We start from the raw sequence: 52,511 nt of genomic DNA on the forward strand, positions 1-52,511 counted from the left end.
AAATGTGAATTCACAGGCCTGGGCTTCACAAAATGCACATCTGTCACAGCTCAGGCTCCATTCTTCCTGCAGTAAGGGCATGGCAATGCAACATACAATATGACATGTCTACCTTTGGGTTTACAGGTCTTATCTTTGCAACACTGCTACTCCTATTCGCAGCAGCGCCATTTGTGCGAACAGCAACAGCGTTCTCCATGATAAAATCTGAGTCCATGCTATTATCCAGTATGCTGACTGTTCCATTCTGGTAATACCTGGCAATAAAAGGAAAACCTTCTGAACTGTCTCCCCAGCTAAACACAGAGAACATAAATTAATTGCTGCCTTGCACTACCAGCATCAGCTCTCTCATACATGCTGAATTGCAAACTGCTGAAGCCTTTCAGTCAATTGGCATTTCATATCTCTTGAAAGTTCCTCGATTCTTCTACTCACTGTGTCATTAGAAAGTGAGATGACCTTCAACATTTGAGCTGCGTCTTCACTCACTATCACTTAGCCCATTTATACAGCAGCTGGAAGAATAATCGCCTCTCCGATCCTATGCTTTTAGTTAAGAAGAATGCTTTCAGGGCCATTCCAGGACAGATATTACATTTATCATCTGAGTTTTCCAATGACAGTATTGTTCATTATTTCTTCATTCAAAGTCGTCTCTTGATTATTCTTTACGCTCGGGATGCATTGTAGCGAGGTGTCCTTAGAAGCCAACACGTTGATCGTTTTTAGACACACTCCTAACATCTCCTTCCTTGGTTTGGTCAGGTTACACTTTTGTGAACGTCCATGGAATGTTTTTCCTGCCTGAAATCAAGTTATTCCCACCATTTTATCTGAAGACTGGGTCTTCCACAGTGCAGCACTACAGTGAGGAGTCAGCGTGAATCATGTTCTCAAGTCCTGCAGTGGGGTTTGAGCCTACAACCTTCCGACCCAACGGGCCAGTGGGGAGATGGCACTGTGGGATAGGGGGAACGAGGAGAGAGTATTTACTCAAAGTCCCTTAAAACCCCAATTTGACACCTGCCTAGAGGTGACTGAGAAAGCATTCAGCTGGCAAGGATAGGAGTGACCATTTAGAACAACAAACAATAGCATTTAGAACCACAGGAACATTAATCACACACGTGCAGAATAGAGTATACCTTTTTTATTCAAAATTCACATAAGGGTAAAAATATCTGCAAAAATAACTCAAAAAATTTGATAGAGTAAAGGTGAAGCAGGTACACATTTCTTTAATATACCATGAAGTCTGCTGCTAATGCTTGCTCCATTCTGACACTGCTGACGCAGTATACATACAGACAGTGGGACAGAGAGTCCCTGCCTCGGCCTCCCTCTGAGGCAGCTCATTACATTTACACTGTACAGTCCCAGAAGCTGAAGGAGGAAGAAGCCACTCGATCCAACCAGGGTACCGGAGGACAGGCGCTATTCAAAGTTGGGGGAGAAGAGCATCCCGTATACACCAAGCTTCAGGCCTCAGGTGGAACACTTCAACTGTCCTTCTCGCTCTGCAGGGAGGCCGCAGCCAGCGTTACTGTGGTGACTGACTGTCCCCCCATACCATGGATTTGCATCTTGGCCAGTTTCTTCTGCTCACACTCTGTGACTAGGCGGTTCAGCTCTGCTGCGCTGTAGCCAATCAGCGTCTTCAAGTCGCACACAAACTTATAGACGAATCTCTTCCCCTGCACCTTGCAGATCATGTCTCCATCATAATAATACCTGGGCAAGAAAGAGGACCAGAAATTGAACAGTATACATGCACAGAAAAACAGAGCTATCTGCTTTCTTCCTCCCACCACCTACAAGCTTTACAAATCAAAAGCCTGAAATCACCTGATGGCTATTTCTCCCTTTATGTCGCCTTCTTCAGCTTGCTTCTGAACTACAGCCTTTTCATGCAGTTCATTGGAATAGAAGAAACCCTATACATTATTTCCTGGGTGAAGCAATTGCCAAATCTCCACCTCTGCTGCTATAAATTGATTGTCAAGAGGATACAAAGAGTCTGCGAAGGGGTTTCGATAGGTTAAGTGAATGGGCAGAAATTTGGCAGATGGAATATATAGTGTGGGAAAATGTGAACTTGTCCATTATGGCAGGAAGAATATAAAGGCAGTATGTTATTTCAATGGAGAGAGACTGCAGAACTCTACAGTACTGAGGGATCTGGGTGTCCTGGTACATGAATCACAAAACGCTAGTATGCAGGTACAGCAAGTAATTAGGAAGGCAGCTGGAATGTTGATGTTTATTGCAAGGGAATTCGAATATAAAAGTAGGGAAGTGCTGCTACTCTTGTACAGGGCCTTGGTGAGACTGCATTTGGAATAGTGTGTACATTTTAGTCTCCTTACTTAAGAATATAATTGCATTGGGAGCAGTTTAGAGAAGGCTCACTCAACCGATTCCTGGGATAAAGGGGGTTCGCTTATGAGGAAATATTAAGCAGGTTGGGCCTATACCCATTAGACTTTAGAAGAATGAGAGGTGATATTATTGAAACATATAAGATCCTAAGGGGACTTTACTGGGTGTAGACTGAAAGGAAGTTTCCTCTTGTGAGGAAGTCTAGAACTAGGAACACAGTTTAAAAGATAGCCATTTAAGGTTGAGATGAAGAGAAAAAAACTCAGAGGATTGCTAGACCATGAAAATCTCTTCCCCAGAGGGCAGTGGAGGCCAGGTCATTGACTTTGTTCAAGGCTGAGTTGGATAGATTTTTGATCAACAAAGGGATCAAGGGTTATAGGAGAAAGACAGGAAAGTGGGGTTGAGGTCACAATCAGATCAGCCATGATCTTATCAAATGGTGGAGCAAGCTCGAGGGGCTGATTGGCCTGCTCCTGATTCTTGTGTTCTTGGGTTGACAAGTTTTGGAACAACAGGCAGATTAGAATAGGGGCGATAACTCTCTCAAGTCAGTCCACACAACACTAAGCCCCTAGTCTTTCTCCCATCACTACTCCCCTTCTCCTCTGGGTATGATGAATGGCTTGGTAGATGACTCATTGGTGTTGAATGTTAGTGTTCCAAGCCAAAGTCACAGGACTTGGATAAACAAGGGTTTGATTGTTGATTCAGTGTGTCACGTTAAATGTGTTAGGAAGACTGTGGTGACCTGGGAATGAACCGATGAGTTGAAAGGCACTGTTACATGGGAACTGGTGGCACTCAGTATCTGAATTACGCAGAGTCACACCTCTTCTTCCTAAAAATGTAGACTCCAGGCAAAAACATAAGAACTAGGAGCAAGAGTAGGCAATTCAGCCCCTTGAGCCTGCCCCGCCATTCAACATGATCATGGCTGATCTCATTTCGGCCTCAACTCCAATTTCCCGCCCTCTCCCCATAACCTTTCAACCCGTTACTAATTAAAAATCTATCTATCTCCTCAAATTTATTCAGCGTCCTGGCATCCACTGCACTCTGAGGTAGTGAATTCCACAGATTCACGACCGTTTGAGAACAATAATTCCTCATCTCTGATTTAAATCTACCACACCCCTTAGCCTAAAACTATGGCCTCGCGTTCTAGAATGCCCCACAAGGGGAAACATCCGCTCCATGTCTCCTTTGTCCTTCCCCTTTAGCATCTTATTTACCTCAATTAGATCTCCTCGCATCCTTCTAAACTCTAGCGAGTATAGGCCTAAACTGCTCATTCTCTCCTCATAAGACAAGCCCTGTATCTCTGGAATCAATCTAGTGAACCTCCTCTGAACCGCCTCCGATGCAACTACATCCTTCCTCAAGTAAGGGGGACCAAAACTGTGCACAGTACTCCAGGTGCGCTCTCACCAATGCCTTGTAAAGTTGCAACAACACTTCCCTATTTTTATACTCTATTCCTTTAGCAATAAATGCCAACATTCCAATTGCCTTCCTTATTACCTGCTGTACCTGCAAACTAGCTTTCAGTGATTCATGCATGAGGACACTCAGATCCCTCTGCACTGAAGCATTCTGAAGCTTCTCTCCATTGAAATAATAAGTCGCCTTTTTATTCTTCCGACCAAAATGGATAACCTCACACTTATCCATGTTAAACTCCATTTGCCTATTCACCTAACCTGTCCATATCCATTTGTAAATTTCTTATTTCTTCATTGCAACTTACTTTCCCACCTATTTTGGTGTCATCTGCAAATTTAGCTATAGTACCTTCTATCCCTGAATCCAAGTCATTAATATAGGTTGTAAATAGTTGGGGCCCAAGGGCCGAATCCTGTGGCACCCCACTAGTTACAGCTTGCCATCCAGAAAAAGACCCATATATCCCGACTCTCTGCTTTCTGTTGGTTAGCCAATCCTCTATCCAAGCTAATATATTACCCCTAGCTCTGTGTAATCTTGTGTATTAATCTTTTGTGCGGCACCTTATCAAAGGCCCTCTGGAAGTCCAGATATACTACATCGACAGGATCCCCATTATCCACTTTACTTGTCACATCTTCAAAAAACACTAGCAAATTAGTCAAACACGATTTACACTTCATAAAACCATGCTGACTCTGATGGATTGCATTTTGACTTTCCAAATGCCCCATTACTACTTCTTCCTTAATAATGGATTCCAACAATTTTCCAATGACAAACGTTAAACTAACTGGTCTATAGTTTCCTACTTTCTGCCTCCCCCCCTTTTTGAATAAGGGTGTTATATTAGCATTTTTCCAATCCACTGGAAACTTTTCAGAATCCAGGGAATTTTGGAATATTATAGCCAATGCATCCACTATCTCCGCTGCCACTTCCTTTAAGACCCTGGGATGTAGGCCATCAGGTCCTGGGGACTTGTCACCCTTAATCCCAATAGTTTGCTCAGTACTTTTTCTCTAGTGATGGTGATTGTTCTGAGTCCTTTCTTCTCTATACTGTCTGCACTGCCTATTGAGGTGGTACTAGTGTCCTCCACCGTGAAAACTGAAGCAAAATATTGATTAAGCGTCTCTGCCATTTCTGCATTCCCCACTATTAACTCCCCAATCTCATCCTCCAAGGAATCAACATTCACTTTAGCTACTCTCTTTCCTTTTATATACTTGTAGAAGTTTTTGCTATCAGTTTTTACATTTTGCGCTAGTTTTCTTTCATAATTTACCTTTGCTATTTTTATTTTTTTTAGTGACCCTTTGTTGATCTTTAAAAGTTTCTCAATCTTCCAGCCTGCTACTGACCTTTGTAGTTTGGTATGCCTTAGTTTTTGCCTTTATGTCATCTTTAACTTCCTTGCTTAGCCTTGGATGCTTTTCTCCCACCTCTTACCATCTTTCTTCCTCTTTGGAATATATTTTACTTGGGAGGAATATAATATCTCTTTAAATATCTGCCACTGTTCATCAACTGTCCTACCTTGTAGTCTTCCTGCCTAGTCCACTAGGGCCAAATCTGCCCTCATGCCTATGCAGTTACCTTTGTTTAACTCCAGAACACTAATGTAGGACTCAAGTTTCTCGCTCTCAAACTGAACTTGAAATTCTAGCATGCTATGATCACTCTTCCCTAGAGGATCCTTTACTAGAGATCATTAATTAATCCCATCTTATTACACAAAACCAAATCCAGACTAGCCTGCTCCTTGGTTGGTTCCACAACATACTGCTCCAAGAAACAATCTCTAATACACTCTATGGACTCTCCCGCGAGGCTACCCTTGCCAATTTGATTAGTCCAGTCTATATGCATATTAAAATTACCCGTGATTATTGCTGTGCCTTTCTTACATGCTCCCAGTATTTCCTGGTTTATACTGTGCCCTACTGCTGAACTACTGTTTGGGGACCTATAGATTACTCCCCCACCAGGGACTTCTTTCCCTTGCTATTTCTTATTTCAACCCAGACTGACTCTACGTCTTGCTCTCTTAGTGCCTATATCATTCCTCACTACAGCACTGATCTTTTCCTTTACTAACCAAGCTACACCACCTCCTTTTCCTTCCTGCCAAAACACTGAGTACCCTTGGATATTCAACTTCCAAACCTTTTCTCCCTGAAACCATGTCTCAGTAATCGCCACCAAATCATGCCTATTTATCTCTATTCGCGCTGTTAACTCATTAGTTTTATTCCAAATGCTATGCGTATTCAGGTACAAAGCCTTCAAGTTTGCCCTATTGTCAATTTTCCCAACGCTTATATGATTCTTTGGTGCAATATGGCTTTCACACACACTGTCTCTTCCTTTCACTTTTTGGTAACAATCAGCCTAGTCACTAACCTGCACTCTTACCCTCTCCTTAAACTTTGATTCCATGCAACTGAACCCTTCCCCCCACCCCTGACTATTTAGTTTAAAGCCCTATCTACAACCCTAGTTATGCGATTCGCCAAGACACTGATCCCAGCATGATTCAAGTGGAGCCCGTCCAAAAGAAATAGCTCCCTCGTTCCCCAGTACTGGTGCCAATGTCCCATGAATTCGAATCCATTTCTCCCACACCAATCTTTGAGCCACGCATTTACCTCTTTAATTTTATTGACCCTGTGCCAATTAGCTCGTGGTTCAGGTAGTAATCCGGAGATTATTACCTTTTTGGTTCTGCTTTTTAATTTAGCCCTAGCTGCTTGTATTCCCTCAACAGCACCTCTTTCCTTGTTCTACCTATATCATTGGTACCTACGTGGACCACAACAACTGGATCTCTCCCCTCCCACTCCAAGTTCCTCTGAAGCCCAAATGATATATCCTTAACCCTGGCACCAGGTAGGCAACATAGCCTTCGGGATTTTCGATCCTGGCTACAGAGAACAGTATCTATTCCCCTAACTATACTATCCCTGATTACAACCACATTTATCTTTTCTCCCCCCCACTTAAATGGCTTCCTGTACCACGGTGCTATGGACAGTTTGCTCATCCTCCCTACAGTCCCTGCTCCCGTCCACACAGGGAGCAAGAACCTCAAACCTGTTCGATAAGGTCAAGGGCTGAGGCTCCTGCAGTGCTACTTCCTGGATCCCTCTACTTGCCTCAATCATAGTCACACCCTCCTGTCCCTGACCACTGGCTGAATTTAAGGCAGTTAATCTAAGGAGTGTGACTGTCTTCTGAAACACAGCGTCCAGGTAACTCTCCCCCTCTCTGATGGTGTCGCTGTGTCCAAAGCTCAGACTCCAGCTCATCAACTCTGAGCCAGAGTTCCTCGAGCAACTAACATTTGCTATAGATGTGGTCACTAGAAACCACAATGGGGTCCACCAGCTCCCACATCATGCAGCTACAACACATCGCCTGGCCCTGCATCTCTATTTTATTTAATTAGTTTTTCAATTTGTTTTTAAATTTCCTACTGGTCTTTAGTTTATCAATTTGTAAAATATTTCTCCTATTTACCTTTAATCTGAAAGCAAGTTAGAATAGAGATTCAAAATACACTTTTTAAAATCAACTGAAACTCGCTTTCTCTGTTGAGTTGAAGCTGAAGTGTTAGGCCTCCGATCCTGGGCCCCAGTAGTCACCTTTAATCTGAAATCAACTTAGAATAGGTAGTTCAAACTAGCAGTTACTTACCAATGAACTTATGGTTTTTTCTTGTGATGTCACTCTTTGCAGTCACTGATGCCGAGTGAAAAAAAAAGCAGAGGACACTCTTCCCAGACTGCTTCACGGCGACAGTGACTGCAGAGGACACTCTTCCCAGACTGCTTCACGGCGACAATGACTGCAGAGGACACTCTTCCCATAAGCTCATAAGATATTTGATTACTTTTCCCCATACTCTAAATGGAAATACTGCTCCAATAACATCAAATTGCAGCCCATTTATCTCTACCGCCATCTCCCCACCCACCTTTTGCTCTTTCCTCTCTGCTTATTACAAAGAGATCCCCGACCCTCGCTCCTCTTTCCCACCCTTGGCACATAAGCACATCCTTTTCTTGTAGCTCATGTTAAGTGGGACAAAAAATACCTGGGTATAATCTTTGTTGAGAAGATATGAGCATTTCCACCAACTTACCCCTTGCCCCTTTCCCCTTAGTTACACCGTCTAACTTGAACAAATGTGGGAAACAACCCCCAAAACAGGAAACATGATATAGAAAGCAGAATTTGACAAACTTTCACATACAAGCTTTTGAGAGGATACAATTCATCAAAAGTAAAGGCAAGAAATAAAACAGCAGTCGTTGTAGATTCTCTCTCTTTGACCTGGTGCCAGAAATTCACACAAACTTCCACTGTGAAAACTTGCTACGTCAAATAGCAATTAAGTTCCACACTTAGATAATGTTATTTACAGGAATTAGACTTGTGGCCCAGAAGAGAAAGGCCAGCTTTAAACATGGCTGCAACAGGCAGCAGAATGTGTTACAGTATAATGCTCCAGTAATTAGGTGGGACGAAGGACATGTTTCAAGTGTGGCAAAACAGTTTAGGAACAATTTTCTATTGATGGGAAGTCTCTCTACTGGAAATAATCATTTCACCTCAGGTTGTATTCCTTACTTGTCCACTGACCTTGAAATTTGCTTGTGTGGCAACTGAAGAGTAACTGCAACCTCTTAAAACCTACTTAATGAATCTAGCTGCATATTTACAAGCGAGAACTCACTGCAGCATCAAAGGTTACTATTGAATACCAGAGAGAAGAGCACGAGGCTATATTCAAGCATATATTGAAGACAGCAAACGGTACAGAAAAAGTAAATGTAGAAGATACAGGTAAAACTGAGACAGTATAAGACAAAGGGTCATGTGCAAAATGGCAAATTTAGCTCAAGGTCAGGATGTTCTTCATATAAAAGATTGTCAGGTGGATCAGACATCCGTGCAGGGTAGTGGAGACAGTGACCTTAGAATCAATCAACACTTAGAAGCTATAACTGTAGGAGGCAGCAACAAGTGGATTGTCCTTTCTAGACAGATGGGCAGAGTGGTACTCGTTATTTGTTTCCTATGTTGTGAAATGGGAGCAAATAAAACTGCATCAATGGGCAGTCAAGAATCAACTGGCAAAAGGGGGCTACGAGAACTGGAAATAAACTGAATAGAGGGGACAGGAAAAGAGATCGAGGGAGAGAGTGAGCAGCACCACAGAAGTATGGGGGACAGAAGAGGGTGGTCGGGAAATTGGCCAGAAAATGGTCTACAGATACCCAAAGACCAAGTGGTTTCCCCATATTCAACCCACCTTTCAGTTTAAAATAAAATATATTTTTGGGCTCCCTTTGATGGCAAAAGCAACACCAGCAATGTTCCTGGTCTGGGTTGGGGGAGCTGTTTTCATTTGTAGCTGTAGTCACAAGTGTTATAACTGACCTCAGCATGCTTTCTGGAGGTGGGGGGGGGAAAAGAAGAAAGAGAAAAATAAAGATGGCAAGTTTTCTATTCCAAATCCAACAATCCTCGATGTAATAAAAACAGAGAATGTTGGAAAGCTCAGCAGGCCTGGCAGCATCTGTGGAGAGAGAAACAGGGTTAACGTTTCGAGTCCAATATGACTCTTCTTCAGAAGAGGGGTCGTGTTGGACTTGAAACATTAGCTCTGTTTCTCTTTCCACAGATGCTGCCAGACCTGAGTTTTTCCAGCATTTTCTGTTTTTATTTCAGATTTCCAGCATCCACAGCATTTTGCTTTTAATCCTTGATGCAAAGTGGGTGCACATGTGTGCGTGTGGGCCCACATGCGGATGTCAGCCAAAGACAGAATTAAGCTAGGTTATAACGCCACCCATGACCTAATAGCTTGCTGTCATGCACTGTTTAGGCTCAAGTGCAAAGAATTACCACTTGAGCAAAGCACTGGATGGCAGTGGTGAAACTACAAGTCAGGGGAGAGCAGAAAATGCATGTTTAATGCATATTTTGGATTGGCCTAAGTACACCAGTCACAAAACAGGAAACAGTGACATCTCAGTGAATTGTAGGCTGCACCATACAACTGTCAAACCATCTGAAAGCACACAATCCCATCGGTCAGAACGACCTGTACAACTAAGTTGGGGTGATGAATCTTTGCTCACTTACCTAAGTGCCCGGCTTAGTTTCTCATAGTTCATGGTGGGCTTGTTTTTTCGTTGGCCCCACTTCTGGGCTACCAATTCTGGCTGATTCAGCTTGAATTCCCCTTCGTCCCCAACCCACAAAATGCAGTCACGTGCATCTTTGTCTGTTAGAAGCTCCAGGAGGAACTGCCAGAGTTGGATCTGCCCGTTGTTACCTGAAAGCACATACAGCAAATTATCACACACATTTCTGCATCAGTTCTATACACACAGTATAAATCATCTTAGTGTTTTTAGATATATATCAATCATCTTAGTGTTTTTAGATGTATATGTATTAGTTCTTTAAGCACGGACAATTAACATCCTGAGGGCACCAAGAGCCAAATGCACAATGTGGATTGGAGCTATGTGCATTCCAAATTCCCTTCCCTGAAGAACTTTAATCAAGCTGCTTTGTGTGGACAAGTCTTTGCTGTTTGCCTGCAAATTGCCAACTTTGTTGATTTTAATTTCATAAATTGCTATAGAAGGATTTGATTTTGTTATCTCTGGGCTGCTGGCCAAATGTGTGTGTTTTTTTTTTAATTCATTCATTCACAGAACGTGGGTGTTTCAGACTAGGCCAGTATTTACTGCCCGTCCCTGGTTGTCCTTGAGACGGTGGTGGCGAACTGCTGCCTTCAACCGCTGCAGTCCATGTGGACAAGGTAGAGTACACCCACGGTGTTGTTAGGGAGGGAGTTTCAAGGTTGCGACTCAGGAACAACGAGGGAACAGCAACATAGTTCCAAGTCAGGATGATGGAGGGAACTTGCAGGTGGTGGTGTTCCCATGCATCTGCTGCAATGCATCTTGTAGATGGAACACACTACTGCTACTGTGCACCAGTGGTGGAGAGAGTGAATGTCTGGAGCATTGGATGGAGTGTCAATCAAGTGGGCTGCTTTGTCTTGGATGGTGTCAAACTTCTTGAGTGTTGGAGCTGCACTCATCCAGGCAAGTAGACAGTATTCCATCACACTCCTGATTCAATGCTTTATAAATGGTGGAATCTCAATATTTACTCAATAGCATCTTGGGATTGTTCAAAACCGGGTCCTAACATTAAATCAAAGGAGATTCTTCCAGAAATACAATGGATTGCTAACGTCATTGGGGCAAATAATCTTGCAAATTCCTTGCCACTAATTATGGAGATGAATCATTTGTTCATAAAACCCATGGACTATGACTAAACTTGGGGGATCCTAGCCTGAGTTTTTGTTTTAAATGGGTGGGTGGTGGGGTGGGGATAGAGAGAAACTGATGCAGAAGTTGCCAAATCTTTGCCACATCTTTGCCACTGCTACTTGAGATAACCACCTAGGGTTTCTGAGACAAGAACTGTCTAGCCCTGAATACAACACACAGGAATGCCAACATGCTAATCTATCATCACACAAGACTGAAGAGGATTATTTTTTTAAACTCTTTTTTGAACTTTAAGTTTGCTAATATTTGGGTAAATCCATCACTTGGTGTGGAACTGAGCCATTCCGAATAGAAGATTCAGAGGCCGATTGCCAGTCTGTGTCAAGTTATTACTATTGGCTGGTCCACAATTAGGATACTACAATTGGCCTTAACACCTTTGGATTAGAAAAACGAGATAAATAAACAAAGCTTTATTCAGTGATCTCTGCTGCATTGGGCTCATGTACCTGGGTTTTCAACAAGAACAGGACCAGACTCTCTCATCATCCACCCACTCCCAGGGTTGGACAGTCCCTCAACAACCCCTCCCTAGTCTACAAGTAAAACATAGTCACTCAGGAAAAGTTGCAGCCAACAAGAACCAGCCCTTCAGCAGAGGGCAGAAGAAGGAGAACAATATTTAAAGTCAGCACACTCTGAAGAGCTGTCTGGGGGTGCAGTTCAGCTCATTTATAAGCAACTATTTAACCCTTTCCCAAGCCATTGAGTCATCTTGAAGGTGAAGCCCAAGCTTTTTCCTCCATGGGTCACAGTGTGAAATCTTGGTGGTCCATGTGCAAAGTTTAAACTTATACTCCTGTTGTCACTAACAGATCTGAATTTATTCAGCATTGAGGCACACCAGGAACGGTCCTTTTCCAAAACTCTAGGCGTCAGAAAATGATACAGGATGAATGAGCAAGCAATAAAATACAAGCAACAAGGTTGCCTGGGCTTTGAGGGCTGGACGGTCAGGCCATGTAGCTCTATGTTTCCACTCCTGTGCTACTTCACCTTGTCTCTTCACAAACTGGTGCATCAGTTTGTCACATTAGATTAGCAAAAACAAGAGTGCACAGAAATGGAGGTAACCTTGTGACATGGATCAGTAAGTGGTTAGGATACAGGAGGTAGAGTTGGAATAAAGAGTTCGTTCATTGTTTGGTGGGAAGTGAAAAATGGTGTTCCTCCATGATCTGTCCTTGCATGTTTATTAATCACTTGGATGATGGAATACGGGTTGTACATCTGAGTCAGCGGGTGACACTAAGTCAGAAAGCACAATAGGTTGTGTGGATGGGAGCCGGAGCTGTAAAGGGACATAGACAGACCAAATGAGTGGCCAGAACTGTGGCAGGTGGAGTTCAATGTGGGTGCATGTGAATTTTTGAATACTTTCTTAATGGTGAGAGGGGAAAATTTAGGTGTCCATGTACAAAGATCACTAAAGGCATTGCATTGGTACAAAAGTGATCCAAAAAAGCTAATGGGAAGTTGGTCTTCATCTCAGGGGCAGCTGAATTCAGAAAGACTAGCCTTGGATCACCAGAATGATCATGCAGCTTAAAGGCTTACATTATGATGACAGGTTGCATAAACTTGGTTTGTATTTCTTTCAGCTTAGAAGGTTGAGGGGTGATCTAATCAGGATATTTAAAATGATATGAGGGATTTGATGAAATAGATACAGATAACTTATTTTCTATGGTGGGGGAAATCAAGAGTGACAATCTTAAGAGCTAGGCCATTTAGAAGTGAAAATCTGAACTTTGGACCTGTGAATGTCCTTGGAGACTGGGTTAATTGAAATTTTCAAGGCTGAGATTAATAGATTTTTGTTAGATAAGGGTGTCATGGGATATGGATAACAGGCAGAATCAGGATAAATATAGTACAGAAGAAATTAAGAAATTGGAGGAAATAACCATTCGGCCCCTCAAGCCTGTGCCACCATTCAACATGATCGTGGCTGATCTACCTCAACTCCACCTCCCTGCCCTCTCCCCATATCCTTTGATTTCCCGAGAGATAAAAAAACTCTTCTACTGCAGTCTTGAGTATGCTCAAGAATGGAGCATCCACAACCCACTGGTTAGAAATTCCAAAGATTCACTCACTACTGACTAAAGAAATTTCTCATCTCAGTCCTAAATGGCTAACCCCTTATCCTGAAACTATTCTAGATTTCCCAGGCAGGGGAAACAACCTCTCAGTGTCTCGCCTTTTGAGTCCCTTCAGCATCATGTATTTTCAATGAGGTAACCTCTCGCTCTTCTAAATTCCAGAAGCGTATAGGCCCAATTTACTTTTTGCTTTATTTGTTCATGATCTGTCTGGGGGGTCAGGACAGCAATAAATGCCCACATCCCATGGATGCCAGCATTTATTGCCCATCCCTAATTGCCCTTTTCAGAGGGCATTTAAGAGTAAACCACATTGCTGTAGGCCAGACCAGCTAAGCTCAGCAGATTTCCTTCCCTAAAGGACATTAGTGAATCACATGAGTTTTTACAACAATCGGCAATGATTTCATGGTCATCATTAGGCTTTTTAAACTTACTCTTTTTAATTCCAGATTTTTATTGCATCTGCCATTGCGGGATTCGAACCCGGGTCCCTGGGTCTCTGGATTATTAGTCCAGCGACAATACCCTACAACATCACCTCCCCCTTACTGAGCCTCTCATAATAGGATAACCCTCTCACTTCAGCGACTGATCTAGTGAACCTCTGCTGCCTCTGAGGCAAGTATTTCTTCCCTTAGATATAGAGATCAAAACTGTGCAGAGTATTCCAGGTGTGGTTTCTGTACAAAGCTCTGTACAATTGTAGCAAGACTTCCTTATTCCTGTACTCCAATCCCCCTTGCAATAATGGTCAACATGCCATTTGCCTTCTGAATTGCTTGCTGTAGTTGCATGCTAACTTTGTGGCCCTTGTATGAGTATACACAAGTCTCTCCGAGCATCAACATTTAGAAGTTTCACACCTTAAAAAAAATTCTGCTTTTCTATTCTTACTACCAAAGTGAATAACTTCACACTTCCCTGCATTAGAGTCCATCTGCCACCTTTTTGCTCACTCACTTGACTTGTCAATATTTCTTTGCGGTTTCTGTGTTCTCCTCACAGCTTACATTCCAAGCTATCTTTGCATTATCAGTTAACTTCATTTAAGTTAATATAGACTGTAAATAGTAGAGGCCCAGCACTGATCCATATGCGGCACTCCGCCTGCCAACTTTAAAGTGCCCCGTTTATCCCTACTCTCTATTTCATGTTCGTTAACCAATTCTCCATCCATGCTAAAAAATTACCTCAACTCCATGAGCCCCTACCTTATGTATCAACCTTTGTGGGGAACAGGAGGAGGCCATTCAGCCCATCATGTCTTTTCTGGGCTGTAAATTTTTTTAGGGTACAGAAATGTACATCTTGCATTAATGTAGCATCTTCAACATGGGAAAACATCCCAGGAAATTTTACAGAAGGAAGGGAGGGGGGAAATAATTGAATGGCATAAAAGGGACAGGCACTAAGCCACAGTGGAAAAGATTGGAAAAATGGCCAACAGCGCATCCAAAAAGATGGGCTCCACAAATGTTTTTAAAGGTGAAGAGAGAAATGAAGAGGATAAGGAACTGAGGCACCTAAAGGTTCTATCATCAATTGTGGGGAGAGGGAATGGGGGTTGTGTGAACAAAAGACCACATTTTGAAGATCAATCGATACAGTAGGAAATGGAACAGAGTTACCTAAAGACTCTGTCATTAATAGCGTGAACGAAATGTTGGCTGGGGCAAATGCACAATGCCCGGAGTTGGAATACTAGAAGATTCAGGCAGGAAAGAAAAAGGAAACTTGTGTAAATGGAGCAATGAGCCAACTGAATAGCGGACCATGTACAAGGGGCTGAATAGACAATTCTTGCTCCTATTAACACTATAGTAACCTTATATTGCAAGGATCATTGCTTTATCATTAAAACCCATTTGCTGCACCAATCTCTTCTTACCTGTCCTATTCCCAGGTGAGCTTCTGTCTTCACCAGAGATCCTTGGAGCACGTGGAACTTTGGCAGACTTGGGTGTTCCGGTGAAGACTTTGATGGTGGTGGGAGCTGACGACTGCACGGTTGCAGGAATTATTTGGACAGCTGAAAAGAAAGCATCAAGTTTAAGAGAGCTGCATCAGGCAGAGGGTGCACAGAACCTCAATCCTACTATTCCTGGCAATGCTTAACTCACAAAATGAAATCCATAATTTACAGAACTGTGTTCGTTTATTACAAAGACACCTGACAAGGTACTTAAATTCCAACGGCGCTTTCCCCTTTCAGCAGCACAATGCAGAAACTCTTATAAAAATCGACAATGTCTGTCACACTTCAAAAGAATAAAAAAGCGTTTTCATGACCTGGAGCTGAAAATTTACAAGCAATCTTCCAATCTTACTCCACTAAAGAACAATCAAAGTTTGAATGACCCCAGGCAGTGCTTACTTACAGAAAGTAGACTGTGGCCTTAGAGGCACAGGATGCTTTAAACACAGGTTCACCATAGCAGAATAACGTACTGTATGGTCTATGGCAAAACACTACTACTATTACAAACAGTACATCACACTCCGAGCGTTGCTGCATGGTATTTTTGCCATTCGGCTCAATTGCTTGTGTTTATTCTTGAGTTGCCTCCTCTCCAGCTTTATCTCATGCCATAATCATACCTTTATCCACTTAAATGGTACTTTGCTACCATACATAGAATACACAGCACAGAAACAGGCCATTTGGCCCAACTGGGCCAGGCCAGTGTTTAGGCTCCACTCGAGCCTTCTTGCATTTTTCTTACATTTCACTATTAGCATGACGCTCTATTCCCTTCTTCCTCATGTGCTTATCTCTCATTTCTTCTTAAATGCATCTATACTCTTCACCTCAGCTATTCCTTGTGGCATCAAGTTACGCATTCTCACCAATCTCTAGGTAAAGGAATTTCTTCTGAATTCCCCAAGTGATTTCTTGATGGCTATCTTATTCCGATGGGCTCTAGATTTGCTCTTTGTCACAAGTGTAAATACTCTCTGTAGCTATTGCATTTATTCGGCCTTATACTAGAACATTAATTTAATTTTTTTTAAAAGCAAAATTCAAGACTAAGCTGCAATTTATCAAAAGAAACACCACGCTCCTCAAGGGTCATTTACTCTTTCCGAAAGGTTCACTTGGAAGCATTCCACAAGGGGAGGCTCACGGTGCTTTAAAATAAACTTGCTGCTTGCAACAATATTCAACAGACTGAACAAGTGACAACATTGGAATCCAAGCCAGACTGATGCAATGAAAGTCTGATCTCGATTTTGGCTCCAAGGGATGTGCGTGAAACTAGACTCAACTCATTTTCAGTGAACATAAATAACCATCTCAAGGGATCGCTGTGGCACAACATCCTAACCATTTGCACATATACCACAGCTACAGTTGTGTGCAAACACCTTGGTTTGAGCAATAGCCCAAGCCTAGATTTCTGGTTTTCATGGTAAACTGGAAGGACTAATTTAACGTGATCCTCAAACACCAAAAATACCATAATCTCATGTAACACAAATAGGTCTCAGTCGTCATATACGCATGGGGCCAAATATAAAAATGGTGGAAGTGCAAAACGTAGCCCCCAAAATACCATCACAATAAAAACACAATACAGTCTTAAGCTTGTGAACTAGATAATAACAAATCACCAGCAAATTTAAAAGCCTTATTCAGAGAGTCATTAACACGGTTGATGGTAGTTGAAAGCCTGTGAAAATCAATACAGAACCATTGTAAAACATGGCTGTGCATTGATCAAATGAGCAGAGGGAGGGTAATCATGAGTTAAAGATTTAAATAAACAACAGATACACAACATACATTCTCTTCCTAATGTGGAAAGCACTCGAGTCAAGTACTCACGTTGGTCAATGGTGACGGTTGCTATTTCACCTGTGTGCTCCTGGCTTGCTAACACGTCTGGAAGGCAGAAACAGGCTTCATTCATTCATTTATCAAAGCATTTTAATCTTATTCTATAGAAACATCTGCCAAAGTAATTCATTATACCCCAAACACAAAATTAAATTCTGTTATGAGTACAAGATTTTAATTAATCAGTGAAAGTGTTAGCTTCAATCACAGCTCTGTGCTGAGTTCTGTGCTCAGCAAGGGAGACGGAGATGCTGGAATTAGGGTCAACAGTTCAATGTGGATATTTATGGGTGGGGCAGGGGGTACTAGGGGGCGGCAGGGGTGATGGAGGTGAAGAACCAGTCAGGGTCACGGCACAGGGAAATACACGTTTTTTAGTACACTCACACATCTATTTGACAGTAGGTCCCAAATCTGCGACCTGCACCACCTAGAAGGACAAGGGCAACAGGGTATAGGAACACCATTGCTTTCAAGTTCCCTTTGAAGTTACGGTACCAGACTTGGACAAAACATCACTCTTTTTTCGTTGTCGTTGGATCAAAATCCTGGAACTGTCTATTTAGTTATGAGTATGGGAGTAACTTTGCCACATTGACTGCAATGATTCAAGGCAGCGGTTCAGCACTAGCTTCTTAAGGGGGAATCAGGGATGGATATAAATGTTGGCCATGCCAGCAATGCCCATTTTGCAAGGATGGATTCAAAATATATTGCATGCATGTTTGACAAGACCAGGATTAGCTGTGGTGCTATCCACACACAATGGCCAGTCTACAAAATGCTGTCGGGCTTCTGTAGGGAGAACTCCAGCATCCAGCGTGTGTGAGTGTGAGGCGCTACTGAGCTGGGACAGTGGCAACACCTGAATTTGGAAAGCCTGTCAACATCATGGCCTCTGTTCTTCCTTCTTTTTCTTGTATTAGCGGCAAAAACGATTATTCAAAACTAAACATTGGGCAATGGGCAACAGAGCGAGAAAAAAATAAATGGGACAAAATAGAAAGTGAACAAAAATCTGAACTTAGTGGAAAGAAACTGGAGGCAAAAGTGGAGGTGAAACATGTTTGTGGCTAAAAGCAGGACAGGTACAGCTAATGTGGGGTTTGTGTCAATTTGGTTACACAATTTGAAGTGACACAATGTGACTCTCTTTCAAAGAAAGTTCATTGATCAAAATTCTAATTTTCAGTCATCTGACAAAAACACTCATTACACCGAGATTTACTCACATTTCCTTAGTAATTCCAAATGGCTCCACAGAATTTCTCCTTTTGGTACTCTCTGCAGGAATTCTTCCTGGCTGAGGCCACACAGGTCTTTCCCCAGAACGTTCAGATCCTTCACATCCACGTCAATCATGGCGAACTCCTTCATTACCCACACGGCCCAATGCAACACCTGGTCCACTGACCATTGAATTGGATCTAAAACAAGAAAAAAAAATACAGACACACAACCAAATGAAACGCATGTAGAAGGGTGTCAGTTCTCGGAACGTTCTATTTAAACGCACAGCTTTTGAGGAGCTATTTTGTACATAATCTCTACAACTGTAACACAGCTCAGAGAACAGCCAATACTGGTGAGAACGGTGGAGATATTGTAAGTGGGACCGTTGAAAGTTTTGCGAGGGAGGGAGGGGAGAGCCACGGCACAAAAGAAGAGCTCAGATGAAGCCCTACATACACTGGGGAGAGGAATTAAAAAAAAATTCTTAAATTAGCTAGATAGAAACGTCAGCTTCAAGGAGCAAAGGCTCTCCTACAAGAAGTGGGAAAGTTTTTGATGAAAACAAAAAGCGAGACTATAGCAGTAACACCAGATATATTCTGCACTACAGTCAGAGTGACGGAAGTGGGCTTTGTGTAAACTGAGGATAGATTTGTGAAGGATTTCCTCCCCATATACAAGTGGCCTCCTGCCCAACAACATGCCAGCTTCGGAATAAATCCACCACTACGCATGGTCAGTAATCCTTCACCAACAACGCTGTGGGTGGCACTTAATCCAGGCGACAGGGATCTCACCCAATGGTTCGAGAGCAGGCGAGAGCCCTGCGTCGCCTCCTTTGGGGAGGGCCAGTCATGTTAAGTTTCAGTCAGGATCAAGGACCTGGGCGGGGACGATATCCAGAGAAGCGATGGGAGCTGCCGGTAATGCATCCACCAGAGGCCTAGGATTGACGAGGGACCCCAGGCCAAAGATGAGCAAGAGCAGGATGGGGGTTGTGGGGGCAGGGAGGCTGAAAAGAAAGGGCAGGGCCATGGCTCTCAGCAGGCACTTCACTTTCCAACACTGGGTCCCTCAATTAGGCACTGTGTGTCTTTGACTGAGGGCCTCTCCTGGGAACCCGCATTTCAGGCTGCCTGCATGGTGACAGCCCCACCTGCCACTGGTTGAATACCCAGTTATGGTGCTCAATTGGCGTCAGGGTGGGAAGGCAATCCATGAGCCTTCCCACCCTGGGCTTAACTTGGGCAGAGGCAGAAAGGAGGCGGACGCATCAAGGGAGGGCCTTCAATTCTAATCTGTGGGCATACCTGCACCACATGGACTGCAGCAGTTCAAGAAAATGGCTCGCCACTAACTTCTCAAGGGCAATCAGGGATGGACAATAAATGCTGATCTTACCAGCGATGTTCACACCCCAAGAAGGAATAAAAATAATGGGAATGAAACCAAAAAAGCATTTTGAACTTTGTGACTTTTAAGCCGGAGGTGGCACTGGTATTGTCACCAGACTAGCAATCCAGAGACTCAGGGTTCGAATCCCACCACTGCAGTTGGTGGAATTTGAATTCAATAACAGAAAAAAATCTGGAAATAAAAGTCCAAATGATGAACACGAAATCACTGTTGATTGCCAGGAAAAACCCATCTGGTTCATTAATGTCCTTTAGGGAAGGAAACCTGCTGTCCTTAGCTAGTCTAGCCTACATGTGACTCCAGACCAACAGCAATGTGGTTAACTCTTAACTGCCCTCTGAAATGGCCTAGCAAGCCACTCAGTTGTATCAAACTGTTAAAGAGTCTAAAAGGAATGAAACCGTGGGACCATCAGGCATCGGCCTAGGCACTGGAAACGACAATGGCAAACTCAGCCCTGTCAACGCTGCGGTCTTCCTGGTTAACATTTGGGGGCTTGTGACAAAATTGGGAGAGCTATCTCACAGACTAGTCAAGCGACAACCTGACATGTGATTCTGTGAAGATGACTATATTACAGATAATGTCCCAGACACCACCATCACCATCCCTGGGTATGTCCTGTCCCACCGGCAGGACAGACCCAGCAAAGGTGGCTGCATAGTGGTATACAGTCGGGAGGGAGTTGCCCTGGGAGTCCTCAACCTTGACTTCGGACCACATCAAGTCTCGTGGCATCAGGTCAAACATGGGCAAAGAAATTTTTTCCTGATTACCACGGACCGACCCCCCTCAGCTGATCGATCAATACTCCTCCATGATAAAATGCGCTTGGAGGAAGCACTGACGGTGGCAAGGACACAGAATGTACTCTGGGTGCGGGACTTCACCGTCCATCACCAAGAGTTGGTCAGTAGCATCAGTACAGACCAAACTGGCCGAGTCCTAAAGGACATAGTTGCTAGACTGGGTCTGCAGCAGGTGGTGAGGGAACCAACAAGAGGGAAAAACATACTTGATCTCATTCTCACCAACCTACCTGCTGTAGGTGCATCAGTCCACGACAGTATTGGCAGGAGTGACCACTGCACTGTCCTTGTGGAGACGAAGCCCTGTCTTCACATTGAGGATACCCTCCATTGTGTTGTGTGGCACTACCACTGTTCTAAATGGGATAGATTTCGAACAGATCTAGCAACTCAAGACTGGGCATTCGTGAGGCACTATGGGCCATCAGCAGCAGTAGAATTGCACTCAACTACAATCTGTAACCTCATGGCCCGGCATATCCCCCACTCTACCATTACCACCAAGCCAAGGGGTCAACCCTGGTCCAATGAAGAATGCAGGAGGACATGCCAGGAGCAGCACCAGGCATACCTAAAAATGACGTGTCAACTTGGTGAAGCTACAACACAGGACTACTTGTATGCCAAGCAGCATAAGCAGCAAGTGATAAACAGAGCTAAGTGATCCCACAGCTAACGGATCAGATCTAAGCTCTACAGTCCTGCCACATCCAGTTGTGAATGGTGGTGGACAATTAAACAACTCACTGGAGGAGAAGGCTTCACAAATATCCCCACCTTCAATGATGGAGGAGCCCAGCACATCAGTGCAAAAGATCAGGCTGAAGCATTTGCAACAATCTTCAGCCAGCAGTGCCGAGTGGATGATCCAGAACTTGCCGTGCCCCGAGCCATGCTGTTCCAGTACAGCTACAACATCCCGGCTATGTGGAAAATTGCCCAGGTATGTCCTGTACACAAAAAGGTCAAATCCAACCCAGCCAATTACCGCCCCATCAGTCTACTCTCCATCACGTGAACTGATGGAAGGGGTCATCAACAGTGCCATCAAGCGGCACCTGCTTAGCATAACCTGCTCACTGACGCCCAGTTTGGGTTCCGCCAGGGCCACTCAGCTCCTGACCTCATTATAGCCTTCGGTCATACATGGACAAAAGAGCTGAACTCCAGAGGTTAGGTGAGAGTGACTGCCCTTGACATCAAGCCAGCATCTGAGAGTGTGGCATCAAGGAGCCCTAATAAAACTGGAGTCAATGGGAATCAGGGGGGAAACTCTCCGCTGGTTGGAGTCATACCTAGCACAAAGGAAAATGGTCTTAGGTATTGGAGGTCAATTATCTCGGTTCCAAGATATCACTGCAGGAGTTCCTCAGGGTAGTGTCCTCGGTCCAACCATCTTCAGCTGCTTCGTCAATGACCTTCCTTCCATCATAAGGTCAGAAGTGCGGATGTTCATTGACGATTGCACATGTTCAGCATCATTTGCAACTTCTCAAATACTGAAGAAGTCCATGTCCAAATCCAGCAAGATGTGGTCAATATCCAGGCTTGGGACTGAGAAGTGGCAAGTAACATTTGCGCCACACAAGTACCAGGCAATGACCATCTCTAACGAGAGATAATCTAACCATCGTCCCTTGACATTCAGTGGCATTATCATCATTGAATCCCCCACTATCAACATCCTGGGGGTTACCATTGACCAGAAACGGAACTGGACTAGCCATATAAATACTGTGGCTACAAGAGCAGATCAGAGGCTAGGAATCCTGTGGCAAGTAGCTCACCTCCTGACTGCCCAAAGTCTGTCCACCATCTACAAGGCATAAGTCAGGAGTGTGGTGGAATATTTTTCATTTGCCCAAAACTCCAAAGGTTTGACACCATCCAGGATAAAGCAGCCTGCTTGGTTGGAAACCCATCCACTCCCTCCAACACTGATGCACAGTGGCAGCAGTGTGTACCATCTGCAAGATGCACTGCAGAAACTCACCAAGACAGCACCTTCCAAACCCACAACCGCTACCATCCAGAAGGACAAGGGCAACAGACACATGGGAACATCACCACCTGGAAGTTCCCCTCCAAACCACTCACCGATCTGACTTAGAAATATATCGCCACTGATTCACTGTCGCTTGGTCGAAAACCTGGAACTCCCTCCCTAACAGCAGTTTGTGTATACCTACAGCCCATGGACCTTCAGCGGTTCAAGGCGGCAGCTCAGCACACCTTCTCAAGGGCAATTAGGAATGGGCAATAAATGCTGGCCTAGCCAGCGATGCCCACATCCCATAAATGAATAATAAAAATAAAAAAATTGATGCGAGCATCTGCTATGATACACTGATTAGAAAGTGAGACAGGAAGTCATTTAGCAAGTTGGTGAGAACCTGGTGTTCTGGCCTGGACTGTTAAAATCTTGTGACGTTATCTCCCTAGTCTTAACAGATGGGGATAAAAAAAAAATGTATATATTGTCAAGAGATGGAGACAAAACTGGCTAAATTTCCACAATTGCTGACTGTGACACTTGGAGAGATAGGTCATGTTGTAGAGGTCGAGGACATGCAGCTGATGGTAATGAGTCACTGTGGGAATTGCTGAAACTCCTACATGGCTTTTAGAAAAGAGAAGTGGACAAATACAAGCATTTTCTAAATTGATGGTTTGATTCTAATTCTCCTCTTCCTTCCCCAGCCAAGTGGTTGACTCACTGACACCCAGGGAGCCATACACCAGCAGTCATCATTTGATACTGCACTCAACTGGCCATTATTTGCCTGCCTCAGCTGTGAGTTTCAACAGACCATTTAACTAGGAGAGGCTGTATAGCAGAGCTTGATCCTATCCTCAAATACATTTTCAGTGGCAGTTGCTTGCTTGCGAGTGAAACAGAGAACCCATGGACATTTTCTAGTCCTAGTCTGGGGCAATGAGACCAAATGAAGCATCTCGATCCTGGTTAATGTTAGCCAGCTCAATGAAACAACTCTTGGGGCGGGGGTCGTGTAGAGAAAAGATAACAACAATGTAATGCTTCAGTCAAATAGTGTAACACATTTAAACACTAATGCACTCTGCCTGAGTGCCAGGATATGGATTAATTCTGCATTTCCCACCAGACAGAGGGCTCCTGACCTCAATTCGGATGTTGTAATAGAGTTGGAAGTGAAAGGTGGATGCTTTCTCACAAGGCTAAAATTGGGAGTCAGATAGCCCTATTATCCATCAATCACTGCTTGGGGCAGTGGCCAGAGAACAGATTTCCAACCCAATTCCTTGGCTAGGGAAACAGCACGAATTTAGGAAGAGGAAGAAGGGAGGACAGGAAGAAAAATCTAGCAAAGGAAAATTTTACAATGGCGACCATAAATAACTCCAGATATCAGTTGACTTATAGGCTGCCTCCTGTAAAATGTTTACAGTCAGTTAGTACTGAAAACTTTACTACATTAAAGGTGGTGTTAAAATTCAAGTTGTTGCTGTTCTGGTATTTTATTCTAAATAATAAATACTGCCAAGAAGAAATCAAAGTGAATGCAAAGTGAAAATTGCTAAACTAGTATATTAGTAAGGAGTTTTTGCATAATGGGGGAAATGTTCACATTATAGGGGCAAAGGAAAGGCAGCTCTACTTTGTTTTTGTTTTTAATTCTTTCATACAGTGTCTGTTCGTTGTAAGATCCTGCTCTAAAGGAGTTTGGACAGGTTATGCCTGGATTGCAGCAGGAAACTACCTCTAAATTGCCAATTTTATTCAGAAAGCCCCTGCACATCTGATACTGAAATAGAAAATTCCTAAGCTAGTATATTAGTAAGGAGTTATTGCAGAATGGGGACAATGTTCACATTATAGGGGTAAAGTAAAGGCAGCTCTACTTTGTTTTTAATTCTTTCATGAGATGTTGGCGTTGTGGGCTAGGCCAGCATTTGTTGCCTGTCCCAAATTGCCCTCAAGTTAGGTAGTGGTGGAGAGATGCCTTTTTGAATTACTGCAGTCCACAGGGTTTAGGAACACCCACATTGTTGTTAGGGAGGGATTCCAGGATTTTGACCCAGTGACAGTGGAGAAATGGTGAGATAGTTCCAAGTCAGGATGGTGTGTGGCTTGGAGGGGAACTTACAGGTGTTGGGTGCCCCATGCATCAGCTGTCCTTGTCTTTCCAGGTGGTAGAGGTCGCAGATTTGGAAGATGCTGCCGAAGGAGGCCTGGCGAGTGCATCGTGTAGATGGTACACACTGCTGCCACTGTGCATCAGTAGTGGAGGGAGTGAAGGTTTAAGGCGGTGAAAGGGGGTGTTGATCAAACGGGCTTTGTCCTGAACAGTGTCAAGCTTCTCGAGTGTTATTGGCTCTTTGTTCATCCAGGCAAATGGACAGTATTCCATCGCAGACCCTACTTGTGCCTTGCAGATGGTGGACAACTTTGTGGAGACAGAAACTGTGTTACTCACCACAGAACTCCCAGCCTCTGACCTGCTCTTGTAGCCACAGTAACAGTCCAGTTCAGTTTCCGGACAAGGGTAACCCCCAGGATGTTGACTGTAGGGGATTCAGTGTCATTGAATGTCAAGGGAAGGATGGTTAGATTTTCTCTTGTTGGAGATGGTCATTGTCTGGAACCTATGTGGTGTGAAAGTTACTTGAGCAAGTACCATAGTTCATGGCGTGCGGGAAGGCCCATTTCTGTTCGCCAGTCGCCATGCACGACCTGATCTAGGTGCACAGGCCTTAAATTCCCACACATCTCCTTGGCAACAGGCCCATATTGCCTGCTTAGTCTTGTGTACCCACATATAAGGTGAGTAGAACCTAAATATGTATTTCCTAGCTGAAAAATTGAGGCCAACTCCCAATGTGAGTATAGGCCTAAATATGCATTAATTAGCTGAAAAATGGAGGGTCAACTTATACGCTGAGTATAGGCCTGAGCTTGCTTCTTGTCACTGAAAAACCAAGGTCCTCTTATATGCTGTGTCGACTTCTACACCACAATCTAGGGCATCCAATATGGAATGCTCGAATTAGGCACTGAAATCCCCAAAATAGAAAGATTTCCATGCCCCAGCAATTGATGTCTCACCATGATCCAGCAAGGCATTTAAAAAAACATAAACACAGCACATTTATACATCTCAGGAATGTGAGACCAACAGTCGTTTGATAGTATGGAACTTAAGTATTGCTGGAAAAAAAAAACTTGAAGTTTTTCGTCTGGCACTCATCATGACACTTCGCAAGAATATCAACACAAGGGGAAAACAACAATTTATACTGTATGAGAAGAGTGCTGATTGGTTGGCTAGTAGACTCTGATTGGTAGAGGCGGTTGCCAAGAAGAAAGCACCAATTGATGGTGACTGAGAGTTAACTGCCAAGCAGGGTTTGCGTCCTAGCAAAACTGGAGCCAATGGGAATCAGTGGGAAAACTCCTTGGTTGGAGTCATACCTAGCACAAAGGAAGGTGGTTGTGGTTGTGGAGGTCAATTATCTCAGCTCCAGAACATCACTGCAGGAGTTCCTCAGAGTTGTGTCCTTGTGTCACCATCTTCAGCTGCTTCATCTATGACCTTCCTTCCATCACCAAGGCAGGGATGTTTGCTGATGATTGCACAATGTTCAGCACCATTTGCAACTCCTCAGATGCTGAAGCAGTCCATGTTCAAATGCAGCAAGGATTCTTAGCCTCTGACCTGCTCTTATAGAAAACAGTATTTATATCACTGGTCCAGTTCAGTTTCTGGTCAATGGTAACCCCCAGGATGTTGACAGTGGGGGAATTCAGCGATGGTAATTCCAGTGAACGTTAAGGGGTGATGGTTAGATTTTCTCTTGTTGGAGATGATCATTGCCTCGCACTCGTGTGGCACAAACAATACTTGCCACTTATCAGCCCAAGTCTGGATATTGTCCAGGTCATGCTCCATTTGGACATGGATTGCTGTCACTGATCCACTGTCGCTGGGTCAAAATCCTGAAACTCCCTACCTAACAGCACTGTGGGTGTACTTACACCACAGGGACTGCAGCGGTTCAAGGCGGCAGCTCATCACCACCTTCTCAAGGGCAATTAGGGATGAGCAATAAATGCTGGCCTAGCCAGCGACACCCACATCCCGTAAATGAATTAAAAAAAAATTGGTCAAGGCATTGCCCTGAGGAATGAGTCAGCAAATGGCTGTCACTTATTTTGTTTAGCTGAAACAGGTGCAATGTGTGTACATGTTCTTTCTGCTTGCAAAGAACAGGGCTTGAGATATGTAGCTTCCAGTACATGCAAATGCGCTACACTGACAATCTTAAATTGGCGTCTGCATAATTCTTAGCACAATGAGGGATATTTAGCAAATGTTATCCAATCACGGAATCACATCTAATGTTGGACACTGAGTTTTGAGTTTTACAAGCACTGACTGGTTAGGTTCAGTCTGTACCTTGCCCGTTGTGAACAGCGGCTGGGACATGCTGCTTGATACAATCCGCTGGATTTGGGATGTATGGCCCACATACCTAGCATCACATTGGCACTGAAATTCATATAGCACATATTCATTTGTGTGATAGACAGAATGTCTTTTTGGCTTGACGGCAGCATCCTGTTAGTGGAGAATACCACTTGTGTTGCTACTGCATAGTAGCATCGTGAACCAGCTAGCTTCACCTGTTGTTCAAATTTTGAGATACCTTGCCCTTCCAGGGTAATCCGGGGTAGACTGGGCATTTTTCAAGGCTGAAAATGACGGCCTTAGGCCCATTTGTGAGTTTGTGTGATATAGAGTGCGAACTGACCTGATCAGGGTAGCCATTATCCCCCAGGATGCCTTTGATGCCCCCTATTTCAGCATCAAGCTTGCCTGGTGAACAAATGACTTTGTCCCTATTTACAAGGTTGCTGACAAGACCGATCTTATAACGTGTGAAACTGTAAGAATCCCAATGCGTACATTGACCAGTGAAGGTAAGCTTGTGGTAGACCGTGGTAGAGAACCCCTGACAGATTTCTCAACTGGTACATCAAGGAAGGGGAGTTTACTTGACTGCTCCATTTGATACCACATGGAGTAGTTGAGGATAATAGCAGTGATGGGAAGCTAAAGAAGTATTGAGAAAGAAATAGAAGGATAGATTAATAGAGTGTAATGAGGTAAGGTGGGAGGAGGTTCATGTGCAACATAATCACCAGCATAAACCAGTTGGGCCAAGTGTCCTGTTTCTGTGCTGTACATTCTACTTATATATAATTAAGTAAAGTCAGTTCCATACCATATGGTATGCCAAGATGCTCCTGCTCTTTCCGATAACCCTCGAGGGCTGCAGCCCATCGTGTCACTTGCTCAGAAGTCTCGTCTGGAATTGCTGTCAGTTGCTTTGAGCCGTCCAACGTTATCACTTGTGCTTCCTCCACAAGCTGGGCCTCGGCACCCGCTTGATGTGTTGCATCGGGGTCAATAACGACCTCAACCGTTTCAACAGGCTTAACAATCTCCAGGATGTTCAGCTTTGGTTCCACTCCTGCTAAAGGTAACAACACTTAAACAAAAGTAATCTTCTCGTAATAAATACAAATTGCAAAACCATTGTGATAGCGTGATCAAGTTTCCCGTGTAGATTTGGTCTGCCTGGCACACATCATCTACTACGTCATAACAAGCGTAGATAGCCAAATCACGAAAAGTAGTGACACGAGTTAATAAGGCCATAAAAATAACAAAGCTTGAGGGAACATTTCTAGAGAGATGGATTAAACTTGTATAAAACCTCAGTTAGAACTCACATGGGATGGTCTAACAATTCTAGTCTCCATATTACACAAAGGATAGAGGCGCACTGGAGAAAGCTGAAGAAAGATATACAAAGTTGATACCAGTACCGAGTAGTTCACATGTATCAGGAAAGGCTGAACAACTGGGGCTCTTATCACCTCGAGAAGGCTGAATTATGAAAGGGTTTGATAGGTTAGATATAGGTAACATGTTTCCGTTTGTGGGGGAGATATCAAAACTAGGGGCCATAAATATAAGTAGTCACCAATAAATCACAAGGGAACGTGAGGAACTTCTTCATTCAGAAAGTGGAGAGAATGTGGAACAAGCTACTGCAAGAATAACTGAAGTGAATAGCATAGATGCATTTAAGAGGAAGTCTTACAAGGTAGAAAGGAATAGGATACATTGATGGGCTTAGATGAAGAGTGGGAGGAGACTCTTGTCGACCAGTGGGGCTGAATGGCCTGTTTCAGCGCTGCATATTTGATACAAGAGAACAGTAGTTTTATCCCAGGAAAGCACCAAGCTCAGTTTCTGGTTTAGGCCAAGCTAATTGATCTCATCCAGGACTTCTGCAGAAGAATTGCTATTGCCTCAGTGCTCCTGGGCTAGGCAGTGGGAGACTAAACAAATGGCGATTGTAAAAATTCATAGCCTGCAGGGAAAAGTCTGGAAAGCTGCTTTTACATCTGTGTTAGTGCTGTCTGGTTTTTTTTTGGGTCTTCCTGGCAGCCAGCCTTGGCAAACCCAGCAAATTTAAATTGGGGCTGTCACCAGCAGTGGCATCAGTGTCCCATTTCTACAGGATTATAGGTGGGCTAAGATGCAATTCTGATCACACTCCTCATGCAAGTCCAGTAATGCTCCAGACAGCTGGACGGAGGAGTCCGATGGGGAGGCGGAGAGCAAATAAGTAAAAGGGAAAAAAAAAACGCAATCTGGGAACATGCCAATAAATTTCTGATTAGGCTCCCTACAATCAGTCTAGTTAGGTCATGCTTCCTGAATAGGAAAAATATGCCTGTTCTTAGGCCTTGAACACAGCATGCAATGCAAGGTCAAGCTGTTCTAAGATTTAGACCAAGCTTACCTTGTCTGGAAATGACTTCCACGCTGAGTTGAACAGTGCCATCAGTTTTCACTCCTTGGTCAAATAAACTGCGGTTAGGATCCAGCTATAACAGGAGACAGACAAAGCAAGAAACGTTATTAGGTTCAAAGACATCCCAAATCTAATTCATTAGATATGATTCTACTGAAGAAGGAAAAGTTGATAGTTGTATAGGTTGAAGCTAGTAATGAACTAGAGGCAGAGAACTACTGTCCACACTGTAAAAGCAATTGCACCTGGAGTACTCTCTGCCGGAAAGGGGACTTCTTAAAGCTCCTTAAAACATTCAGATATAAAACAAGTTGCTGTTACCTTTTCTCCTATCTCCACCCAGCAACAGACAAATTTAACGAAGGAAGATTACTAAAATAATTAGAAGCATTCAAGTTTACAGCACCGAAGGAGACCATTTGGCCCACTGTGTAAGTACTGGCTCTCTACTGAAGCAATCCCATACTAATTCTTCTGCCCTGCTGTCTCCCCATAACCCTCTATATTTTCTGATGCTTCAAATATTTATCCGCTTTTCCCTTAAAAAAATGCAATGGTCTCTTCCTCAGCAGCACCCTATAGTAAAGTATCCTGTCGTCCATTAACCCTCTGTGTAAAATTTCTCTTCAAATTTCTCCTCACTCTAACAATTTTAAATTGATGATCCCTGATCACTAATCATAGTAAATAGTCCTTTGCTATTCACTTCGTCAAAATCCTTCATAACTCAGGGAAGGATGTCTGCTCTTACCCGGTCTGGCTTTTATGTGATTCCACATTTGGTTGTATAAGCTTGGGCAATAAATGCTGGCCTTGCCATCCTATAGACGAATTAAAAATACATGCAATGGAAGGTGCTAATTTAGGGTTGTAGGACTAGAGCAGGAAGTTAAGGGTGGTAACAAACTCAGTCAAAGTAGCAAGTTTTGAGGAAGTGTTGAATTGCAAAAGGAGACTGCAAGAGATATAGGCAGATTGTAGGAACTTTTTTTTATTATTCTTTCATGGGATGTTTGCGCCACTGGTGAGAAGAACATTTTGTTGCTCATCCTAATTGCCCTTGAACTGAGTGGCTTGCTATGCCATTTCAGAGGGCAGTTTAGAGTTAACCACATTGCAATGGATCTGGAGTCACAAACAGGCCAGACCAAGTAAGGACGGCAGATTTCCTTCCCTGAAGGGCATTAGTGAACCAGATGGGTTTTTACAACAATTGTGACGATGATAGTTCCATGGTCTCCTTTACTGAGAATAATTTTTAATTCCAGATGTATTAATTGAATTTAAATTCCACCAGCTACCATGGTGGGATTTGAGCCCTTGTCCTCACAGCAATAGCTGGGCCTCTGGATTACTAATCCAGTCACATTACAATTAAGCCACCATCCCCCCTATAATGTTATGGCTGAAGTCTCAGGCTCCGATACTGGAGCAGAGGAAGCACAGAGTTTGAGGTGTGCTAGGGTTGGAAGAAGCTTTTAATGGTCTTGATGGAGATGATGATGATTCAGGCATAGGTCTGCTGGGAAGAGGAGGAGCCAAATGAAGTCAGCAAAGGTGGGGTGTTTGGAATTTAAAACTTAGTAAGGGACAGGATCTATGAGCATCAGGTTCCTATACTAGTCAAATGTGTAAGATTTCCCACATGACATTTTATTTAAACTAGACTCCTTTCACTTTCCTTTTGATCGCCCTGGGTTATGTGCCGACAGTGGCGAAGGGGAGGGCAAGTGGCTCTCAGCCTCTATCCACAGCTCGTTGAAGCAAAATAGTAGGAAAGTACTAGGAATAACTGCAGTGGACTGGCACCTGCCGAGGAACACCTAGTGCACACAATACTGCAACATGAACTAGGGGCCCATTAGTGTAGGAAACTGGACAGCCATGTTTCCCCACTGTCACAGCATGCAATGCTTCAAAACATTGTGGCGCCCCTGATAAAACTTTAATCAAATCTTCTTATTCTTTACCAGAATGTCTTGGAGACAAATCTCGTGTGCTTCCAAAGAACACTGAAGACGTGGCTCTAACAACTTCTTGAGGTTTCCAACGGGCTCATTGATGTCAATGGACTGGCTCACAAACTCTGCTGTGGTGATGGCTGTCTGCTCTGCAATGCTGAAAAGCAAATAAAAAGGGATAAGAAGCTTTTTAAAAAAGCTTGCTCTATAAATGAACAACTGAGATTGGATTTTTAAAAAAGTTTTGTATACACCTTCCATGTAATAGGAGGAAAACACAGATGTTTGTCGTCAACAACCCATCTCGGGCCTCATCTGTTCATAGAAAGCTATTCAGCCCCTCAATCTGCTCCACCATTCAAATAGATCACAGTTGATCTGTTTCTTAATTTCATTTACCCACTGTGGCTCCATATTGCTCGAGATCCTCAACAAACAAAAATCTACCCACACAAAAACCACCACCACCCACACCCACTCCAACCCCCACCTCATGGCCAACCCCTTCCCCACATTCAGAGCCTTTGGGGGAAGAGAATTTCAGACTTTTACTATCCTTTAGTATGAGAAAGTGCTTCTTGATTTCACTTCTGAGCGGTCTAGTTCTTACTTTAAGATTATGATCCCCTGTTCTTGATTTCCCCCATTTGGAGGGGGGGGGGGGAATAGTTTCCTTGCATCTTCCCCTATCAAATAGTTGTAACATTTTGTACACTTTGATCAGATCAACCCTCAATCTTCTACATGCAAGGGAACATAAGCCAAGTGCTCAGATGTTGGAGTAGGTTACTGAAGGATTAAAAAAAACCCTTCAAGGAATACTGCTCACAAAATGGAAGGATTCACATCACAAGAAGATATGGGATTGATATTAAAAGGACCTGTAACAAAAAGATGCATGGGAATTTAAATTCAGGATTTTATGGTCAGAGTCCATAGCACAAAACAGCCTCTAAACTTCACACTCAGCTAGCAGTCTAAATCAAGAGACTGCTGAGAAAAGCAGAAATATCCCTAATGTGATCGGAGGCACAATTCTGAGTTTATGGTAAAGACTCATTGTTGGGAACAGAGAAGGAGCTTCACTCTGCATCTAACTGTACACTTGCTCTGTCCCTGCTGATACCCATTGCTAAAAATGCCCCACTTCTCAGCAATAAATGATTCCTCTCCATGCAGTTAAAAAAAAATTCTATCCTTCAAAAGAAAATACACAAATCAAAAAAAAAAGTGACTGAGCAAAAAGAATCCTTACAACATTCAACCAATTGTACTGAACAATAAACCCATTGTGTGTGTGGGCTCTAGAAACAATTTTCCAGTTTACCTCTCTTCTGTGCAATGCCGTTTCTCCTCGCCATCTATTTCTATTTCTATTTCTGCTGATCTCTTCGTCATGGTTGTGGGATCTGGAACTCACAATCTGCGTTTAAAGTAAAGTAATACACATCTTTCAGCAAAGAAAGCTCCGCACACTTAATCTGAAAAATAAAGCACATGCAACAGGGTTGGGAAGCTGCAGAATTAAATGTATTATCTGTCAAATGACCAACTTACAGTTTCCTTACCACAACATTATTTCATTCTCTTGCCCCTCCCCAAGGTGCTGGTTCATGTTGGGTTTAGGCTGCAAGTTTCTCTTTGGTGTCCATTGTTCACGCATGGCCATTCATGTACATCTTTCAGATGATATGTTAAACTGAGGCTCTCTAAAGTGAATGTAAAAGATCCTATGGCACTATCTTGAAGAAGAGCAGAGGACAGCTCTCCCTGGTGCCCCGGCCAATATTTATCCCTCAATCAACATCACAAATACAGGTCATTTGGTCATCATCACTTTGTTGCTTGTTAAAGTTTGCAGAGTGTAAATTAACTGTTGCATTTCCCATATTATAACAGCGTCTACACCTCAATAGTACTTCATTGGCTGCAAAGCATTCTGGGTCACCCAGAGGTCGTGAAAGGTGCAATATAAATGCAAGTCTTTCCTTTTGACTCAGAAACATCTGTGGTCTTTTCCGGTTTGTATGATTTAGTATTGGATCACTTCGCATGTTCGTGCACTGACTTACTCACAGGAGTGGGAGTTGTGCGGAGGTGAGAGAAAACATAAGCGCAAAGATATTTTCAGACAAAGGCAACTGTTCACATTTCTGAAAATTTAAACAAAGTATTGCTTTTACCAGTGTCCTAGACTTGGGGGGGTGGCAGGGAGGTGTTTGAGGGCATTTCAGATTGGTCACATGTTTGCTGTTCTACATATTTCCTGATCTACCCTAAGCAAAACAAGAGCAACATTCTCTTTTATGTGTCAAATTGGTGATACATCAGGCAGCTGCTGCTTTTCTTACCAAAAAAATGTTAAAGTCATCAGCAACTGGTTTGTCACAAGGGGTTTAAATAAAATTGTTTCAGAATCTACCAATGCCTCGCTGTCTAAAAGCTCTAATTAGTACAGCACTGAGTCACACAGACCAAGCAGGTGCATCTAGGGCCGTGAAAGTTACCTGACTTTAGCCAGGCCAGTGTTGAGGCACTTCAACTGGCCTCATTACCCTGTAATTATGGAGGGAGAAATTAATTGTTTCAATTTCACCCCAGTTGCAATGTAGAGATTCTCAACTCTTGATTGCCAACTCATTGTAAGTACACACAAATGTGGCCATCTTAAACCTACTTTAAGGAGGTGTCAGCTGTGGCTCAGTTCATAGCACCCTCGCCTTTGAATCAGAGGGTTGTGGGTTCATATCCCACTCCCGGAAACCAAGAACTGTGATTGTACTTGAAAGAGTTGCAATCTATGACTGTTGATAACTCGAAAGAATTTTTTAAACCTACTTTAAAACAAATCAAAGTTCAACGGGTGAGCAGACTGCACAATGTAAACTAAAAAGTTACTGTGAACTAAGATTTTATCAGTTTGGTCTGCTAGAACCAAAAATCTAAATGCAATCTGAGAACACCCCAAACATCCACAGTCAAATAACCATCTTTTGAAAAAAAAATCATTCCTGAGATGTTGGCAACACTAGTAAGGCATTACATATTACCTATTTAATTGTCACATGGGCAATAGCATGGGACTGGGAGTTATGAAGCAGGTCAGGTAGGGGTAATTAGTGAACTGGTTAAGTTTTTAATGACAATCCAGCAGCCACCACTGATATTTATCTGCCGCTAGCTCAGAAACGGTCAGGTTTACTGAATTCAGTTTCACTACTTGGTACAGGTAGGTGGTTGGAATTTGAATACTCAAATTTCTGGCTTGCTAGTTCAGTACTATAACTGCTAAGTTACCATAGCTACCTAGCTTCACAAGCTTAAAATAAATGACCACTCAGGTAAGATACATGCATATATTCTAAGCACAAAGGAAGGAGGAGAGAAGGGGGAATACATATACATGAAAATGTCATATCTTCAGCATGAAGTGAAAAGAAAGACTGTCTCGCTACTTAACAAATAAGAGAAACAAATGGCAATGTGTCCATACGTATCTAACCTCTCCACTAATGACTGCATAGACTCTGTTCTTTAATTGATTACCAACAACTTGCACCTTAGACACCAAACCCACAATCTGGTTTTGGAAGTCACAGAACCATGACCAAAAATCCACCCGATTGCCAGTTTGGTTTTCATATCAATGAGATTAAGACAGACTATATTTTTATGCACCCTCTTACAAATTAGATACCTCCAGGTGTCTATTCAGCAGAAATACCCAAACCCGGTACAGAAAACAGTTTTGAATAATTGCGCTACTTGGTCGAGGGAAAAAAAAAATCACTCAAACCTCCTTGGTGATGTATTAAATTTATCCAATGTTTAGCTTAGCAATACAGATCAGAAAGTCACAAGTTTGACCTCTATGCTGCAATGAATTAACTGACACTAGTAAGTCTCAACAGTACAGGTACTACAATTAACTACAATATAGCTGGCTTGTTGGAGGTAGGGTGAGGAGTCAGAATGGAGTTCGGGTTCCCAATTCTGATTGCTACTTGTTAATCCCAAGGTGAAAGTGCACACTTGGTAAGCATAGGGATCAATAGTGGTAAAATGGATAGGATGCAAGTTTTAGCACACTGTACCTGTGGCCAGGTAACAATGATAGCCCTGATTTCCTTACAGAAATTTGCACCTTCATTGGAAAACCTGAACAAAGAGTCTTCTAAGAGCAGGTCAGGTTATAGATTGGTTTGTGCCTTTCGGTTTACATTTTCCTCTATGGGAGATGTCAGCATTTAGTTGCACAAGTGTCAGCCACTCTTTGCTTCATACAGAGGTGGTCATTCATCATATGTGAGCAAGCATAACATCCATGCCCAATCTAATCATTTTATGCACATCTTTCCAACAACCACGAACTCCAAATAAAATTTGCAGCAACTTTCTTCTAATTTTCATTCCTGATTTACTTGCCAAATTTAATCATCCTAACCCACATGCTGACTCAAACTCTGAAATAATCCCAATTGAGTGAGGACCTGAGGTCACTGCAGCAACGAGTTGATAAATGGCACTGAATATTTTTTAATTAAAGACAATTAGTTCCACTATGATTTTCTCCCCTAGCTTCGAGGTTGTTTGAAATTAATTCGCCTGCATTGTCAAGATTATTTTTCACTCTTCTTCCCAAAAGTAAATTAAAAGCATTCTGTAATATTCATTTGCAAAGCTTAAAATCAGCAAAGAGCTGGTCTTAAGTAGGTAGCACAGAGATTCAATAGGGATTCAGGAGAAAGTTGTTTACTGAGAGTGGTTAGAATGTGGAAATTGAGGGAAATAGCAAAGATGTATTTAAGGAGAAGCTAGATAAACACACAAGGGAGAAAGGAACAGTAGGTTCTGCTAATAGGGTTACATAAAGAGGATGGGAAGAAGCATGTGTGGTGTATAAACATCAGCACAGGTCAGTTAGGCTGAATAGTTCATTTGTGCTGGAAATCATATGTGAATATAAGTGAATAATCGACATTCCAACATAGCAGCCAGAGTGCTACGTTATTGGAGGTGCCATCCTTTGGGCAAGATATCAAACTCAGACGCCATCTGCCTGAACTGGTGGCTGTTAAAGATCCTTGACTTTATTTGAAGAGTAGGGAGTTCTGCTAGTTCCTGGCCAACACTTTCTCCCTCAAGCACCAACAGGTTAACTACTTGTCCATCACGCAGCTGCTTACGGGATGCCAGCCTACCTAACAGCGCGTTCCTTAAGCAATCAATTCACGATCAGACATTCCAGTACAAAACATGCATCATTATAAATGCACATACAACAGCACTGGCTTGGGCAGAGGCGTGGCAACTGTGCATCATTGTACTTAAAGGAAATTTGTGCACAATTCATGACAAAACAAAAAGCAAGGCAAGCAATGAAAAAGTTTTTAAAAAGTGGAAGATGTTGGAAGTGCACAATGGGTCAATCCGTTTTGGAAAGAGAAAGGGAGGTTAATGGTTCAGATGAGGACACTTCACTAGAACTTGTGATAGCAAATTTGGACTGTGCATGGAGACAGTATTCTGAGCTGCATAACGCTAAGCCGTTTGTCACTGGTTAAGGTGATGGTGTGAGTGATTGGAGATAATGAATTTAAATATCACACAGGAGGCATACTGCAAAATAATAGCTTAAGTGCAAGGTTTCGTCTAATGGATTCCAGCAACTCATGTCCCAGTAAGACTATAACTGGGAAACTGTAAAAGTAAGGATCCTTTTAGGTCCTTCGTTATCAATCATCATTATTTTTTAAGCAAACTAATTCACAAGAAACGTTCAGTACATTCCTTGCTCTTCATGCACTGTGCTTGTAGACTAAACAGTACGAAGGTTATCTGACTCTTCGCATCCTAACACACGAGACTGCCTTCAAGCTGAATAGCTTTTGACACCACAAAACAGTGCTCTTTGGACAAAAGTGCATTGCATGATCAAGGCTGAAAGGGTAGAACAGAGGAGCAATATCAGGAACTGGTAATTAGGTGACACCAACATTAAAGGAAGGGAAGAGTAGAACTGGGAAAATACTCCAAGGTTTGGAGTGAAAGAAAGAAGTTTAGAGTAGGAGGCAGTGCAATGAGTCTTGATTTCAACACTGAAGTTGTTAGGAAGAGAAATATTACAAAGGATATTGCATTTATACCTTAGACAGAATTTCAGGAGGACTATTAACCATAGGAGCATTGATTATGACAGAGGGAACAGGAGCCAAGAAAAGAATGGTCTATCAGATGACTATAATTTATTTGAACTCAGCACTTTCCTCACCAAATACCACATGCGTTCCGGTGCACAAGATCATCAAGATGAGAGATAATATTATTTGTTCAACAACAGAGTTTGGAATTACGGAGTATGTAACTTTTACAACAGATACCATTGTATTTTTAACGATACTTTTATATCACTGTGTTACTAATAGCAGACTTAGCTTAGGCAACAATATGGCAATATCAATGAGCTGCCGCCCCTATTGATATCCAGAGGCTCCTCTGGAGTTTGCAGAGGTCAATACTGCGCCGGGTTGACACTTCGTCAGGCTATGTCATCGACCCACTTGTACAAGCGCTCCTTTTGACGTCTGTCCTCCAGTCATTGAGAAGGAATCACCACAAACATGAAAGCAAGACAGGTCTTTCCAAACTTGTCACAAACATTCTAAAGTCACCACAAAGTGAAAACTCAACACTATCAGAATACCCAAGGAAATGTGCATTTCAGACTGCTTTGATTATAGACAAGCATGCATAATAAAAGGGACCAACAGGTTGATCCTGCTTTATAAGTAGTGCGAACTGGAAGAGCTATTGAAGCCAGGTCTGCCATCTAGACCAAGGAGGCGGAATAACAAGAACAAGTGATTTATTAGCACTTAACAAAATCGCATTTTAGCTACAGCACAGGTGTTTTGATGCAATACCGCAGCATTGGACAGAAAATCAAGCTATGCAAGTTAAATGCAGAAATTTATAGGATTTGATACCCTCATATATCACCTGCTCCAGTAATAGGATGTCCATAATCACATTCACAGAGCATAAACAAATTACACAATTCCATTATAAAGGCAAAAGTTACACAACAGAATTCTGTATAGTAGACTTACGATGTCAAGCTGGGACTTTCCCCGATCTGTCCAGTTGTGAAAAAAGGTTGGAAAATGGGCCCAGTACTGCTTCTGAAAAAAAAAGCCATACAAATTCAAACATCACATCAACAACTTGCATTCAGTGTTTTTAAATGCAATAAAATGCCTCCATTATCAAAGGAAATGAGATTAAATTACTTAATTGTCAAATCATTTAAATATAAATACTTTGCAAACACGTCATGCAAGTTGTTAATTTCTATACTAACATATTTTTGAAGTCTAACTTATATAATTTCTCCCCATCACTCTTGCCATTTCATGCTCATAGGTTCGGTGTGCGTCTTATTATTTTTGGTGGACGGCTGCTTCTTTGGCTAATTCATCCCAGACGGACTAAATAGCACAGGATATGTGGCAAAGCCAAAAGTCAACTTAGTAACCAGCTACATTAGGATATAAACTGCATGAATCCAGAGGTAAGCCAGAAACCGAAGACTGGAAACTATTACCTAGTGAAGTACAGGACTTTGGCTACCTGAAACACTACATTAGGACCCTGGGACAGTTGGACCATACAGAAATTAATAGGAACTACACAATATCAAATTTCACAGCTTATAGACATGATGCTGGCGGGCAACTGGCAACACCATAATGAAAAGTAAATTTTAAAAATCTTTAAATCAGAAAAGGCTTTTCTCTCGGCAGCACTGATGCCCTGTAGGCTGCTAGCTCCATTTCTCTTTAAAAATTAAAAATACCTCAAAAGGAGGAAATAGCTGCAAGTTGGACACTGGCTTCAAATTGCTTCCACATTGGCTTTAAAACTCCCTGGATAACCGCAGACTCCACTTCCTTCGTAATCAACATCCAGAAATCTAGCCTGCATACTAAGTCATCTTTATAATTCATTCTTGGGATGTGGTCTTGCCCATCCCTTGTTGCCCTGAGAGGGTGGTGATACAATTGGGTAAAGTGCAAGGCTGCTTCAGAGGGCAATTAAAATTATGTTGAAGTGGTACCGGAGCCACATAGCAGCAAGACTGGGCAAGAAAGGCACTTTATACACACACACACACACGGGGGAAGCCTATATATGGTGTTCTGTGGCCAAATGACATTTCGCCTCCCTGATCTCTCACACATGCAACCCGGCAGCATACAACTATGGCTTAAGCGACAGGGCATAGCCAATGTTTTTTATTTCAGTTTCTAGCACCCACACTATTTCGCTTTTGTACTATAGATAGTGCAAGCTCACAATAACATTCTGTGCCAAACATTCAAAACACATCTAGCAAGAACACAGACAAATTCCTGTCCTACATTGAACTGTAGCACTACAGAACATTTATGTACTGTGCAACGCCCACATGTAAAAATTAAATCACTGCAGAAACACATTCAACTATTACTGCACAAGAACTCACATTAACAAATGGAGGTTTGTTTAACTTGCTTAACAATGGGGGAAGTTGAAACTACCGAATGAATCAATTGGTACAGTCCTGTCTTACAAAAACATTTACTTGTCACAGTTTCTGAAGGGGGCTAATTCTACTTCAATGTAACATGCTCCCACTATATTGAGATAAGAACAAAATTAAAGCACTGACTCAGATTGTGTCACTGATGTGATTGGTGCCTTTCCGTAACAAAGCCTACAACTCATGTTCATTATAATCCCACACACAGGAAATATGTTGGGCAAGGTGGTCAAAATGTGCCTCAAATGTAACAGTGTTACTGTAAAGGACACTTCTGGCTTCTGTTATGGGACTTCCTCGCCACTGACTCACTGTTAACTAAAAGAAATGAAACCATTTTAAATGTGCAGTTTCTGCTTTATTTAATTTTGTTCCCCAGTGGAGAGGAAAGCACATGGAGGATATGTACTGAGGCCTCTGGTAGAGCTGTTTTGAACTGATCATTCCTTCTTGCCTTGCTGAATCTTATAGTATAAGAAAGCTGCAAACACAAAGCCAGTTCTACCCTATTTGGAGCTTGAGGACATGGTAAAGAGTGAGACTTCTCACATAGTAGGGTAATCACTGTCACATACAGAGGGACCGGGGTTGAATTACAGTAATGTCAAGCACCCGAAAACTCAAATTACTCCAAGTTGAAGCAAGTTACCTGGTTGAAGCTGGATGACAAATACTTGCATTTATATAGCATTTTTCAGGACCACATTTCATTCTAAAGTGCTACACAGAAAATGATATACTTTTGAACCATAGTCACCATTGTTAATGTAAGAAAGACAGCAGTCAATTTGAGCACCATAAACTCCTACAAACAACCATGTGATAATGAGCAGATAATCTGCTTTCGTGATATCAAGAATAAGAATTAACCAGGACATCGGGAAGAACTCCCTTCTCTCTCTCAAAATAGTGCACCATCTTTTACATCCATCTGAGAGTGTACATGTGGTCTCTGTGTAATGTCTCATCTAAAACAAGGCACCCCTGAGATTGTTACACTCCCTCAGTACTGTACTGGAATGTCAGCCTAAATTTCTGAGTTGCAAGTCCCTGGAGTTGGACTTGAACACGAAACATTCTGACAGCACTACCCACTGAGCCATGGTTGACACTTACAAGGAGAGCAGGGAGGATGAACAGTTTGGATGAGTTGGGAGGTAATCCTGAATATCAAGTCATTTTATAAAAGGAAATTGGAAACCCTTGAGGGGAAAGAAGAGAAGAGGTTTTTCCCACATTTGTTGGGCAATTGTCACAAACGCCTCATGGGATCATCAGCCCCTTGGAAAGGAGATGGGGTTCCTGAAGGTCCCATTCTCTACTCACACCCTGGCAAGTTTTGTAAGAGGAGGAGTGGGGCAGGGGGTGGCGGGTGGGAGAGAGAGAGAGAAAAAAAGAGCAGAGACGGAACATGGGCAGCACTCCAGGAGAGAAAGTCACGTCCAAGACAACCTAGGTTCTTCCCTCCTGTCCCCTTCAATTTTCTGCCCTCTGTCCTGTATTCTCAGTAGCTTGTGAAACATGAACGACTTACAGCTATCAAAAAAGGAAGCTCAACTACTTTCACCTTCACTGTTTGAGATATATTCTAGGCATTTCATGCTTAATTTCTCTCCTGAATGGCCTAGCTCTGATTTTAAGGTTATATCCCCTTGCCCGAGAGATACGCACCAGTGGAAAAAGCTTTTCTCCAGCTACTCGATCAATTCCTTTCAAAATCATAAAACCACATTCAAATCATCCCATAACTTTCTATATTCCAATCTTACACGTGGCCTACCATGCAAAAGTGATGTCTAGGAGTTTCAGTGGAGAAACAAGTCTTTGCCCCCTTGCTCCCATGCACTAGGGAACTCCCAGATCTGTCACCAGACAGCAATATCAAATTTAACTTAATTTTTGAACAGGATTTAAACCAATATTTTATTTTTTTGTGACACACATTAAATAACCACGGTAACTGGAGCACAGGAATAAAGAAATCTTGCTACGACTGTACAGGGCTTTGGTGAGATTACACCTGCACGATTGTGCGCAGTCTTGATCTCCATATTTAAGGAAGGATACACATACGTTGAAGGCAGTACAGCGAAGGTTCACTGGGCTGTTCCTTGGCATGAGAGGGTTGTCTAATGATGAGAGGCTGAGTAAACTGGGTCCATGTTCTCTGGAGTTTAGAAGAACGAGAGATGATCTTATGGTAACATACAAGATTCTAAAGGGGCTTGACAGAGCAGACTCTGAGGTTTATGCCCCTGGCCGGGGAATCTAAAACAAGGCAGCATAGTCTCAGGGTAAAGGGTCAATTATTCTGGACTGGGTGATGAGACATTTCTTCACTCGAAGGGTTGTGAATCTTTGGAATTCTCTGCCCCAGAAGGTTGTGGATGCTCTATTGTTGAATATATTTAAGGCTGGGACAGACAGATTTTTGGTCTCTCAGGGAATCAAGGGGTACGTGGAATGTTTCCTCTCTTCTCCTGGGAATTTCCTGCCACAACCGAGTTCCGAATGTCCTGCACCAGGCTTACCCATCAATTGCTTCTCAAGTTCTCATGAGAGGCTTTGGCAGAGAGGTACCCTCAGAAAGGCTAACCCCTCCAGAATGTGCAGCAACAGGCCAGTGCCTGGCAGAGCCCTCTTTACTTCAGCCACAAATCCATCTCACCATTCAATCCTGGATTAAATCAGTTTAAGATAGCTTAGATAGAACCTACCTAAGTTTATCCCTTTCTTGAAGGTGCTAAAACTTCCTGAGGAATGGTTCTACTGGTGCTGGGGGACCATCTGCACCTCACCAAAGTAACTATCCTTTATAAGCTGCGTAGTCAGTCTATCCCAGTCAAGCCACAACATCTCCGCGCCCAATGTTCACACAGCATACCTTCAAATAACGAGCAATGGATAGGAGCAGGAATCCTGGGCAATCTAGCCCTTCATCTGGATGGGAGCTAAAGACAGTTGTTGGCTCCAGCCATGGGTTTAGTGGCATGGCTAAGCTATGAGGCTGTTTTTCATTTTTCTGTTAAAGCTGCCAATTGGGTGCCTATGCTCTCAGGGAAGTACAATAAGTATCTCCAGTTCAGGCAAACCCCCCACCAAACAACTAAACATTTAGAAAAATTATCTACACAGAGTTTCAATCTCAGTCACACTAACCACAATAGAACATAACTGTGTACAACACATTACAAATGAGTTCAGGAACTGCAGAGGCTATAACCAACTCTATTCATCACAGTGAGGTTACTAACCCCTGGGCTATCATCTCCAGTATACTGGGCAGTAAAACACAGGCAGAACACCACCACTATAGACAGGGCAAAGAGTGCAGTAACCCTGGTAACACACCCAATAGATAGGCTAGGCCTTAGCCTTGGAAACACTCACCCCATATGCATCAGGCAGTGAGCATCAATCATCCCCATGTAATCAGACCACCGAACCTGGGGTCATACAGTCAGTAAGTACTACACTAATCCTGGGGATAAGCTCCCCATGTTGATGGGTGCTAACCCCAAATGTGTGCTTTGATAGACAGACACTGAGTCCTGGTTTGGGGGGGGGGGCAAGAACATTCTCCTTGTCTAGACAGGCATTGAGCCTTGGGAGGGGGCAATATCCCCATCTAGACAGAGACTGAGCACTGGGGGAGGGTTGGGAGTTGGCAGTCTCCCCATCTAGACAAACACTGAGCCCCGGGGAGGGGGTAACAGTCTCCCCGCCTAGACAGACGCTGAGCCCCACCAGAGGGGAGGGACAGCCTCCCCATCTAAACAAGGGAGGCAGTCTCCCTGCCTAGACAGACGCTGAGCCCCAGAAGATGGGACACCCTCCCCGCCTAGATGAATGCTGAGCCCCGGAGGGTGGGACAGCCTACCCGCCTAGACAGATGTTGAGCCCCAGAGAGGGGGGTGGGGGGGGGGGGGTGACAGCTTCCCCATTTAGGCAAGGGAGGCAGTTTCCCCGTCTAGACAGGCGCTGAGCCCAGACGGGGGGGGGGGGGGGGGGAGACAGCTTCCCCGCCTAGACAGAAGGGACAGCCTCCCCATCTAGACAAGGGAGGCAGTCTCCCCGCCTAGACAGGCGCTGATCCCCGGAGGGGGACAGCCTCCCCGTCTAGACAGACGCTGAGCCTCCCTTTCCCTCACGCACTCACCTCGCTTTCTCCCTCTGTCCCGGGGCTTTCTCTCTCTCTCCGCTGGGAATTTTATTCCTGATTTTTCTTGCGCCAGCCCGCTCGCGACAACCGGAAGCCAATCCTCCACTTCCGGTGCCAGGATGTCGCTCCCAAGGGTTAATTCTCAATCTGTTAATAAATAATCCGCTGATTTATTAATTAACGACCGGTTATTAATAATTCCCAATCTGCCGGTATAAAAACAGCCGGGTTGATCAATCCAATGAAAAAGATAAATAGTTTGACCCTTTCGGGAACACTTCCGGTTCACTCTTCCTGCAAAATTAAATCCTGCGGATTTTTAACCATTCCTCCGGGCTGATTGTTTTACTGTTGCGCCGACAACAGCACCAGCCGGGGCAGAGGCGTGGCAACTGTGCATCATTGTACTTAAAGGAAATTTGTGCACAATTCATGACAAAACAAAAAGCAAGGCAAGCAATGAAAAAGTTTTTAAAAAGTGGAAGACGTTGGAAGTGCACAATGGGTCAATCCGTTTTGGAAAGAGAAAGGGAGGTTAATGGTTCAGATGAGGACACTTCACTAGAACTTGTGATGGTAAATTTGGACTGTGCATGGAGACAGTATTCTGAGCTGCATAACGCTAAGCCGTTTGTCACGGGTTAAGGCGATGGTGTGAGTGATTGGAGATAATGAATTTAAATATCACACAGGAGGCATGCTGCAAAATAATAGCTTAAGTGCAAGGTTTCGTCTAATGGATTCCAGCAACTCATGTCCCAGTAAGACCATAACTGGGAAACTGTAAAAGTAAGGATCCTTTTAGGTCCTTCATTATCAGTCATTATTGTGTCTTAAGCAAACTAATTCACAACAAACGTTCAGTTCATTCCTTGCTCTTCATGCACTGTGCTTGTAGACTAAACAGTACGAAGGTTATCTGACTCTTCGCATCCTAACACACGAGACTGCCTTCAAGCTGAATAGCCGTTGACACCACAAAACAGTGCTCTGTGGACTAAAGTGCATTGCATGATCAAGGCTGAAAGGGTAGAACAGAGGAGCAATATCAGGAACTGGTAATTAGGTGACACCAACATTAAAGGAAGGGAAGAGTGGAACTGGGAAAATACTCCAAGGTTTGGAGTGAAAGAAAGAAGTTTAGAGTAGGAGGCAGTGCAATGAGTCTTGATATCAACACTGAAGTTGTTAGGAAGAGAAATATTACAAAGGATGTTGCATTTATACCATAGACAGAATTTCAGGAGGACTATTAACCATAGGAGCATTGATTATGACAGAGGGATCAGGAGCCAAGAAAAGAATGGTCTATCAGATGACTATAAATTTACTTGAACTCAGCACTTTCCTCACTAAATGCCACATGCTTTCCCATGCACAAGATCATCAAGATGAGAGATAATATTATTTGTTCAACAACAGAGTTTGGAATTACGGAGTATGCAACTTTTACAACAGATACCATTGTATTTTTAACGATACTTTTATATCACTGTGTTACTAATAGCAGACTTAGCTTAGGCAACAATATGGCAATATCAATGAGCTGCTGCCCCTATTGATATCCAGAGGCTCCTCTGGAGTTTGCAGAGGTCAATACTGCGCCGGGTTGACACTTTGTCAGGCTAAGTCATCGACCCACTTGTACAAGCGCTCCTTTTGACGTCTGTCCTCCAGTCATTGAGAAGGAATCACCACAAACATGAAAGCAAGACAGGTCTTTCTAAACTTGTCACAAACATTCTAAAGTTACCACAAAGTGAAAACTCAACACTATCAGAATACCCAAGGAAATGTGCATTTCAGACTGCTTTGATTATAGACAAGCATGCATAATAAAAGGGACCAACAGGTTGATCCTGCTTTATAAGTAGTGCGAATTGGAAGAGCTATTGAAGCCAGGTCTGCCATCTAGACCAAGGAGGCGGAATAACAAGAACAAGTGATTTATTAGCACTTAACAAAATCGCATTTTAGCTACAGCACAGGTGTTTTGATGCAATACCGCAGCATTGGACAGAAAATCAAGCTATGCAAGTTAAATGCAGAAATTTATAGGATTTGATACCCTCATACATCACCTGCTCCAGTAATAGGATGTCCATAATCACATTCACAGAGCATAAACAAATTACACAATTCCATTATAAAGGCAAAAGTTACACAACAGAATTCTGTATAGTAGACTTACGATGTCAAGCTGTGACTTTCCCCGATCTGTCCAGTTGTGAAAAAAGGTTGGAAAATGGGCCCAGTACTGCTCCTGAAAAAAAAAGCCATACAAATTCAAACATCATATCAACAACTTGCATTCAGTGTTTTTAAATGCAATAAAATGCCTCCATTATCAAAGGAAATGAGATTAAATTACTTAATTGTCAAATCATTTAAATATAAATACTTTGCAAACATGTCATGCAAGTTGTTAATTTCTATACTAATGTATTTTTGAAGTCTAACTTATATAATTTCTCCCCATCACTCTTGCCATTTCATGCTCATAGGTTCAGTGTGCGTCTTATTATTTTTGGTGGACGGCTGCTTCTTCAGCTAATTCATCCCAGACGGACTAAATAGCACAGGATATGTGGCAAGGCCAAAAGTCAACTTAGTAACCAGCTACATTAGGATATAAACTGCATGAATCCAGAGGTAAGCCAGAAACCGAAGACTGGAAACTATTACCTAGTGAAGTACAGGACTTTGGCTACCTGAAAACACTACATTAGGACCCTGGGACAGTTGGACCATACAGAATTTAATAGGAACTACACAATATCAAATTTCACAGCTTAGATCATATATAGACATGATGCCGGCGGGCAACTGGCAACACCATAATGAAAAGTAAATTTTAAAAATCTTTAAATCAGAAAAGGCTTTTCTCTCGGCAGCACTGTTGCCCTGTAGGCTGCTAGCTCCATTTCTCTTTAAAAATTAAAAATACCTCAAAAAGAGGAAATAGCTGCAAGTTGGACACTGGCTTCAAATTGCTTCCACATTGGCTTTAAAACTCCCTGGATAACCGCAGACTCCACTTCCTTCGTAATCAACATCCAGAAATCTAGCCAGCATACTAAGTCATCTTTATAATTCATTCTTGGGATGTGGTCTTGCCCAACCCTTGTTGCCCTGAGAGGATGGTGATACAATTGAGCAAAATGCAAGGCTGCTTCAGAGGGCAATTAAAATTATGTTGAAGTGGTACCGGAGCCACATAGCAGCAAGACTGGGCAAGAAAGGCACTTTATATACACACACACACACACACACACACACGGGGGAAGCCTATATATGGTGTTCTGTGGCCAAATGATATTTCGCTTCCCCGATCTCACACACATGCAACCCAGCAGCATACGACTATGGCTTAAGCGACAGGGCATAGCCAATGTTTTTTTATTTCAGTTTCTAGCACCCACACTATTTCGCTTTTGTACTATAGATAGTGCAAGCTCACAATAACATCCTGTGCCAAACATTCGAAACACATCTAGCAAGAACACAGACAAATTCCTGTCCTACATCGAAATGTAGCACTACAGAACATTTATGCACTGTGCAACGCCCACATGTAAAAATTAAATCACTGCAGAAACACATTCAACTATTACTGCACAAGAACTCACATTAACAAATGGAGGTTTTAACTAGCTTAACAATGGGGGAAGTTGAAACTACCGAATGAATCAATTGGTACAGTCCTGTCTTAAAAAAACATTTACTTGTCACAGTTTCTGGAGGGGGCTAATTCTACTTCAATGTAACATGCTCCCACTATATTGAGAAAAGAACAAAATTAAAGCACTGACTCAGATTGCGTCACTGATGTGATTGGTGCCTTTCAGTAACAAATCCTACAACTCATGTTCATTATAATCCCACACACAGGAAATATGTTGGGCAAGGTGGTCAAAATGTGCCTCAAATGTAACAGTGTTACTGTAAAGGACACTTCTGGCTTCTGTTATGGGACTTTCTCGCCACTGACGCACTGTTAACTAAAAGAAATGAAACCATTTTAAATGTGCAGTTTCTGCTTTATTTAATTTTGTTCCCCAGTGGAGAGGAAAGCACATGGAGGATATGTACTGAGGCCTCTGGTAGAGCTGTTTTGGAACTGATCATTCCTTCTTGCCTTGCTCAATCTTATAGTATAGGAACGCTGCAAACAAAAAGCCAGTTCTACCCTATTTGGAGCTTGAGGACATGGTAAAGAGTGAGACTTCTCACATAGTAGGGTAATCACTGTCACATACAGAGGGACCGGGGTTGAATTACAGTAATGTCAAGCACCCGAAAACTCAAATTACTCCAAGTTGAAGCAAGTTACCTGGTTGAAGCTGGATGACAACTACTTGCATTTATATAGCATTTTTCAGGACCACATTTCATTCCAAAATGCTACCCAGAAAATGATATACTTTTGAACCATAGTCACCATTGTTAATGTAAAAAACACAGCAGTCAATTTGAGCACCATAAACTCCTACAAACAACCATGTGATAATGAGCAGATAATCTGCTTTCCTGATATCAAGGATAAGAATTAACCAGGACATCGGGGAGAACTCCCTTCTCTCTCTCAAAATAGTGCACCATCTTTTACATCCATCTGAGAGTGTACATGTGGTCTCTGTGTAATGTCTCATCTAAAACAAGGCACCCCTGAGATTGTTACACTCCCTCAGTACTGTACTGGAGTGTCAGCCTAAATTTCTGAGTTGCAAGTCCCTGGAGTTGGACTTGAACACGAAACATTCTGACAGCACTACCCACTGAGCCATGGTTGACACTTACAAGGAGAGCAGGGAGGATGAACAGTGTGGATGAGTTGGGAAGTAATCCTGAATATCAAGTCATTTTATAAAAAGAAATTGGAGACCCTTGAGGGGAAGAGAGGTTTTTCCCACATTTGTTGGGCAATTGTCACAAACACCTCATGGGATCATCAGCCCCTTGGAAAGGAGATGGGGTTCCTGAAGGTCCCATTCTCTACTCACACCCTGGCAAGTTTTGTAAGAGGAGGTGGTGGGGCAGAGGGTGGGGAGAGAGAGAAAAAAAAGAGCAGAGACGGAACATTGGCAGCACTCCAGGAGAGAAAGTCACGTCCAAGACAACCTAGGTTCTTCCCTCTTATCCCCTTCAATTTTCTGCCCTCTGTCCAGTATTCTCAGTAGCTTGTGAAACATGAACGACTTACAGCTATCAAAAAAGGAAGCTCAACTACTTTCACCTTCACTGTTTGAGATATATTCTGGGCATTTCATGCTTAATTTCTCTCTTGAATGGTCTAGCTCTGATTTTAAGGTTATATCCCCTTGCCTGAGAGATACCCACCAGTGGAAAAAGCTTTTCTCCAGCTACCCGATCAATTCCTTTCAAAATCATAAAACCACATTCAAATCATCCCATAACTTTCTATATTCCAATCTTACACATTGACTATCATGCAAAAGTGATGTCTAGGAGTTTCAGTGGAGAAACAAGTCTTTGCCCCCTTGCTCCCATGCACTAGGGAACTCCCAGATCTGTCACCAGACAGCAATATCAAATTTAACTTAATTTTTGAACAGGATTGAAACCAATATTTTGTTTTTTGTGACACACATTAAATAACCACGGTAACTGGAGCATAGGAATAAAGAAGTCTTGCTACGACTGTACAGGGCTTTGGTGAGATTACATCTTCACGATTGTGCGCAGTTTTGATCTGCATATTTAAGGAAGGATACACATACGGTGAAGGCAGTACAGCGAAGGTTCACTAGGTTCTTCCTTGGCATGAGAGGGTTGTCTAATGATGAGAGGCTAAATAAACTGGGTCCATGTTCTCTGGAGTTTAGAAGAACGAGAGATGATCTCATGGTAACATACAAGATTCTAAAGGGGCTTGACAGGGTAGACTCTGAGGTTTATGCCCCTGGTTGGGGAATCTAAAACAAGGCAGCATAGTCTCAGAGTAAAGGGTCAATTATTCAGGACTGGGTGATGAGACATTTCTTCACTCAAAGAGTTGTGAATCTTTGGAATTCTCTACCCCAGAGGGTTGTGGATGCTCCATTGTTGAATATATTTAAGGCTGGGACAGACAGATTTTTGGTCTCTCAGGGAATCAAGGGGTACGTGGAACATTTCCTCTCTTCTCCTGGGAATTTCCTGCCACAACCGAGTTCCGAATGTCCTGCACCAGGCTTACCCATCAATTGCTTCTCAAGTTCTCATGAGAGGCTTTGGCAGAGAGGTACCCTCAGAAAGGCTAGCCCCTCCAGGATGTGCAGCAACAGGCCAGTGCCCGGCAGAGCTCTCTTTACTTCAGCCACAAATCCATCTCACCATTCAATTCTGGATTAAATCAGTTTAAGTTAGCTTAGATAGGTAGGTTCTAAGTTTATCCCTTTCTTGAAGGTGCTAAAACTTCCTGAGGAATGGTTCTAACAGTGCTGGGGGACCATCTGCACCTCACCAAAGTAACTATCCTTCATATGCTGCGTAGTCAGTCTATCCCAGTCAAGCCACAACATCTCCGCGCCCAATGTTCACACAGCATACCTTAAAATAATGAGCAATGGATAGGAGCAGGAATCCTGGGCAATCTAACCCTTCATCTGGATGGGGGCTAAAGACAGTTGTTGGCTCCAGCCATGGGTTTAGTGACATGGCTAAGCTATGAGGCTGTTTTTCAATTTTCTGTTAAAGCTGCCAATTGGGTGTCTATGCTCTCAGGGAAGTACAATAAGTATCTCCAGTTCAGGCAAACCCCCCACCAAACAACTAAACATTTAGAAAAATTATCTACACAGAGTTTCAATCTCAGTCACACTAACCACAATAGAACATAACTGTGTACAACACATTACAAATGAGTTCAGGAACTGCAGAGGCTATAACCAGCTCTATTCATCACAGTGAGGTTACTAACCCCTGGGCTATCATCTCCAGAATACTGGGCAGTAAAACACAGGGGGAGAACACCACCACTACAGACAGGGCAAAGTGTGCAATAACCCTAGATAGACGCTGAGCCCCGGACGGGGGGCGGGTGGGACAGCCTCCCCGTCTAGACAGACGCTGAGCCCCGGACGGGGGGGACGGCCTCCCCGTCTAGACAGACGCTGAGCCCCGGACGGGGGGACGGCCTCCCCGTCTAAACAGACGCTGAGCCCAGGACGGGGGGACGGCCTCCCCGTCTAGACAGACGCTGAGCCCCGGACGGGGGGACGGCCTCCCCGTCTAGACAGACGCTGAGCCCCGGACGGGGGGGACGGCCTCCCCGTCTAGACAGACGCTGAGCCCCGGACGGGGGGACGGCCTCCCCGTCTAGACAGACGCTGAGCCCCGGACGGGGGGGACAGCCTCCCCGTCTAGACAGACGCTGAGCCCCGGACGGGGGGACGGCCTCCCCGTCTAGACAGACGCTGAGCCCCGGACGGGGGGACGGCCTCCCCGTCTAGACAGACGCTGAGCCCCGGACGGGGGGGGACGGCCTCCCCGTCTAGACAGACGCTGAGCCCCGGACGGGGGGGACGGCCTCCCCGTCTAGACAGACGCTGAGCCCCGGACGGGGGGACGGCCTCCCCGTCTAGACAGACGCTGAGCCCCGGACGGGGGGACAGCCTCCCCGTCTAGACATACGCACTCACCTCGCTTTCTCCCTCTGTCCCGGGGCTTTCTCTCTCTCCCTCTCTCTCCGCTGGTAATTTTATTCCTGATTTTTCTTGCGCCAGCCCGCTCGCGACAACCGGAAGCCAATCCTCCACTTCCGGTGCCAGGAGGTCGCTCCCCAGGGTTAATTCTCAAGCTGTTAATTAATAAATCAGCGGATTATTAATTAACGACCGGTTATTAATAATCCTCAATCTGCCGGTATAAAAACAGCCGGGTTGATGAATGCAATGAAAAAGATAAATAGTTTGACCCTTTCAGGAACACTTCCGGTTCACTCTTCCTGCAAAGTTAAATTCTGCGGATTTTTAAAAATTCCTCCGGGCTGATTGTTTTACTGTTGAATTTTCTGTGGAATTTTCTGCAGGTTTGTGATTTTTAACTCGAGTTTCTTTATAGGGTGTCGGTTCGGTCCGGTCTCCCCTGATCCTTTGCTGCAGTTGGTGAGGACAAGGTGAGAGTCAGGACGGGAGGAGAGAGGGGGGCCGGGGCTGGTGCCGGGGCCAAGGGCGGGGGTCACTGCTTGGGTTTTGGGGTTGCTGGGGCAGAGGGCATTGGGGCTCCTCCTCTGCTACTATTACACTCCCCTGGGGGCAAAGGGGGAAAATGGGGTATTGGGGCTCCTCTTTCTCTGCGGTTATTACACTCTCC

At 43.4% G+C, this 52,511-nt stretch overlaps 1 protein-coding gene across 10 annotated transcripts; it reads right to left on the reverse strand.

Annotated features, from left to right (window-relative positions):
- Window positions 1-1,140: 1,140 nt before the first annotated feature.
- gabpa (GA binding protein transcription factor subunit alpha) lies at window positions 1,141-51,981 on the reverse strand. 10 transcript variants are annotated; one of them, XM_078560356.1, is made up of 12 exons: window positions 51,839-51,981; window positions 46,387-46,458; window positions 38,562-38,633; window positions 32,780-32,875; window positions 31,462-31,609; window positions 29,480-29,564; window positions 27,887-28,138; window positions 18,395-18,589; window positions 17,151-17,207; window positions 15,213-15,353; window positions 9,985-10,177; window positions 1,141-1,734 (listed from the first exon to the last, which is right to left on the reverse strand). In XM_078560356.1, exons 4-12 carry the CDS (start codon window positions 32,848-32,850, stop codon window positions 1,503-1,505), a joined length of 1,374 nt encoding a protein of 457 aa, XP_078416482.1. In that variant the 5' UTR covers window positions 32,851-32,875; window positions 38,562-38,633; window positions 46,387-46,458; window positions 51,839-51,981; the 3' UTR covers window positions 1,141-1,502. The 10 variants fall into 10 exon arrangements, with proteins under 10 accessions (XP_078416482.1, XP_078416483.1, XP_078416487.1 ...); XM_078560357.1 differs by having other exon boundaries at window positions 32,780-32,933; XM_078560361.1 differs by having other exon boundaries at window positions 27,887-28,135; window positions 51,839-51,980.
- Between the last annotated feature and the right edge of the window lie 530 nt (window positions 51,982-52,511).

Source organism: Cetorhinus maximus, chromosome 16, assembly GCF_964194155.1.
Source record: "Cetorhinus maximus chromosome 16, sCetMax3.hap1.1, whole genome shotgun sequence".
NCBI classification, from domain to species: Eukaryota; Metazoa; Chordata; class Chondrichthyes; order Lamniformes; family Cetorhinidae; genus Cetorhinus; species Cetorhinus maximus.

Excerpts from the sequence above, each read along its gene's own strand:
- gabpa (XM_078560356.1), bottom strand. The coding sequence starts at position 32,850 with ATGACGAAGAGATCAGCAGAAATAGAAATAGAAATAGATGGCGAGGAG. Across the intron at positions 28,139-29,479 it reads GGAAGTCATTTCCAGACAAG|CAGGAGTGGAACCAAAGCTG; the intron begins GTAAGCTTGGTC and ends TGTTACCTTTAG. Across the intron at positions 10,178-15,212 it reads CTCACCTGGGAATAGGACAG|GTAACAACGGGCAGATCCAA; the intron begins GTAAGAAGAGAT and ends ATGTGCTTTCAG.